Source organism: Siphateles boraxobius, unplaced genomic scaffold (assembly GCF_051911475.1).
Source record: "Siphateles boraxobius isolate OS27281-9 unplaced genomic scaffold, OSU_SipBor_1 66, whole genome shotgun sequence".
Classification (NCBI taxonomy): Eukaryota; Metazoa; Chordata; class Actinopteri; order Cypriniformes; family Leuciscidae; genus Siphateles; species Siphateles boraxobius.
In genome coordinates, this window is record NW_027509193.1 from 21,943,780 (window position 1) to 22,015,868 (window position 72,089).

Here is a 72,089-nt window from a genome sequence, read left to right on the forward strand (position 1 = left end):
AGAAGGGAAAAAACCAATTGATCATAAAAAGTACATGAAACGAACCTGTCCACTTCCAGCTAAAGTGATCTTTGCATGAGAGGGAGAAAGAGAGTCTATGAGAGTGAAGTTGAGACGAGGTCGAGTGCTGGCGCAGTAGTAGTACGTACTGATTGGCCAGGTCTGAAGGAGCCACAGCTCCGGCCCAGGCAGGTCTGTTCTGGCATCTGGTGCGCCGGCCTGGCACAGCGGGTCAAAAGTCAGAGCGTGGGCACCTGAGGCGCCACAGCAGATAGGCACTCAATGGCCACACTTATTATACAGGTGGGCAGGGCCACCAGGCCAGGGGGCCCCACAGAATCCATTAGAAACATTACAACACGTCTAGCATCTCCAGACAAAAAGGCTAATGATTTTGGGGTACTTTAACAGTGATATTTACTTTGATATATATCATCTGAAAAACAAAACAAAAAAAAACCACTAGAATACTTCAGTCTTGTTGTGGTGTTTTTTCCCCCTCATCAGACATCCCTTCGTTTTGCTACCATTTTCGAAATGTCTGATTTCAAAGTCGAAAGGCTGTGGAAAGACGAAGAAGAAATGAAACGGCAAAATCCGTTTAGAGTTCAAAAAGGAGTATGGAGGAGAAGTTCGGTAGATTGCTTTTCATCGTTGCTTTTTGTCAGTTTCACACGTACACGTGTAATTTGTTGGCATTAAAGTCGGAGCTTGACGCTCTTGCTAAGTGCTATGAAGAAACCACGCCGCCTTTGTTCCATACTTTTTGTACCAAATACAACAACGAAAAAAAAAGCACTTTGTCTACTGGGTTACAAGAAACACCTCTTATTTGGTTTGAAGCCCCTGTTGCCCCTGTAGTCACACTTGTCCTTGAGTGTGTAGAGGAAGTGCTAGTGAATGTTTCATCACCATGGGCTTACACAATGACAGAGTCCTCTTCTGTTCAGTCCCATGCTTGGTGGTGGAGCTAGAGACGAGTCTTTGATCCCTCCCGTCCCCAGATGAGCTCCGACCGTTTCGCTGGCAAAAAAGCACTGCGTAAAGGACGGAAGAGTCTGTGGCATATATTGCACGTCAGACGAACGAAAATGAGGACTTGTGTTTTTCGAAAGACCGAGGTCATTTAGGAAAATAAAAGAAAAAAAGAAAGTAGTCCATCTGAAAAAGTGTTTCCTGTACAGGTTTTTTTTTGTGATAAGTGGTTAAAATATTCCTCAGCTGTCCACATGTCCTCTCAGTTTAAGAATAAATTCCTCGAATGTGCAGAGGAGTCATATACATGTCCATCCTTTTGAGAGTAATGAGGACAGGATGGCAATCGAGGGAAACAAGGAGGACGAATGCGCGTATGCTGCGGCTGACATCCAACCCATGACAGTCCTGGCTCAGAAATGAGAAAATGTGCAATTCTCAAGATGTTTCTTCAGAGTACAAGTGGAGTGGGACTGATCAGCAGTTAAGGCTAAAGTTTAGTGCTGTTAATTAATCCAAACTATCCAAAAGAACAGCTGAAAAAAAAAAAAAAAAGCCAGTCCAAAACACAGGGAGTGGGGAGAGTTGGTTTGGAATGATGCATATTTCTTCGGGGAGAGGGCAATATGCTGTGATTGGGCTGACAGGATGTGCTCGAGCCAGAGGAATTTAAAACAAATGGCAGCTTGTCTCATCGGTTTGTAGTAAAATACACTTTCACACTGGTATCAGTTAATAGAGAAAAGTTTCTGTAAAGGTTCACTTCTCTTTTAGTCACGGTTCTTCATAAGAAGTCTATAGAATACTGTAACACAAGCCTAATGATCAAAATAACACGGATGAAAAGACGCAAAACCAAACAAAAAAGTAGATGAAGAAGGTCAGCAACCTCTATGCAAGTGTGGCCTCAGCCTCCTGTCTCTTGGTTTTTCACAGTTCCACTGACGCTGATTATCGTCAAATGATTTGCTTGGTTTTTGCTCTTGAAGTTTCATATTTCGCTGCGGTAGGGGGTCGAGCGCTTGGCGCTCTCACATGGACTCTCCGCTCAGCAGGTCTCCAGGAAGCAGCGTATTGATTGGGGTGGGGCTCCCGACCACTCGACCGTCCTCGCCGCTGGGCGGCCCCCACAGGCTGGAGTACTGCGGTACACCCCCCCACAGCAGCTCGTTGCTTGCCTTACCGCCGGACCCCGTCCCGCCTGCTCCTCCTCCCAGACTGCTGCTGTTCCAGTGGCCGATCGGGTGTGTGGCCGCCGTCCCTCCGCCTCCCAGCCGAGTTTGATTGGTGCCGGGGTTGGCCTGCCAGCTGGTGGTGTGCGTGAGGGACTGACCCTGTGCAAAGAAGCGGTTCACCTCCTCTTCTCCAGCAAACTCTGCCAGTATAGTGGTGTTTCCCAGAACACACCTGAAACGCAAGTATTTAGAGAAAGAGAACAGACGAATGTGATAATATAGTTGATGTTGATTCCTCAAAAAAAAAAGAGAGAGAAAAAAAGAAAGGTGAAAGATTTATGTACATGTGTAGGGACTTCTGGGCCTTGGCAGCCTCCTCTTTAGAACTGTAGCGCACCACGGCATTGCCCTGCGTCAGGTTGAGATGGAATGTGATAAGCGGGCCGTGCTGCATGCACAGTGTCCTCAGTGTTGAACCATCTATCTAAATATCACATAACAGAAAGAGCAGATTTATAACACTGCAGACAATTCACCAAGAAATTTTAAGTCAATGAACATAACAGTAGCCACAAGAATACCTGTGGTGTGAGGTTTCTCAAAACCAACCAGCTAGTGCTCCTGCTGGAGCTGTCTGTACTCCATGTGGTACCTACTAAGAGAGAAATTAATACTTTAATGTCAAACATTTAACAATAGTCCATTAATATAACCATTACAACATAGTCTAAGAATTAAAGTAACAAATTAAAGTTTGGGGCAAGCGAGATTAAAAAAAAAAAAAAGAGAAACAAATATTTTTATTTAGCAAGGATGCATTAAATTGATGAAAAAGTGACAGCAAAAGACATTTATAATGTTACGAAATATTTCTTTCAAATAAATCCAGCTATTTTGAACATTCTATTCATTAAAGAATCCTGGATAAAAATATATCACGGTTTCCACAAAAATAATATACAAGGTCACCTCTGTAAACATTTGCTTTTATTAAAAATGTATTCTGATCAAATATTATTTATATATTATAATAGACATATGATTTCTATTTTATTTTATATTTTTCCATTATTTTTATTTAGATTACCGTTGCCATCATCTAACGTACACTAATTTTTAATAACATTGTTAAATGTAATCCTTAGCAAATCTCAAAATTAATATACATTGTTAATGCTTTATATTAATGTAATGCTTTAATCCACTTGTAACATTTAAACTGTTTTTATGGTTTTAATTTTATTTAGACAAAATAGTATTGAGTTTATCATTTGCCATAACCTGAAAACAATTTAACATATTATCGGTATTGACCGAAACATTAATATCGGTTCATCCCTATGTCATGATGCACAACCCGTGGTCAACCCTTCACTTTCATTGTACGAAAAGAGAGAAATACGAAATACATAATACGAAAGCCATATATGGGTTTAGAATGACATGAGAGTAATTGATAAATATTTTATTTTTGGTTGAACTGCCCCTTTTTAATGTTTCAACATCCCATTTTTCCACAACAAAAACAGTGTAAACAACTGCTTCAGTTAAAAGTCAAGCAAGTGTGATCAAGCAACAGCGTGTGACTAACACACAACATATACAAGAAAGAACACACACAAAAAAGTTTGCTCCGCCACCAGAGCCCGTGCTTGCAAACGCTCCAACCGTTCCAATCCTCACCTCATTTAACCCTCAACGTTTGGACTAACGTTCACACCCACATAAAACAGTCAACTGACAAAATTCAACTGCTTTTTCAATATGCACACAGCTTCGCCCACGAATAGCTGTGCAAACATATCCGCCTGGGCTTAAACTGCGCCTTTCACATGCATAGAGACACACACACACACACACACACACACACGCACACACGCACACGCGCACACGCGCACACGCGCACACGCGCGCACACAGGCACACACGCACACACACACCTGAGGAGTAGGAGCCGCTCCAGCCAGCCACAAGGCCCAGGGTGTTTCCACCCCACATGGAGGAGGACTTGGTGTTGGTCAGGCCTGGAGGTGGCCGTGTGGGAGCCGTTGTGTTCCGGGGTCCTTGTGGGACTTTCCAAAGCTCGTGAGAGAGAGAAGGCTGGGTGTGTGAGATGGGCCCTGGAGACCAAGTGGACTTCATGTCAGACAGCTTGCCTGTAGATCAGAGGTGTGAATGTGTGTAAAGGTCAGAAGAGGAAACAGAGAGTATGCTGACACACATCTTATTTCCTGTTCGTAATTCTGTGCACCCCAGAATTAGAGATACTGTGGAGAAATGTGTTCTCACAGCAGTCATAGTCATTGAGGCACCACCGCAAACAGGAAAGAGAGGGTACAGGCCCATGTGTGACATTATTTGAGTAGATGCCTCACAAAAAAAAGAGGGACTCTTCTCGGGTCCCTCTCACCGAAAAAAAAAAGAAAAAAAAGAGTGCTCTCTCACCACTTCCACCTCACAAAAATCACAGACAGCAGGTAACCATGCTGCATAAAGGGACAGTATGTGACTAAAACCACAGAGGGGATGTACGGATGAATGTAGGCGGGACACAGCTCTCTAAGGGGTAAAGGGCCACTCTTGAGTTGGATGCACTAGATATACAGGAATGCGGCCACCGTTTTGGGGCCCCATACTAGGTGGAACGGTAAGAAAAGGCTGTGATAGGGAAGACTGAGGGCAGGAAGGGGATTCTGGTTGTTGTACCTGTGCTGTCTGCCTCGGGGGAGGACAGACTGAAAGAGCTAGTGACTGGCCAATCGCTGGAGGGAGGCAGAGCCTCACCCTGTGAGGAAGTTGGGGTGGAACCTACAATGTGTCCCAAACAAAGCAGGCAAGAATTCAAAGTGGAAATCAGAAAAATAATACATGAGAAGAAAAAAACCTAAAAAACGTAGTGGTTACTTTATGTGAAAAAAAGTAATTCGAAACAAAACAATACTGCAATACTCAATACCTTTTATTCAAAATATATATACGATTTTTACTAGAGATGGTAAGATAATGGGATTTGTTCAGGCTTTGTGGCTCCAGTGTCATCTGAAAGTAAGTTCACTGAAAGATCATTTCTTTGAAGAGAAAAAGGTAACTGGTCCTCTTACCTCCACTCCTGTCTCTCAGCAGGTAGCGGTTAACATCCTGAATGTTGGTGTTGATGGTGGGCCCACTGGGAACACTCCCTGGGGTCATATTGGGGTCAGTCTCTGGGTCAATATTCTGCAGTCCTTTCCAGGGCACTCCTGGACAAAACTCTAAAGGATTTCAAACAAATCAGATCATGACAGATATGTCTGACACATTGTTTTGAAAACCCCAGTTTGAGAAACTTAGAACGAATCAATAGCATTTATTAAAGGGGAACTTGGCAACTCTAGCTATTTCTTTGCTGATTTTCACTTTTGTTGTCGCATGTTTTCTCAACGAGCCCCCTCTACAGCTGTGGGGCGTAAATTTCACAACACTCTCGTAAAAAAAAAAAAACTCACTTGCGGCACCCTCCTCCCCCTTTCTACCGCTGCTCATGTGCATTTGTTATTATCGGAGACAGCCAACTTTATCGTGTGGAGCTATGTCTACCGAGGTGGGTAATACATCATACACATTGAGGGCTGCGTGTGTGTTTATGTCGAATTGCCGTAAAGCAGTTTGTGTTTCTCGCTCGCTCTCGCTTCTCACGAGACTTCCTATTTCCATCTTACCGGGACGGTCGTCCCCATGTTGCAAGGTTGGTTTTCCGCCTGGGGAAGCTGGGGGGAGCAGGGAAAGCCACAATTTTCACTGGAACAGGTTATTAAACCATCCAAATGATTTCTAAACGGTTTTATTAAGTTGAAATAGTTGCCAAGTTCCCCTTTAAAAGAAATGTAGCACAAACACAAAAAAACAAAGTTAAAGTTTGTTAATCTTCAAATGATAAAATAATAGATGTATTGTTCAACAAAGTATTTCAATATTTTACGGTTGTCAAACGTTAGTGGGTTATGTTAATGTGAAGACCTACACCTGTAGTTATTCTGCTGGACACCTAGGCAAAAGTCAGTTAAAAAATGGCTAATTATTCATGTATTTATTTTTTTGCAGAGGCTACATGGTTTGGTGTTTTTTAATCCAGTGTATTGACATTCAGTTATTTTAAGTGTGACCTAGATGTATGTATGAATACAAAATGTATTCAAATATTTTTGAGTCCTTTCAGTGCTTTCTTAATACTATAACTAGTCCTAAGAGATTTGAGAGATGCCAGTTAGTCACCTGGAGGCCAGTTGATATTGGTCCCGTTGGAGATCTTGTCATTGGTGTTCTTTCCCTGGCCCCAGCTATCATGAGGTGCCAGAGGGCTGGCAGGAGACTCAGAGCTGGGAATCAGATTGTAGGGACTGTAGGAGTCATCCAGCTGGGGCTTACTAGGGTGACCCAGACTGGGGCCTGCAGAGTGCCCTGTGTAAAATAGGTGGTATGGAATATCATCAGTATCAGGCCTGAAATGAACCATTATGCCACATATTTACAATATTGATAACTGTAACAGTGATGCGCACCATGCTTGCTGTAGTTTGGCTCCATTGGAGAGGAGTTCCCAGATAGGTTCTCCATGGAGTTAGGGTGTGTCCACTGTGACAGGCGTGACTGAGGCTGAGGAGAGTCCTTAATGGACAGGCCACACACCTCCATGCAGTTTACATTCATGTTGGGATTTAATCCAGCTACAGAGAAGCACATTTGCAAGGTTCAGCGGGAGTGAATTTAAAGAGAAAATAAGTTCCCAAAAATTCCCATGACTTTCTAATGACCTTTCTAGTCATTTGTTACTGAATAGGAGTTTTCAAAAATCATTGTGATTTGGACCTATTGGCCAATTAATCATTCAGGTCAATCATTGTGAGACTGACTCATTGAAAAGAATGGATGATAAAAAAAGAAGATTTGCTCACAGGCTGAACCATCAATATGGCTTGCAAACAAATTGATCTGTACCAAATGGCACTATCTCGCCAATGAACAGAGAAAAACTTGAAATATATATTCTCTACAGAAATTCCCATGACGTTTCCAGGACTTTAAAAATTCCATGGCAATTCCAGGTTTTCTAGGACTGCGGGAACCTTGTATAGAAGAACATTTGGATCTTTACTTGTCTAAACACAAAGAATACAATAGCACAGTGTTGGCAACTCACAAATTGGGTAGGGTGAGAAGGAATTTGGAGAAGACTGTGGCTCTTTGGTCTGAAGGTCGGAAACAGAGAGGCTGGAGACCTGGGGATGGGATGGAAATGTGTCCAGAGCTGATTTGCCTGCGCTGGGATGCAGGCCCGGATGTGAGGGCGGTGGCTGCTGCTGCTGTTGTTTCATCAGCAGAGCCTGAGCCAGCTGCCGCTGGTGCTGCTGGATCTGTTGCTGCATGTTATTGATTGTACGTGCAACCTGCAAGAGGGCATGCTTGTGAACACAGAGCAGGCTGAACTTTTAAAGGCGGCTGAGATTTAAAATGCAAACAAACATCAGTATTGGAGAACTGCTCACTTGCTGCTCTTGCTGTCGGATGGGGCCAGAAACACTGCGCTGTGCCTGCAACATCTGCTGCTGAATTTGTAAACGCTGGTACGCCTGCATAATCATCGAGACATTAGGAGTGAAAATTAAGATTGTATGCTGACAAATAAAAATACATTCTTTAAATTACAGATGAAAGTATCAACAAGATGTCAAAATACTGGCACTTACCAGTTGCAGCTGATAAAGTTGGTTCAACAGGGTCATATGCTGAGGGTTTATTGGTGAGGTTAAAAGTGCAGGGTTGAGACCAATGTTTTTTGCTGCAAACTGTAAAAGCTGTGCTTGAACCTTTCAGTGAAAAAACAGTCAGAGTTCAGCATGATTTCATCACTCCTACACAATGTGGTGAAAAACTATGCGTCACCAAATAAAGTCAGTGTCACAGTAAGGTGCTAAATAGGGGTGGGAAAAAATATTGATAGGGCAATATATCGTTGTCCTTCTCCGTGGGATACGAGAATAAATACGCTGGCACCAAACATTGATATTTTAATTAATAAAATGGCTCCTCGAGGTGGCGCTCAACACATTAATGAAGGAAACGTGAACATAAGTTAACTAGCCTAAGAAAAATAGTTTTTTAACGGGATGGCGGACAGCAGTGTGAGTAAAATAATAGATGCATATATGCAGAGACATATGTTGAGCGCGTGAACACAATGGCTAATCAGAGGTGTTTAAGAATCTGCTCAACAGCACTCAAAATGCAAGGGGGAAATGCTAGTGTCAATGCTATGTAAAAAGTTGTTTCCTTTGACAACACTATTCCTTCCCAGTATTATTTTAAGGAAGCTGGTAAACACTGAGATGTTCCCAGGTTTTATATAAAAGAAGTAGGTCAATTTTGAAATGTACCAGGTTATATAAAACAAGTTGATTAGCAGTTAAATGTCTCAGTTTACACACAAAGAAAAGTTTAAACTTTTAAAAAGTATAAGCATAAAATGTTTCATTCACTTAAAATGTTACATTTAATTTAAAGCCTGAAAAACTTTTTGTGCTGTTTTCTAACAGTTTGGAAATCTGCACTTAACCTTTTCACAGGCATTTTGTTTTCATAATTAGACAGATATCGTGATGTATCATTATAGGATTGTCTAGCAATATACTGATTATCGCAGAATTGCTGTATCGTGATGATATCGGTATCGTGAGCCATGTATTGTGTATTGTATCGTATCGTGAGGTACCATGTGATTCCCACCCCTAGTGCGAAACCAATTGTGTCCATGTCTGTGCACACCTGAGGGCTGAGAAACTGAGGCACTTGAGCGCGAAGACTAGGCTGGGACGAGTTGAGAGGTGGCACTGACGGCTGGGGAGGAGGCTGCTGCTGCAGGGCCCGGGCTTGTGCTGCTCCGCTACTACCAAACACTCCACTCTGCATCTAACAAAACGCACACACAAACTACTCATTCGGAATCTGACTTCATGAGGACATGCTCAAAGCTGTAATGCTGCTGGTTTAACGTGGGAAATATACCAATATCTACACAGAAATGTGGACTATGACTAATATAATGCTGAAAAACAGTGACCCCAAAAAGTATCTGGACACTTAAGCCACACTTATGAAATTAATATTTGTTTGTATGAATTTCACTGTATTATATAAAACTAATACAGACATAAAACATAAAAAAACAGACGGACATTTAAAAAAGTTAAACAGATATACAAAAACAACCGAAATGGTTTAATTCCGAAGACGAATATACATAGATCCTCATAGACCCACCTGTCTGTTGTTCAAGTTTTGCATTGCAACTCCAAGGCTCTGGCCAGGGAGAGAAGCACTACCCAATGGGAGCTTCAGGCTCGGAGAAGGCATAAACGGTGAGGTTTGGGCATCATCTGCTAGCCCAGCATCCTAAGGAGGAAAGAACGAAGAAACTAAAGTCAAACAATATCCACCACAATGTAAAGTCTTCTAGATGGAATAACCAGAATGTGCTGATTTTAATTGTGAGAAGCACAAACCTTGTCCAAGAAAGGGGGGCGATCTGAAGAGGATTCTTTGGAGATGACTGAAGGCCTGCAGCCCATTGGTTTATTGACTAGGCCGTTGTTATAGTCAGAGATTGCCATCCCCCGTTTATCTAGTTCGGTCTTCTTCTCCAAAAGGGCGCCTACAACACAACTAATATTTAAATACAATATTCTAGCAAAGAAACTAGCAAAGAAGGAATTGAAGATTTTACAGGTAAAACACCTACTCATGGCCTGATCCAAGTTCATGTTGTTGCTCTTGAGAGCCTCTTCTGCAGGGTCTCTCTGCAAAGGCAAACACAGTAAAAACCCATATATAAACCATTTGCATTAATAAATATTAATTTTAAAAAGCCAATACATTTGTAACTAGACATTTATAGCTATATGTTAGGGATAACGTAAACTAGCCAGTCAGTATCACAAAATAAACCCTAGGCACAACAGTCAAATATACAGAGTGATATTTGGGATATTTACAGAGATAAGCAGCACTTACAGGGAAGCCCATTTCAGTCAGCTGCTTGATGAGACTATTCATTATCCAGGTATCATCCTGTTTGTTTGGGACTTTTCCCTTTAAACAAAAACAGAGATCAATGAGCTCAATCTGCAGCCTGTAATGTGAATAACACCTACATGAAACTCATGTAGCCTCTTCTTTTTATTCTTTTTTTTTTTTACCTTTGGTAGACTCTTTTTGGGTGGGTTGCCCCAGGAGTTGCAGGAGGAGTTGCTCTCTTGAGATGCAGTGTTGTTCCACATGTCGCCGTCATCCTGCTCCCATTGCCCTGCAGACATGCCCAGGTCCTCACCACCTCCCCAGCCATCTTGCATAGATTTGGGGGCTGTAGGATGAAAAAGATAGATTTTTGGAAGCGTCCATAGAACAGATCAATATTTGCAAATGGTTATGTTTAAAATTAAAATAAACAAACAAATTTTTCCTTGCTGAAATAGCAAAAAATGTATAATCCTGCAATGCATTATTTACAACAACAGGGGGCCCTGTTGTTGCATATTTCAAAGCTCTGATAACTCGCATCTAACCAACATCGATTTCCAACACAGTTAATTTGCAACTGGATAATTGAACGTGATTTTTTTTTTAATTCACGCAAAATCATTTAAAGCCCAAAAGATTATTATATTCAAATAAATGTAAATGAATAAAACTCACCAGGTTTGCAGGGGGCAGATCCAGGGGGTCCGTTGCCTCGACCATAGACCTCAGGGCCATTATCACCCCAGCTACCTTGGGGTTTGCCCCATGCAGAAGTGCCATTGTCCACACTTGCTGCAGGGGCGGCTGGCTGCCCCCATGAGGGCTCAGGTTTTGAATGGACATTTGTCATCTCACTCCATCCTGCAGAGAAATATTGCAAACTTCAGAACAAGTACATCTTAAGTTAAGTTTTCACTGCATATTAAGTAATGTACTAAATGCTTTAAAGATTGGCACCATGTAGTACATACAATGGTGTCCAAAAGTTAGATATAATTTATAGAGGGGAAAAATGAAAAATAGAATTGTTATGCTGGTAATATAATTTATAGAGGGGGAAAATGCAAAATAGAAGATATTACCAGCATAACAATTCTATTTTGCATTTCCCCTTCTACAAATTATATTACCAGCATAACACATGGAGTACGAAGTAGAATTGTAAAAATTAACATAAATTTAAGAATTTACTCATTTTAAAACATATATTGTAATTAAAGCTTTGCTTTATTTAAAAAACAAATGTAACTTGGTAAGCTCCACTGTCTTAAAATGGAATAATAAGCTACAATATTAAATGTCTGTTTAGTTCTTGGCACATGGGAGAACTGAGGATGCCATGTTAAATACAGCTTTGGCACAGGGAGTGTAAAGCTACACACAAACAGCAGAGGACGTCGGGTCAGTTCCAAGTATCCTGCTGAGGAATAGTGATACTCCCCACAGATGGCGACCCAACTCTAATTACACACTTCCTCCTGGCTCAAACACTATGTTGAACTTCACTCATAGACTGAATGTAAACACTATTCTGTTAGCCTGTTACTCAGTTTTTTTGTTTCTTGATTTGTATGGCATTATAATCAAAAGTATAGTGATACATTTTAACTAATTAAAGGTCATTGACAATAAATGTCAAAGTTAAGAGTCTTGTTTCTTACCTGGATTCATGTGGGTTGTTCTACTGTGAGGCGGTCCCGTTTGATGTGGGCCAGCATTATCAGGGGAAATGTTATTATTGTTTGAGTTTGGCCCACCATGGCTGTGAGCCTGCATGGGAGGTTGGTTATGGTGGGGATGATGATGATGGTGGTGGTTGTTGTTGGGTACATTGTTGGCATTGCCAGGTCCTGGTTTGCCTTGGAACCCAGGGTTATTCCTGTCCCAGAGATTGACTGCCTTGTTGCAAGTGCTTGGGTCCCCCCAAGCTGAGGTACCGTCATCGATTTCCATCTTACGGCGGATGGAGGGTGGAGAGGGCTCTTCCCATCCAGTGGGGTCTCCAGTATGGTCAGGTTTAGAACCTCCACCATTTCCTCCACTCCATCCAGAGCCACTCTGCTTTACAGAGCTAGGACCTCCCCAAGAACCCATGCTTCCACTGCCACTATTGCCATTGGTGCCCTCTTGAGGCTTGTTATTCCATCCTTGTGGTGGCACACTGGGGCGTTGTGCATCTCCCCAGTTTCCCCCTACTACCGGGGCAGGCTTTCCCCATCCCCGGGAGCCCTCGTTCCAGCTAGTACCCTCTCCCTCCCAGGTAGAGCTGGAGGGACCATTTTTCTTTCCATCTCCAGGTTCACCCCATTCTCCTCCAGACCCACTTTCTCCACCAGGTCCATTGCCCCATCCGTGAGATTGTTTGTGCCCCTCAGCCCAGCCCTGTTGTTTGGCTTTAGAGTGACTGTCTTCCCAGGTAGGAGACTTATCTTCTGAACCCCAAGTCTGACCACTTTTTTGTAGGTTGCCACCTGGGCCTCTGGCTGAGGTACTGCTCCAACTTCCAGGACCACTGGAAGGTTTCTTGTTACTGGTTGGATCAGCCCAACCAGAGCTGGCCTGGGGTGAAGGCATGGCTGTGGCCCATCCAGGTGCAGCTCCAGTACTAGGACAGGGGCCCTCATTCTTGCCTCCAGAGTCAGGTCTGGATGTAGTGCCAGAGTTTGGGTTGGCACTTCCAGAAGTTGATGTTGGTCCTACTTTGACTGCATTTGATGACGAGCACCAGGCTTCAGTTCCAATGTCATTCTTGCGGTTGGAGCGTGCAGCTTCTTCAATCTCCCAAGCTGTGTGCTGCCGCACTGGTGTTTGTCCCCAGCCTGTGTTGCACAGAACCCGAGGGTCCATATCCTGGGCTGGCAGAATAGGGGGAGCCTCATCTCTTGATGAGTGGTCCCTCATGCGAGGATGGCATTCCATGCTATCACTGCTTCCCTCACTAGCTGGAGCATTGGCCCCACGGACCCAAGAATTGAGCTGCTGATCTTGGGTGGGAGAGCATGAAGAATCCCATCCTTTGGCCTCACTGTTGGAATGCTTACCCCAGTCCCCAGTTGAGGCAGCTTGTCCCCAGCCAGAAGTTCCTGAGGCCCCTCCTTGTCCCCAGCTGCTCCCTGAGTCCCAACCAGAGTCTTTTGAGCCACCACCAGACTTGGCATCTCCATTACCCCAAACAGATTCCCCGTCTCCATTGACTTGCGAGGCTCCTCCTGGAGTTTGAATAAACGAGCCCATGCCTGCAGGGCCAACGCCCCAGTTAGACAGGCTGTGGCCTGGGCTTCTGGGCTCCTGCTTAGTGTGATTTGGTCCATCAGTGTTAAGGTTCTGAGGTTCGGAGATGAAAGACACATTCGTGGAAGGGGTGGAGTGTGGCTCTGAGGAGTCACTGGGCACAATGCTACCCCATGTGGTGCTGCCATTGCCACTGCCACCATTACCTGCAGAATTTCCATTGGCACCACCCATACTGCCACTGCTGCTAGAGCCCTGGCTGGGCAAAGTGCCCGGTGGGCTACAGAGATTAGGAGGAGGAGGGTTGCTTCCTCCTGAGCTGCCGCCACCCATGCCAGTCCCTTCATGTCCCAGAACTGGCCAGGCAGAGGGGTTGGCGTTGGGGTTTAAGTTCAAGTTAAAGTTGGAGGAGCCCCAACCCCTGGCTCCTACTGATGTGCTGGAGACTTCATTCTTCCCTTCTCCTCCGCTGGCAGGAGAAGGGCCAGAGCCCCAGCCTCTGCTGGCCCCACCCTGACTAGAGAGCAGACCTCCTGAGTGGCTGGCATTGGCTTTGCTGGGGTGATTGGTGGAGAAATGGCCTTGCTGGCCAGCTCCTGTGGCCATGCTCATGCTGCTGATGTCACTGATACTTTCAGTATCCAAGGGGCATCCTGCAGGTCCGTGGCTTTCTTTGCATGAAATGGAAGGCCACGCCTCCGTATCGCGCTCGTCAATAATCAGTGGATCCCAGCCGCTGCAGCTGTTGGTAGAGGCTGTAGTGGCACTGCGACTGAGGGATATATTCTCATACTGGGCTGCCAGGCCACTCTGTGGGGGCAGCTCTACAAAAAGAATTGGAGAGAAAGAAAAACTGTTAAGATGCTGTGACTGCAATATATGTTAATTTAATTAATTCATGAGATTATCACAACAAGGCATTCTTTTCTTTACAGACTACACGTTAAATATGTACATTATGTATAAAAGCAGTTATCAATACTGCTGCATTAGATTATAATTAGATTTCTATACAAATAGTTCTCAGATGATGCCTTTTTTTATTTGCATTAAAAAAAAAAAGCTTCAAATCATTCATCTAAATTACCATTTACTGCAAGATCTGCTTAGACTGATCAAAATATTTTAATTTCTTGGCTTCCTTTAGACAAATTGGGTTTTACAACAGCACGGTAGCCATGGCCATAACCTATAAAAATATAATAAAAATGCACCTTCAAAAATCCAGGTTCACATGTATGTGCTAGCCTGGAGTGATTATTTTTCACTGCTGTCACCACAAAACCTTCTACCAACCACAACCATCTCCCTCTGCTGGACTGACATGTTACAACCGCAGACTTTGGTTTCAAAGGTGTTCATTCTAAATCTGATCTGACACATTGAGCTCAACATTGATAGCAGTAAAAATACCCACATATGGATAATAGGCTCCTGTTGTGTCCATTTGTTGGTAAATTCTGCCCAGCCTCCTGGCACTCACTCAACTCTGTTGTTTTTGTTTGGCTTTGCATGCACAGACAGCTCAGTCCGTGTCAGATCTGAGCAAAGCAGCAGCAGCGTTCGTGCACACAAAGCTTTGTCACTAATCACGCAAAAAACCCTTTCAACTAAAGATAAAGAAGAGGTAGTGTATAAAAGAGAGGAGAGTGCATTTCAAACACAAACCGTGTCCTTCTAAAGAGTCACTGCGTAGTAAAGGACGCCATTTTATCAAATCTGAACTGAAGCCAAAAAAGCTTAGAGCTGCCGTCAACATCTCACACTGTCTCGCTACAGAAAGCTGATCAGATGAGCACAGCAAACCTCTGCCCTGCACTAATCTCTATCAAGCAATGCAATAGCTTTAAGGATTTGCGTTTTATTTGCAGTTATTTGAATGGTACGCTTCCAAATCAAACAGCAGTTGTACAGCAGCAAGCAGAGCAAAGCAAAGGAAATGCCTGTTATCAGCGAGTGGAGGATCGTACTATGAGGTTGGAGGGGGTGGGGTCGCAGAGAAGTGGAAAAGTACCTGAAGAGAGATGTCGCCCGACCATCCTTAGAGAAGCGCTAGGCTGCGTGCAGAGCACTGGCCATCCCTGTTACAATATGTCTGCTGCTCGAGAGGCTTCTGAGGCTCATATTTGAAATGCTGCCAAGGAGCTGCAGCTCAGTACACGAGCGACCGCCCCATTCGTCCCTCACAGCTTCGGCAGGATCCGATCTCTGTTCCCTCACCCGGGCTTTATTTATATCTACCTCTATTCCTGATTCGGAGAGGAGACTCTCTCATGAGGGAGGGGAAAGGGGTTGCATGGGAGTTGAAGGTTAAAACCAAAAGCATTCCGTTGTGCCATTAGGAGGGAGGAAAAACAAAACAAAATAGAGATTCCTTTTCTTTTGCACCCTTCTCTTCTTTCATGCTTTCAAACTGTCACAAAACATTTAGCCGAGACCATTCAGACTGCAATTAGCACCGCTGCTCACAATAGAGCGAGCTGAATAGATGCACAAAAGCAAGCCAGCCTCAGAGCATGGGCTGCACTGCAACGACTGCAAACACAGAAACGCACACAACTCCCTGTCATAATGGCTAATTTTTAGTATAGTCTTCTTGTAATATTAAAAGTACAGTGGGTGTGTGAAGTTGTAGCCCTGCATATTAGAGGTGCGGTCCTAAGTTTAGAGGAAAACAACACTTCAATGGCTGAATGGGAAACAGGATAAACACACCAAATGAGGCTCACATGTAGGCGGGCAGGTAGCCAAGGGCTGAATGTCTGTGCAGAGTGTGCCCGCACTTTAATGATGCAGAGGAGACAAAAAGACGACCGGAAAGCATGTATGCTGGGAGAAAAGAAGGGATGGCTCCAGTACAAGAGAAATAGAAACACACAAAAATGAGATGAACACTTACAAAAGCACACTAGCTCTTGGCATCAAGGAGGGCATTGTTTACAAATGATCCCAGCGCCTCCTATATACACAAAACACCAAAGTCCGAAGAGAACAGACTCGTATTATACTCCAACTCAGAGCCAGCTTTTTCTAGCCAAATATGCAATGATGTAATCAAAGCACATTATTGATTATTCCCTTTTCTCCAAATGACCCTCTTATGAAAACCCTCAAACAAGTAGATCTAAATGCTAGATTATATTTAGGTTTTACTACCTAAATAGTTATTGGTTGGTTTTGTTGTGCCTTTCTGTGGTAACTATTACAGTAAGAGTGCCAGAATATTATCCAGGCAGCACGATGAAGCCGAGGAAGGGGAAAGGAGTGAGTTTACCATTCTGTGTTGGAGACAAACTAGTCCAGTCAAACCCTAGACAAACAGCGGCAGCACACGTGCACACTTTGTTGAACTATAAATAGAATTACCTAAAAATTTCTTGGCAATATTAATAAACACTTAAAACAAGGAGGATGTAATTTGTTGATATTAGAGGTCAACCATTGTTATTTTTAAATTTTTGTGAATAATATACAATAAAAAAAAGTCTAAACTTTGGAATCTTGCTTCCAATTTGAGGAAATGGCAGTGTATTAGCAATGTTAATCTTTAATTAAACTGAACACATCAGGAGTGTAAATATAGTTTTTATTAATTTGAGTTCGCTTTTATTTTTATACTTTACAGTTTTCATTTTAATTTCAGTTTAACCTTTAGTAACTATGTTATGAGCTTGCGATTTTTTTTTTACTTTTTAAAATATTTCTCAATAGTTAAAAAAAAATTATTTCAGTTTTAGTTAAGTATAAATACTTCAACTTATTTCAGCAAGTTGCCAAGGCATCAATTCTAATTTGTTTCTTTTTCATTTTATTCATTTATTTGTTTTGTTAGTTTTTAGTTACGATAACTACACTGGTTTAAACGTTGCAACACATCTCGCTGGTTTTTCAGGGATAAATCTCAAGTCTCAGGACCTCTGCATTCGATTCCTTTCCACTGCAATCCATCTCACTGTTTTAACTAAAACAAATGTATCCAGTGTGATGGAAGCATAAACTGTGTCATGCAGAACAGAACCATATGCATCCTTAACATTTTTTGCCCTGTGTTTATATATTCATGTACAAATCAATAGCAGCGATACTGTGGGGTGAAGAACAGAGGGCTTTAGTGATGTTGCCATTTGTCAGTTGTTGCAAAGATGCATAGTGGGAGAGAGGAGGGAGGGGCCAGCATGCATGAGGGTCTTATGCAACAACCATCCGTCCTGATCTACTATTCCACACTCCCGCTCATCCACGGCAGGATGTGACATCAGGAATAGGCAGAAACTAGGCGACCACCAGTATTGGGCAGCAGGGGGCGACTAGAACAGATGTTAGCAGAATAACACAGGCATGAAAATAAGAAGTCAACCAACTAATCTAGAACAGGAAATAAAATAGTACAGAGCAGCATATTGGTATAGATAGCTGACAAATCCTTTTTTCTGGATCTCAATGCCTGTATGTGCATGTGTTCTCTGTAAACCAAAGAAACAGAAAGCTAGCTGTACTGGCTTGAAGCAAACTACTTTTTCAGCTCTTGATTACATTACTTTTGGAAAGAGGAGAGGCTTCACTCCATTTTACATGGGAAAAGTTCTTTTTATCATTTCCTAAGCTGGGCCTTCTCAGCCCGGTCAACTTCACTTCCAGGTCACAACAGTGTTGGCGTTGGTAGGATGCATGCAAGTTGTATGGGTGTGACAGGAAAAAAGAGAAAACGTTTGTATGGCCAGGAGCAGTGCCAGCGCTCAGGTCTGTTTGGTGGATGGAGGAAGTGAACACAAGACTCACTGAGGCAAACAGGACCATAATGAACTGATAATTCCTCTGCAACAGCAGGCCTCTAAATTGTAATCCACTCCACAGAGCAGCCGGCCACACTGTGCAACATAAACCTCAAATCTACATTCAGAAACAAATACACTAGGTCTTAAAGGTGAGGTGTGCTATTTATGTGCCTCTAACAACAACAACTAGCAGTAGGGTTTACTGCTAAAAAAATGACTCAAGACGCTGGCATTCTGTTTTATTCAGTTGTGCTCTGACTAGCTGTTACCCATTCACACCATTACAAGCTGTATACCTAATCACACTATTACAGGCGTGAGTGTGTATACACACAGACGAAAACGGGGCATGAGGCCACACAAATGTAATTATACATCGACTACTACAATTTCTGAGGATACAAAGCATTTCTGACCCTTGGGCTGTTTTACATTAGATATCCATGTGACGACTGTAGGAAAGCAAAAGAGACAAGCTAAATGAATACAGCCTCTGTGCTGCTTCTGGCTTAAAGCAGAGCTGTGGGCCATTCGGCTGCATTCCAGCGGCTTCCTGTAAAAAAAAAAAAACACACACACACACACACACGCGTGCGCGCACACAGGCAAACAGAGAGAGAAAGCTGTGAGCTCTTATTACTTGCTAGGCTCCCAATGACCATTAAGGAACATTCAGCGGAACCACAGCTCAGTGCACGTGTCGACTCAAAACATACCCAAAAGCAAACTAGAGACAGAACTCCAAAATAGAGACAGAAGCAAGCACGAAAAGAAATGCAAGTGTAGGTAGGTTTTTAAAAACCATCACAATGCATTCTGGGACTGCCATACATGTCATGTTTGTTGATCTCTTGAACACAATGGCCAATCAGGTGTTTAATTTAGTCAGAATCCACTCACCGCTTAAAATGCATGCTTTCTGCATGCTTACGAATCCTCTCATTAACAAACAAAGAAAATAAGAGATTAATTATGTAGTGTAGATATCTATTGATTTTAATGGAACTTTGTAAGATCGCCAACAGAGATGAATGACAGCTTTTTAGTGGTTGTAAATGGAGCGGTCTTGACATGCTTTCGAGGCTATATATAATTAATTGAATAAAAGTTTTGTTTTTTATGCTGCTAAGAGGACCGACGGCTAAGTACATGCTGCAAAATTTCAGATGTGACATCTACATAACAAATGCAGGATTTACTCTCGAAATTGCAATTGACATCAATAACTAGCACAGGAAAAAAACATGCCATGTCAAAATAAATTATAATATAAATACAGGCTAATAGATTAATACAAAAATATTCATATCAATATATTTTTGACATTCCATTTCAATTTGTAAAAAATAATGACTTGTAAATAATCTTAAATGTCTCACTGTACATCACTGTTCTTGTTATGGTGGAGCCGTTGCTTACACATTACATCTGCACTTTACTGGAGAACCCTTAATAATTTCAGATGCACAGTGATTTGATTCTTAATTGTCCATCACACAGCAACATTTAGTTTTAGTGAACTTGAATCTAAAGTTTAGGTAAATGTTTAATTGTCCATCTGACTAGTGCGATTAAAATGCTCTGCAAATCCATTAAAATAATTTACAATAATTGTGACCAAATAATGAATTGTTATTTTTATCGCAACATGTATGCTAGCTTCTTATGATGCATAAATCTCAATTTCAACAAAAAAAGTAATATATAGACAATGATGCATGTGTAACAACAATAACACGCAGAGTTTTAATCTACTGTCTTAGCATAATATAACATGTATATCATAATATGGTTGGTCTCTATTAATATTGAAGACTATATGCTTAATATGTAACTCTGTTTGACATTTTGTATCAGGGTCCCTGCTCCATGTCTCTATCGACAAAGGGATCCTTGCCCTGAAAAGTGTTGAAGACCCCTGCTTCAGACCAGAGCCAATCAATACTCTGGCATGGCACACATATAGGCCGGCACATGGACAGTTCTTCTCTCCTCCCAATCAAAGGACCCTCCTTTAAAAATCACGCACGTTTCCTGTAAGCTGTGAATCACCCCTGCCCACAGAGCTGATCGTCTGCCATCTCTACTTTCTCCTCTCAAACTCATTCTTTCACTCCACCACAGCAATCGAGAAGCCACAGAAACAGCTGAAGACTGCCAAGTCCACGTACAAACTACAACACTCTTGGCACACCCACACGCCTCCAAACACAGGAAGTAGCAAAGAACAGCTCAGCATGACTGTTTCTCTCCACCTAACTTTCTTTGCCTGCAAAACAGAGACGGCGAGAAAAAAACAAACAGCATCCACTACTACCTACTGCACATGCACACATGAATGAGTTCAAACAACACTATATAACAAAGACCATGATTAAATGTATACAGGAGATTTTAACAAGACCCTGTCTGTGTGATGAATAAATTAGTCCATTTTACTGCCTATTGAGCCACATCTTTTGTACCTCAGTAGGGGCTGCTCACACATAATGTACTTTTTCATTCCACTGTGCTACTTTAACATTGTTTGTCTATGTAAACATGCGCTAGACCATCATTTCTGACAGTTGTGCTCCGCGTCTCGCTTCTCTTGCGGTGTCTCGCACAACACGGCATTGTAAAAATGTGGCACTCAAGTTAAATCAGTGTTATATCAGCACTCAATAAGTTAAACTTAAAAAAAAACACATCTCATTTCTCTTGCATTCTTTGAATGTGTTATGTGAATGGCCACTTAGATAAAAAAATATCTTGAAACAACTCAGTGGAATGGGAGACGAGGCATTTTTTAGCCCGTTATAACTTACAAGTTGTATTTTTAATTAAAATCTAATATTATGCCAGATTTCCCGATTTGTTTCAGTTCCGATTCACAATTTCAATTCAATTTCAATTTGATTCTTGGGTATATTGTTGGGTACATTAAGAGTGCAATCAATCGTTAAATCCTTTTTTACCCAGGCCTAATGATTATACCATCAAATTCCAAAAAATGTATTCCATAAAAAATAAGAATGGTCAATTTAATTTTCTTAATGACTTTTCTATTCAGCTTAGAGTATGCAGTGCAAAACTTGGCAGCTGCTTCTCAAAGTCTACTTCTTTTTAGGGCTGCAACAACTAATCGATAAAATCGATTATAATCGATTATGAAAATCGTTGTCAACGAATGTCATTATCGATTAGTTGGTCTGCTTACGTCACGGGGAGCGTTTACTGGTACGCACACACACGCAAGGTCTCTCTCCCTCAGGCGCTCTGCCGAGCGCGCGCGCTACACGGTTTGGAGCAGTCTCTTCTGTCTCGCATGCGCGCTCTTGCTTGCGCGCACTAGATTACGGGAGTTTGAACTAATTCGCGGGCATCAGGGAGCCGCAATCAATATGCGGGAGACTCCTGGGACTTCTGGGATGTCTGTATTTTGTCTCGAGCATCAGGTTGTGCAATCAGTTCGCTCGCAACGTAAGTGATGGATTAAAATAGCGCTACCGCAGAAATAGGTTAAATTAAAACGGTGTTTACAAAGTGAAGCATTAAATACAAAGGCAGTTAATAACAGCAGCAGTAAAATATTGTTTTTTAGTCACTGTACTCAGTGGTTTTCAGCGAATGCTTGTGCACTAATGCATAATTTCTCCTGTCCTTTACTCAAGCCTGTTAGCTTGCTGGGTAACGTTACCTCCATTCCGTTCTCTTTTTATAGCATTTGTCTACTAAGTTTTAATTGTTTTTCAAACGCGATCTACTGCGGCTCTACATTCACACAATTGTTTTCAGTCTTTCTATATTTATTTAATCAATTTATCCTTATATTATATTCTTTTATATATTATATATATAATATATATTATATTCTTTATCCTTATATTCCTTATATATAATTAATTTTAAATAAAAATTAAATGAATTATATATTTTAGATGTTTTTAGTTTGTTTTTAGTTCAGATATTCACATCTGAACAACATGTCTGTGTAAATTTGTTTTAACAAAAATTGTGTTAAAACATAATATGTTGGATATCATTTTTTTAACAATAATCATGTTTGTCAACTTGCCATCAGCAATTATCATTAAAAACAATGCAAATATTGATATTAGTAAAACTCAATGTGTGGCTTTTGCACTTTTTAAAGTACACTTTTACACATAAATACCCTGATTTACGGTTTTATTTAGTTATAATAAAAAAAAAATCTAATTTAATTTCTATCCGATTAATCGATTAATCGGAAAAATAATCGTCCGATTAATCGATTATCAAAATAATCGTTAGTCTCAGCCCTACTTCTTTTCTCTGCCTATTTGTAATTTGTTTTGTCTTCAAGTCTCCATTTATCACCTCGCTGGTAGACCGTTTATTAAGAACACAGTTTTATATTATAGTTTTACACTATGTACTGTATGACCACGGGTTCACCACAGCCTGTACAAACCAGCTTTCAAACGACCTTAGCCACAACCAGCTCTTCCAATTTCCTTCAACTTTTATAAAACGACAAAAAAGACCACATGGTCACCAACTTTGGCCGACACAAAGGCCGTGAGATTTTTCTGTGCTGCAACCTGTCCCTGACTCAGCATGCCGTGTGCATCATGGAGGAGAGGCTGACCTGGGTGGGTCTGGCAGGAGAAGGTCTGAGGCGTAAGGCTGGCGGACACCGGCTGCGCAAGAGCCGTGCTCCCGGCGGGCAGAGGTTGGCCCCGCTTCAGTAGCTGCTTGTGTTCGTGTTGACGGAAACGAGGAGGCACCTCTCTGGGCGGGTAGCGAGGGGCCGCCGGCTGCTGCTGTTGCTGTTGGTTGCTGGAGGGTGCGCGCTTGCCATTGCCACCAGTGCTGCTGCTGGCTGAGGGCACGGACGGGTTGATGGCGGTGCTGGGGTTGGTGGGGGGAGGAGGGGTGGGGCTGGGCTTGGCAGAGTCTGGCACTGTGGACACAGAGATGAAAGAGCGAGAGAAAGACAGACAGAGAGAGAAAGAGAGAGAGAGAAAAGGGGGAGAGGGAAGCATAAAGTTAATTTTAGCACATGCCATAACGAAAGCAAACAGGAAGTGTCTTTAGAGGGATGACTATGAGAGGATTTGGGAGGGATGAGCGGGTGCGAGACCATTGAGGATGTCGGTTCGCCTGTCTCTACCAATCACAGGCGCTGACGGGCGCTTGGGGAGGGAGACGAAAAGAAACGAAAGTGTCGTTTATCTTAATACCTCAGTGTTGTGGAGGAGGTAGAAACAGTTACACAATTAGCCATCAGAGAGACTGATCCAAGCAGATCTCCGCCTGAGGCAGAGGCAAAGATGAAGCAGTGGGAGCACAGATATCTGTGAATGTGTGCCGGACTTATGTAACACACTCCTATCTCACAGACGGGGGGAGATGCATATACTGCTGGGGGATAAACCACTGTCTGGTGGAGGAGCAGAAGCTTGGAGGAAAAAAAATACCAAAAACTATTTGATGACTCTACTTTGTGGGTTTTTGGGCTTCATTGATTTCAGGAGCTTCTGAGTTTTTAGGAAGGGTGACAGAGGGGGAAATATCAAAATGCATTCAAAGATAGGTCTACACTGATACACTGCAATTATTCACACAAAGACCTTGTCGAACAGACAACAAAACTTCAAAAAACAGCTCCGCATCTAAGTATTAAGTATGCATATAAGTGTACGTATATAAATATCAGGAAAAAGGCAAAGGTACAAGACTGCATACTTTATGAGGGAATTATCTAGTCATCTGATAAACAAGCACTGCAAATTACATAACTGAATGTTAAATGACTACTAAAGGTGTTTGAGAGTGTAGGGAGAATTATCAATGACATGATTAACTAGTACAGTCTGTTCAATGGTCAATCAACACATTGAAAATACACCACAAAAAAAAGGATTTTGCGGCTTGTTGAAAATCTTTTGAGATGTTGTCATTTTAATTTCATCATGATCAACCACTTAATCCATTAGAGTTGGGACTACATGAATGATTTTACTGTGTTAAAGTAGCATTGCATAAACTGTTAAAAGGATTTCCACAACCCATCATAATTTGCATGGGACTGGATAGGGAGAGTAAATGTTTACAAAGTGTTATGTAATGCATTTTTTTTACCAAGCTGAGAAAAGGGGAAGCCTCATTCATGTTTAGTGTTCTGTTATGTTGGTGTTTTTGGGGTGTTACCATTGCAGTGATGTGTAGTAGAACATGTGTTTGGGTTGAAGATCTGCTAACAAGAATTCAAAGTGCTTTAATAAAAAAGCAAATACTTGGACTATACTTGGGAATGCAATGGATGTAACCAGTTTCATATTTTGGCTGCCAACACCTAACCACAAATGTGTAAAGGTACATTTAGCTTGCTAATATGTGTAATTGTTAGCTAATGGTTTACTTTAAAATAACTTGATTCAATCATTATTTTAGCACATCTATGTTTAGTTGGGTTTACTTACTTCAGTTTAGTTTCTTTGAGAATTTGATCAGAGATAACAAAATAAAGATTTTTTTTTAAAGTATTCAATGAAGAGTGAAACTGGACCTGAAATAAGAACTCATCTCTGCCTCACAGCCTCTTTCACATTTGTGTAAGTATAAATACTGCGTTTTCTGTCAGGTCTTTAATGCACTCATTAAAGAGGGTTTGTGGTAATCAGGTTAACTACATTCTCCAGTATCCACTGCTTCTTTCCAATAGGCTGGAAAGAGGCTCACAATCACATACACTATAGATTATGCACTGGGGAGGCCCAGTGTGACACAGCCTGGATGCTACATGAAAACATATATCCTTAGCTAGTATGAACATGTCCTTTCAATTTCTCCCTTTCTCTCTCCCTCACATGCAAGTCCCTCCCCCAGTCGTGGCCCCTTGCTTTCTTTCATGGCATGTTAGCAGCACAGACGCTCTCCAGTGGCGCAGTCGCAGTGCTAAGCTGGAATCGGTGACGCCAATCCCTGATTAAGTCCAGCTCAGCCTGCCTGCCAAGAGCTGGCCGACCAATCGCTACAGATTCCTCCACTCCTCTCACATACGTGTCTGAGTCAGCCCATTGTTACAGCCGATTATGAACGTGTTACGGGAAGCATACGGACTGCCAAACGCATGGCTAATTTCTCTTGATTATTTTGGGAGTACCTGCAGATTGACACTTTTACCCCAGGGCACTGAAAAATTGCTGCAGTCAGGGCCCTTTTATGAAGGGTATTCTAGAAGCTTCTGTGGAAACTGTCAGCACTTGTCCAATCACAACGCAGCACTGGCGAGGGGTGGTATGAGAGTGGAAGGGGGAGGGAGATGCAATGAGTCCTAGAAAGGGGGGGGGGGGGGGTCTCTGTGTGTATGCATCTAAATCCAGCTCTCTGAACACTGGACACACAACACAAATTCTCAAACAATTACACCGTTGGGTGATTCATGTGAACTGAAATGCTGTAACTGCTAACCAGTTTACTGAGACTTATTTAAAAGCTCTGTCGCTCTAATACACACTCTCACGTGTAAGAGCTTGAAGGCAACTCACAAGACCATTGACACAGATCTGGCAAGGATCTGTTTTATGTTATATTATGGGATAATAATAACAGTAATTATAATAATAATATACTAACAACATAAATATTAATATAACAATAATAATAAAATAATATGATAATATAATATAACATTTAATATGCTTAAAAAAAATCTGTAAGTTTTTTGTTGTAGTTGTGAAGCAAGCATGTACACCAACAGAAAACAACTCACATGATATGCCAGTGGATACAAGACAACATTCTTATATGCATTACAGTGATGAATAACTAGTTCATCTGCCCTGAGCTTCACATTTCTGCTTTGAAACCCATGTTTTGCAAGTGCACGACCCTGTGTATTTCCATTGTAAGTGCCTTACTGTTACTTAAAAAAGAAAGAAAGAAATGATTGTTTGTGGTAATGGACATTATGCCATTAATGCTGTTGATATTAACTGATTGATCAAAGAAAATTATTTTAATTACCATTGTTCTATCTACTTATGGAACAGAAACACTGAACAAACACTGCTTGTGGAGAAATGCAAAAGCTTTTTGATATATTATTTATCAAAAAAACAAACAAAAAAGGCGCTCAGATAAATCATAAAACAATTGCTATAAAATGGAAAGAAAAGACTGACACAGGAAAAAGCAGACATCAGCTTTTGGGGAGGCCGCATTAGATATTAAAGATGTCTGTTTGCAAAACAGACATCTTTAATTCTCAGAGAATTAAGCCGCATTTCATTTCAAAGAGAAAAAAAAAGCATATTATATTGGCCCGAGGGAGTACTTTCTTACAGCGTGCTACAGATCTCTCTCGCTTTTACGTAGACAGCTTCATTTACTGTCTGATGAGAAATGAAATCCTGCATTAAATGTTCAATTCTTCAACTTCACAGGACAGATGAAAGCACTAAAGGTATGAGAATGGTATAACATGTCTTGGTAGGATGAAATTACAGGACCCGAGCCCAGTCTAAATACAGAGGAGACACCTTAAATGTAAATACAGCACACGGACTGTGCCTCCTACTACAGACACACACTCCGCACATGCTGCTAACGCGTAATGACAGGCTTTCCAATATGAGCAGTGACTTCAAACGGAGGCCAAAAAGCGCTGAGTGGGTTTATTTTGATCAAAAGCGCTTTCCAGCACCGATTTCAGACTGTAAGTGAGTTATGAGACAAAACAAAGGCAGTGGGATGTGGAAATGGGAATCAGACCTCACAGAGTGAACAGGTTTTTGAGGTCAATATAATTGAACGTTAGTGGCCGTCTGTGGAGGAGAGAGCAGGCAGATATTGTGCTAACAAATCATTATCTGTCACTTTGACAGACTCTGTTGTAAATGTTTTGCAATGCACTATTTTAAACCGTCCTTGTTTTTCCAAACATTATATAGTTTGTAAAACATAGGCTACAATGATAGTTAAGGAACTCAAATCATGTACAACTGCCAAGAAAGTTCGGAGAAAACAATAATAAAATTAATAAAAAAAACAAAAAACTTGATTTTATTTTTTGGAAACATTTAAATGATTTGCATCTATACAAAAACTCAAGTTTCCATGACATTGGTTGAGAAAAGGCTTGATATTGTTAATATCACAAGCCTGTCATAGGTCCCACACTTTCTGACCAGTGAACGTCCATGGTTTTTTCATGACTTTCAGTCAATTGTGAGCAGACAGGGTTTAAAAAAAATATTTAAGAGAGATAGCACTTCATAAATAGACATTTCTTCTCAAACGTTTTGCCTCAAAGGACCCGCATTGCAATAAGGATTAAGAACTTTAAAAATAGTTTTCACTCAATTTCTACCTGATAAATATTTTAGAGCTTATCATAACTAGAAAAATTTATATTCATAAAATGTATTAAAAGATTTGATTTTGAATTTACATGATTTTATTTCAGGTCTACAGTTAGGCTTCCTTATACATCCAGGTTTTCCTGTTCTTAAAAGAACAACAACAACAAAAACAAGAGAGGGTGAATTAAAAAAAGAAACACATTGATAGCTTTTTTAGCTTATTTGAATGCTCGTTTTGCCTTATTTTTAATCATTTTAAGTCTTGAGGCACATAGAAGTTTGCTGAGGCCCCTTGGTTGAGAACCACTCATTTCTAACACCTATAGAAATTTATAAGACTTTTCCAGGCCTGAAAAAACACACTCTAGGTTTTGCAGGACTGTGGAAACCCCATTCTGTGGCAAGAGCTCTAACCTTTTTATTTATTTATTTACTTGCTCTCAAACTGTAAAAGACAACAGAAACTTTTCATTGGTCAGTCAGTTTCTTTCACCAAATTCTCACTCATCGCATCCTTTCATGTTAACTTGCATTAGACTAATTTTTTTTCATAACTTCTAACCCCCATTTACATTCCTTACTGAGAGAATATTTCTGAAACAGTGAAACATCTGACATCTTATTTTGTTTTATCTGTAAAAATCTTTTTTTATTTTTATTGTATTTTCCATAATTCAGTAAGTGAGAGATCATTTTCAAGCCTCAGAGTGCAGAGGGTATCCTCTGTTTGTGCACGTCCTCAGGAGCATTTCTCCTTAGGGTGACACCTTGTGATGCCTTGTGCATCCCCGGGTCCCATACTAAGCTTGTTGCTATGGAGATACACACCTTGCAGTTGTTTTTTCTCTTCGCCTCTCCCAGATCTTATCACAGCAGAGCATCTGTCACTTCCTCACAACACAAACAAACCTCACACAGGCTGCGACAGGATGCACAAAATGTAATAAACTGACAGGTCAAAATGAGTGAGCAGATGTTAACAGATAATATAGTTTTAAGCAAGGCAGCTTTATGTGCAGTTAACCAAGCAGCTGGCTCAGGAAATGATGGGTAATACTTTTCATTATAACTGCTATGTAAGGAACCTTGCAATTTGAATGGCTATGGGGAGGACACTGCATTTTTGTGCTTTGTCAGCAAGCGCAGATGCAATAACCTCTTCATGTTTATATAGAGCAACAATTAAAAAAATAAAAATGGATTCAATAACTGTGAATTCAGTTGAAAACCTGGAAACAATAACTGTGATATACTACGTTGTGAATAATTCCGTTGAATTCTTTTCATAATTCAGCAAATGAAACACTTTACACAAATACCAAACAAAAGTATGGGGTCAGTATGATTTAAAAAAGAAAAAGATAATTAATACTTTTATTTATTTTGAAGAAATTTTTATGTCTAATAGCGTCTTATATTTCTTAAGCATCAAAACATATTTGAATAATTTTTGAAGGATTAGATGCATATCACAGGAATAAAATAAATGTAACAATGTATTAACATAAATAACAGTTATTTTAAACTAATAATATTTCCTCAGAATTACAATCTGCTCAATCTTTTTGATCAAACAAAATCCATTAACTTTATTTCTGTTGATTATTTTACTTTTTTATTGGAAATTGACTGACAAAAGAACAAAATATTATTTATAACAAATTAAAGATAAGTGTAATATTAATGTGTAATATTACACATTAACGGTGGCTCACTGTCGCTTCAGAGCAAGAAAGTTTTCATGCTCTGCCCATGATACAGTCCAAAGACTGTTCAGATTCACATTATGTTAAAATCAAAAGAATCATAAATAATAAAAAATAATAAACTCAAAACAATAATAAGCTAGAAGTATAACTAGCCACCGTAAAATAGCTTATCAGAGCAAACCGATTTTTCTGTTTGGGTGTCAGATATACCAGTATAAATGTAAGAGAATCTCAGCATCAAGCATCATAAAAAATGGCTTGAGGTCTGTATGTGTGCTTTGTCAACATTGACTAGCGCTGCATTAGCTGAAGCAAATAATCTTTTTTTTTACAGTATCAAACTCTAGATGTCAAACAAAATAGCCAGCTCGTGGCCAGAGAGTTCAATACCCTGCAACAGTGAGATTAGCTCTAATACGATCTACACAGCCGAGAGTGACGTGTGTCTCGACCCTGCCAATGGTTACGTTTCAAAAGCTTCAAACATAAGATCATTAATCAGTGGAAGACATTGCAGGGAAATAATCACAACGCTCGCCTATCATGCTAATCTCATCGCTTTCCATGTTTAACCTTGCACGAATGAGTCCGGAGATCTTAATTAGCAGCGTTTAAATATGTAGCTGTATTTAAAGCCTGCGGTTTCTCGCAGAAAGATGAAAAGACCCACACGAGGAGGAGACAGGGAGCTGGTCTACATGAAAACTGGAGCGACTGGGGACATGTCTCATGGGACGAGCACAGAGCAGAGAGGAATCCTTACCATAGTCACCCTCAATTAACAGCACTTCAAATGAACACCCTCCCCTCCTCTCTGGCACATGCTAACAAAGTGTGATAAAATGATCGGATCGTCATAACACTAAACAGAAATGATTAATGCATTTGTAAAATGTCAATTAATTGTACAATTAAGCTATTCACTTCAAAAAATGATTTGTTTCAATAACAATAAGGTTCAATTCCTTTTGTTATGCATTATGTAACTTTATTTTACTAGCGTGACAGCAGATCAACTGAATTCAAAATGTTGTAGTTGTTCCAGTATAACGTAACAATGTCAAATAACACTTTGTATTACACACCAGCAAACTGAATCAATACTCAAAGGGACTTTCCTACTGTGGCCTTCATCATCTCTCTAAAGAAATGTTGGGAAGTCCAAATCATTTTAGTGAAATGATTAATCCAGATGGCTATTTGTAATTAACTGGTTCATAAAAAGATTGACTAATTTAAATCATCACACTGGACAGGAACTTCTGAAAGGAGAATATTAATATTTAGTTAAATACTGCTGTTTATCAATATACACTACCACTCAAAGGTTTGGGAAATAACTTGTTTTTAAAGAAATAAATACTTTTATTCAGCAAGCAAGCATGCATTAAACGGATTAAACGGATGTAAAGTGACAGTTAACATTTATAATGTTACATACAATTTCTATTTCAAATAAATGCCATTCATCATTTCTATTCATCAAATCAGCATATTAGGATGATTTTTGAAGGAGCGTGTGGCTGGAATAATGGCTGCTCAGTTTTGCATTACAGGAATTAATTAAATTTTAAATATTTATTAAAATAGAAAACATTAATTTCTTGCATTTTACTAGCTATATTTAAAGGTGACATATCATGCTCCATTTCACAAGATGTAATATAAATCTATGGTGTCCCCAGAATATGTCTGTGAAATTTCAGCTCAAAAAACCCTCCAGATCATTTATTATAGCTGGTCAAATTTGCCCTTTTTTGGGTGTGAACAAAAATGTAACGTTTTAGCGTGTCCCTTTAATTCTCCTTTACACGAGCTTCGGATACTCCGGCAATAACAAAAAACGCAATTTCTCACTCATCCAAAATCTCAGAAATAGCCAGTAGCGGAGTGCAGCCTTACGGAGAGACTCAGGAAGAGGTGGCAACTTTTAGATGCAACTCTTGACCTGGACGTTTCTGAATGGTAAGTGGATACATTTATGTAGTTGTTGTGGAGTTATATTGCTTCATCTCATTGACTTGAATGTACCGTCATGTTTAACTTTAACACAAGTTGACACAGTTCCCTGATGTCTTTATAGGGCAGCTGTGATATTTTTGGGTCAAAAAAACACAAGTATATAGCCCGAGCGAGAGATTGCATGCTTTTCTTGAACTTTTGCCATTGTGTAAGAACTGGTGACACTGTTGTCGCTTGCGAAAACCAAATGGCTGCGCCGTGGGTGGAAACGTGTAAATTGAGGGGCGGTAGTATTATAATAAGATCCCTTTCCTACATCAGAAGGGCAGTGAAATCTGATCGACTTATTTTTTGACATGCTTGTAGAGAAAGGCTTACCAAAACAAAGCTACTGGGTTGTCACTTTTCACGTTTTCTGGGTTGGTGGATGCACCGGTGACCCGATTATAGCACTTAAACACGGAAAAAGTCAGATTTTCATGATATGTCCATATGTCATGATATTGCTCATTGCTTTTGTGCAAGATAAATTGATTGCTCTCTTAAATAGCTTAAATGTGGTTAGCAAAAAGTAAAAAAACTACTTCATAAAGAGACTATAGTTTAAATACTTTAAATTATGATTGCTTTGCCTCAAAGTAACTTTCCCAACATTGTGTCATAACAATGAAGCCAAAAATTTCACTGGAGAATCTGCTATCTTTGGACTCAGGCCACTTCTTAAACCAAAGCAATTTGCACAAGCCTCTAATCTGGGATGAAGCACCGCTAACTGCTAAACACTGAGGAACCACACCGTAACCTGCCGTGACACCCTCGGCTGGAATTAGTCCAGGCCGGGTCTTATGAGTGAGAGGTTTATGATCAAAGGAACGTGCGTAAAGACAAGCAGATTCCAGAGCTTGGGTCACCTGACCTGTGCTACCAGTACATGTCTGCCTACGTTCTTTCACTCCACATTCTACAAATTGTTTGACATTCAGACAAAAATGTTATGAAGACCGACATCTCTATTATAAGCCATTGTGTGCGTCTCCCACTATCCCTTTATTCTACTATAACTACTATGGTGGGCCTTTTGTGATGTAAGTGATGTACCACAAATCAAAACACACACTCCCTCAAGCACAGCACTTTTATAAAACGGAGTCATTTTTAAAGTTAGATTGAGCTAGTGTGAATTCACACACAGCTGGCAAAAAGACAAGATGGCGGAAGGCTGCACTGCCTAAGGGAGGCTATAAATACTGACCCAGTCAGAGAATGTTTCTGTCTCCCCACACACACGCACACCACCATCTTCAGCGGTTCAAGCACACACTCTCTCCAAATCAGCCAAACCACCAAAAGCTTCTTCGACCATTCGAGAATTCAACAGCAGCAGCATGTGTCACACAGTGTCCTCACAGGCACAAGGCGATAAAACGGCAACATGCGATAAAATATTCTCTTCTGTGTTGACCTGTGTGCAACAAGCCACACAGCATTTTGTCAAACGCTTGCTTTCCATTTCTGTGTTGTTGCACTGCCCCCCACCCATAGTGAAATCTCTTGGTCCAAAATCCAGCTCTACACAGCGGTTTATTAAACAACAAACGTTCAGTAATTGAACCAATTGAACCACAGTGTGTTTGGTTCTCAATGCAAATCAACAGGGCTTCTTATGAGAGCCTGCTACTAACAGCTGACTAACACGCACGTGAATGTGGAGCGTTGGCAGTTTCTTTATGAAATTCAAACTGTGCCTGCCATTACAAAGAAGAGACTTTGACGGTGATAAAAGTTGGCAGAGCACATATTTTACAGGACTTCAACATGCTCAGCACACTTTTCATGATCTGAATGCATAAGAAAGCAAACATCTTCACAATCTCACTGTAGGAAGCCACACGTGAAGGAGTCAAAGCAACCCACAGAAAACTACATGCCATGAAGGTGAAGTTCAAATAAACACTCAAATTTGACAGAATTTAAAGGAAAATATTAGATTTACTCCTGAAAATAGTAAACATAATTCATTTATACAGGATTCCTACACACTTCAAAATTCCATACTTTTCCAGACTCAAGTTTGGTGTCTGTGTTACTGCCAAGAGACGTTTTAGTAACAACAAAAGTGAATTTCTAAAAAGCAAGTTCAGAGCTTAAAAGAATGAAACATCCAAAAAAGTATGGTCAACTAAGCCATGAGTCATTCTTCTGCTCGATGCCCTGCATGCTCACAGTGGGTAGCGGCTGCCCTCTCAGATAGGCTGTCTGGGTAAGATAGGTTCTCTGCTCATACAGCAAATGCCAAGGTCTCGGGGGATCAAACTCCTTACGAACTGAGGAACTCAAGGACGAACAGCCAGACTAAGTCATTACCAGTAATTAACGAAGCCCTAACTCTGCAAATATGGCATTGAAAGGAGCTGTAATGAGCAGGTTCTTAAAGTAGAGCAGGTGTTAACCGACAAACAACCTGAGTGAGCTATTCAGCCTGACATAGACCCCTCTACAACTGCCCCTGACCCCCATATCAAACAGACTTAAGGATTGTTTACACCAAGAGTGATAACAATAACAATACATATCTTGGCATCCACACCAACAGACAATAAAATTCTGTTCATTGTAAGTGTGTGCTGCGGTTACATCATCTGCCGCTTTAATGCCCTCGCTCTTTAAAGTCAGGGGGATTCTGATTGACTGTTAATGTTCTTATCGTTCATAAGCTGGAAATAAATCATTCTGACAGCAATTATAACAATATTGTTCCTCTGTGTTATTATCAATATTTAAAACTTTATGGTTACAGTAATCGTAACAGTCCTTGGTACGAAAGGGCCTTAAGATAAGCAGGGCTGTCTGAACAACAGTTTCAGATCAAGCTTTCCTGATGTTTAGAAACAAGACAATCTAAAGTCACTACAATACAATACAGCAGCAGTCTTAGGGAAATATTATAAAGAATATTTGACAAAATGACATTTATTTGGCAACTCTCAACTACAGGATACATTTTATACCTATTTTATACCCATGATCTATGCGTTTCTCTACAAGATGAGGTACAATTTGAAGAAAATATGCTTATAATGGTTCAACCAAAAGTATAATTTTTTTTACGGATACTACTCCACAGAAAAAGTATAATATACACTTGTGATTGAAAATATGTTGTTTAGAATATTTTAAGATTTGATGACCTGAACCGTGCAAACCTTCGCAAAATACAGCTTCTAGTTCTTAAAAATACTTGCTAACACAAAACTTTATTTCCCAGATAACTGATTGAAACTCTTAGAAATTGAACAGGCTGCTGTCACTTTAGGACCAAATGCACGGATCCATTATACTGATACACATCCGGTTTACACCCAACTGTTTACTTTTACTTGACTTCACTCTCACGCAGCATGTTTTGTAACTTTGCACATGGCTCTGCTTCCGAAGATACACAACTTTGAAACGACTGCTCAGGGTTCCACTATGTGTGTCCGCTGCGCAAGAGTGAAAAGCAAAGTCCGCTCAAATAACATACCACCATGAAATTTCTCTGTAGTAGACTTGTTTCTGTTTGCTGGGCAACGCTAGTAAAATGACAAACTTCATTAAAAATTCTAATAATAGTACAATTATACAAAACTTATTTAAAATAAGAAATGAATAATTATATAAAACTCTAAAAAAGTCATTTTCAGTTTCCAGCCAAGCGCATCCAGAATTTTCGGTTTCGGACCAGAATTTTCATTTCAGTACATCCCTACTTATAACTCTTTTTAACATCAAGTTTATATTTTCGTTCATGCATTTCATCACTCTGAAGTGTCAATAGTGCTATATATTTACATACCACAATATACACAATACAGCAAAATCTCTTACGAGAGACGTTTTATACCGTGGTAACGATATATATATCATCATACCGCCCAAACCTAATTGCAATGCATCTCAATATTAATTTTGAATTTAAACTGAAACTGACCTATAAAGCGGGCCAGACCACACTCAAAATGGAAATCTAAGAGTTTATGCACAGATAAATATACAAAAATATTTACACCAAGATCAAAATAATCCATGCAAAATAATATGATTGTTTTGGCAGAATTTGGCACAGTTTTAACTGGAACTATTGATTGCGATAACTGGTCATTATTTTTACATGCAATATGCAATACAAAGTTAAATGGGTCACAGACGTTCTTTCTGGGGTTGAAAGTATCTTAAGGGCAACAGGACCAAAAGTATTTGATAGGTGAGCAAAACAGAAAGTTCCTGTGGCTGAAGGGGAAAAAAGGTGTCTGAACTAAAACATGAGGAAACAACAGGAATCTGGTTTAGCACCTTAATAATCAGGAGCAAATCTGATTAGTCCTTGAGGTATGTGTCTGTGTGTGCGCATATGGAAATTAAGTTTAAGAGAATGAGTTAGAAAGTGAAAGGGAAAGAAAGAGATTTGGAGGGGGAAAAGGGGGGATGGTTGTTTTTTCAGTTGTCTAAAAATCTTCAGAGGCCTTTGAGCTTCTTTGCGGCCAAAACCAAAAGACTTGAGCTGACAGGAAACTTAAGCAGGTTCTCACACTTTCTTTCACACAGTTCCACTGCTCCCTTCCTCCACTGACACAAACACCTACAGCGTTTTCCAACTTTTTTTCTGTACTTCTTTTTCTCTCTCTCCTTCCTCATTCCACAAAAATACTCTGTCGGTTTGGCAAAAGCACTTCCCTGTGAATCTCTCCAGGTTGTGTGCATGTGTATATAGCCCCCTCCTGGGCCCCTCTTGAAAAGAGAAAGATGGTCTTGAAGTCATCACTGCTCACTCAGTACCAGAGCACAGCGCTGCTTCCTCCACGAGTCTCTTCAGAGATTCCTGCCTCAGAGCTCACCTTCACCTTTCTCTAATCATACTGATTCTTTAGGTGGCACTATGCTGAATTTAAAATGTCCTTTCAGAATTCACAGAAGATATTGTTGGCATAGGAACATATTCAATATACTTGTTAGGGCAAGGCATGGCAAGCTCAAATCATTTTAAAGAGAACATATCATGCTAAATCCACTTTTTTAGCCCGTAAATGCATTTTGTTGTATATTTGGAGCGTTTATAAGTACAGAAAAGTTGAAATTAGTCTCTTCAGGTGCTTCGTTGATATCTTTATATTCTGTTTTGGTCATATTTTGCAACCTGTTCCGATTTTTCTATTCTCTATGACGTTTTTTCGAACAATTACGTCACAGTATTTGCAGCGGAACTGCCAAATAAGGACATCGACTCCCGGCCCAACACTTCGAGCAATCCGCCATTTTTATTTCTCGCTGCGAAACTGTAGTATCTTCAAGGATAACTACTTCAGCAACCTCCGCCAGAATAAAGAAGGATTTGCCGATAGACTTCGTCTGAATGAGGGGTCAATTCCTTCTATCTTTGAAGACGACGAACAGAGCACTTCAGTAAGCTGTAAATAACGTTAATAAAAATAAAGTACTTTACTTTCTTAAAACACAAGGTGGTAATGGTTTAGCAGTACCTTTGTCTTTCTTTTTTTTTGTAAGTAACGTTACACGTCTGTAGCAGTATTACTGTTGTTGAGTTTCATCATGACAATGGTCATTTAGCTACTGTGTTTTCTGAAGCTTTTCTAAATTTAGCATATTATCAATACAGATTTTTAGTGGTAAGGTTAGGCTGTAGTCATTTGTCTTGTTAGTGTGCTTGTTTTAACAAGAGAAATAATCGACTTTCACTTTATTTAGACATACAACGTACCATTGCGATACATCCATATGAAGACGTTGTTCTGCAGATTCGTCGTCTTCATTTTCATCTCGCTCCGGGTCCGGCTCTGGCTCGAACATGTAAGGCTTGATGGACAAGTCATCCGTTGTTGACATTTTGTTAATAACGTGTGAATAAAAAGTTTCTGTGCCGCTAGATAATCATATCTCTGCTATCAAACTACAAAAATGGCCGTACGGGGTGGAGTTGAAACGAGTGTCACCTCTGCAACCTGGAGAGTGGGCGGGGTATGAAGGGTCTCATTTGCATTTAAAGAGACCGCACCAAAACGAGTTGCTCTCAGACTCACATCAGAAAAGGGGTAGAAAAGCTATAATAATGAGGAATTCAGACCGAAGCATTGCAGTTCCGCTTTATATAGACCACAAAAAAAGGAACGATTTAAAAGCACGATATGTCCCCTTTATGTGAATTTTTGTGGTCAGAGTGGTCAAATAGAAGGCAATAAGTGCGGTCAACTCTTTTTTTTCTTTTTATTTAGCTTTAATATTTCTAGTGTCAGGGCTTTAAAGGGGACACAGAGAGTACTTCTCAAAGAGCATTTTAGCATGCTGAAAGAATAACAGTAGTTGTGTCGAGCCATCAAACTTCAGAACACAAGACAATAATTGTCAGTCTTTAATCGCTTGCTGTTATTTATGCGTAGATCTCTGTTTTTATAATGACTGGTAATTTTGTGCACTAAAGGTTACATAATTTAGTAATTTTGTTGGATGAATACCTGTCAGTTGCCCCACTGAACAACTGCGATTAGCATCTAAACATCGCTAAAAACACATCTGGCATTTGATGGACGTCGCCTAAACCAGCCTAGTTATAAATGGCTTCCTTAAAGTGACAGTACACTCCCCAAAAAATGTAATTCTGTCATCATTCACCCACTCTCATGTCGTTACAAACCTGTATGACTTTCTTTCTTCTGTGGAACATAGAAGAAAATATTGTGAAGAATGTTGTTAACCAACCAGTTTTGGTGACCATTGACTTCCAGGAGAGAAAAAACACAAAGACATTTTTTTTTAAATTTTTTAAGTTCCACAGAAAAAAGTTTTTCATTCAGTTTTTCGAACAACATAAGTGACTAAATGATGACAGACTAAATGATTTCATCTTTGGATGAAATATCCCTTTAAGACCAACTAGTTGTTCCAACAACCCACTAAATTGTGCACATCCTTACCATAAACATACAACTTCAACAAAAGCCAAATTACAAGGAAACATGTTGGGGTGGTTCAAACATCACTTTATCTACTTGTTTCTATCACATTTGTCAGACTATAAAAGATCAGTCACACAGACAGTATCTTGGGTAAAGCGTTTAGAAGGCTTACGCATAAAAAGGTCAACATCGATCCAGGATGGTTATACTACACTATCACCTCCGACAAACTCTTTTCCACAAACAAGCACTTTGGTCCATCTTACTTTAGTTTACACAGAAGAAATCTAACACACATGTCGAGCCACCCAGAAACAGGTCAGCCAAATTCAAGAAGATCTAACAGGCGGAAGGAACAGACATATCCTTATCAGCTGCAAATAATGTGTGTCCTTAGGTATTATGGCGCAAGACGGGATAAAGAAAGATGTGAAACAAAGCAAAATCAGATTAGATCTAATTAGCAAAGCTCCACGAATGCCCCTAGTGTACTCCGATTAGAGAAACAAGAGATTCTAAACACTGACTCACGCAGAGATATAGGAATTCGGGGGATGAAAGTGGAGAAGAAATAGCTTTGCGAATCGATTCTCCAGAATATTTTGCAACGGAAGATTCCTGCGTGCACTAAACCAGCATTCCCTCCTGCGTTAAGTCTGATGTTTGAGAGTAAAGCATTAGCAGATGCTCTGATGAGATTTATGACTGTCTATCCCTCACATGACATAAGCCCCCTCCCATCTGCCCCATGACAACCCTGAAAAAGCCCTTTCTGCCATCTAAAATTTACTGCCTCATACCTCACCCCTCTCAATGAAGGCTGCGTGACCTGGCCTATGGGGTGAGGAAACCAGGACCAAACATGTCAGCACATAACCTCCTCTCCTGCTCCCACTGTCTCTCTTGCAGTGCTGCCCCTTCTCATTTCTCCTGGTAATCTAAGATCTGCTGCTTAACACGGATTTAACCAGGACCTACTAACAACCAGACTAACATGGAACAGATACGTTTGAATGAATGGGTGTTTCTTCAACTACAAGCACTTTTTGTTAGCTTGTTTCTTTTTGTAAAATTGTTAGGTTTTTCTCCAAGTCTCCAATTATTTTGCTACTTTGCAAACACAATTTATGCACATACATATTCTGTTGTTTTATACCGGTCCCAGACACAGATATTAAACAAAATTTTATCTAAAAATATGAAAATTCATAATTTGATAATCTACTATGTAATACGCCACAAAAGGAGCAAAATAAACAGTAAAGATTTTAATATTTACTTTGCGAAAACTATTAAAATCTTTACACAAACTACAACAGTCCTTCAGTTGTCATGTACATAAATACTAGAATTATTAATATAAAGTTTTAAAACAAAACAATAAAAAATATAATTCAATTATGTGTATTTAGAACTAATCTACTGTTAGCTATGAAATTAGACTTATCAAGATAAAGTCAGCCATTTTAAATTGTGATTTTCATTTAAAAAACTTTAAATGTCATATCCATCACATAATTCAATTATGAATTATGAAACAGAATACATTATTTGAGGTATGATGGCAATAACAAAAATGACAAAGGAATTCTTCACTGTTGAATACTAAAAGTCCACAGGGTCGAAAGTGACCACAGTTGAAGAAACACGATGCCGCCTGTTAACAATCTTGCCATTTCCATGATAAATAACAAAAACTGTGAACAATGTAAAATGTTTTATGCTCAGCATCTTGTTTGTGAATAATTCCTTAGAGATTACATTAAGGAAAACAATCCTAATTTTACTAACATTCCAATTGCCAATGTTTAAAGTGCAAACGTCTTAATCTCTCAGCAGTCACCTGTCGTGGTTGATTTGTCTCTACCAACTGTTGTGCCTTGTGCCAGTCATTCAATTCACCCACATAAATACCTGTGCAAATTCTGATCAAATGTACTGCAGTCCCACACGAAACTACCATTATAGTGAATGGTATTATGTTTGTGTTAATTCTGACAATAGCATTTAAAAATTTCTGCAGCACATCCAACGTAGGTTTTGCCACTCTATGGAGGTGTTTGACAAGATGCATGTGGTATGAACATATCTGAATGGAGAAGATCCTTAAAAAAAAACACTTTTAACTTCATGCTTTAGTGCAGCACTGCAAAGAGAATCATAACTGACCTTTGGTTTTCTGTTCAGCAGCCTGTAAAGAAAGAACAAAGGTAGACTGAGAGATGAACTTTCACAGGTCTAGTGCACAAAAGCTTTATAACAAAAAACTTGTCGCTTCTGAACAAACAAAAACAAAACAAAAACAGTACAAATGACAAGTGGACCATAAATCTTGGAACATGTAAGATGGATTATAATGGATATATGCTCCAGTATTATGCTAAATAGAGATCACGCTGGATGTGCTAAATCAATCCGAAAAGCAGCAGGATGTGAATGATCCATTAGTAAATGTACATACTAGGTAACTCCATGATGTCTAAGAAGTGAGCACACTAATGTCTATCTGTGTTTGAATAGAGTTTCACAGGCAGACTTTAAACAGGTTGTTGTGAGCTCTAGGTCTTCAGTTTGGTACCTGTGCTTTACGTTGGTAAAGATGTCTCAGAAGCTTATGACAGACTCAGTAAGGTGTCCGCTAAGCAGCTTTCATAAGGAGGACGCAACCAAAAGATTCTAGGTGAAAGCTTGTAGGTCATAGGAAAGAAGCCCTCACCTTTTTCTGAGCAGCTTCCTTCTTTTTCTTTTCCTCTTGCTTTTTCTTTTTCTTTTCTTCCATCAAATGGTTCTCCTTTTGTGTGACGCGTTTTGTCCCAAGGCTGTGAAAAGGATCAGTTGTGAGTTATTTTGGTCCTAATCTTTAAAACAAATAGAGACAATTGACAAAGTAACTCCAAAACATATTATAAACAACATTTATAATGTCGTATTTCTAATAGATAATTTTAAGATAAATTTTTTCATCAAAAATAACCTAAGTAAGCATTTTTTTACTTTATACAGCAGCCGATTTAAAAAAGAAAAAGAAAAGAAAGAACAAACAAAATATTCCATGTCTGTTAATGAAGAAAGTGAACCTACAAATGTAATAAACTTAGTGTGGCTTTTCAGACTAAAACAAAATCTGGTTTACCACCAATAATAAGTCCAAACCACCAAAGATAAAACACTTAGGCCTAAACATAAGACATTCTCTCCTCTAGTATTGAGAAAAATACCTAACCGTACATTCATTAGATAATACAGACCAACCTGCCTGAAGACAAAATATAGCAGAAATCACTGATTTAAACTAGATTTGCAAAAATAAATGAAAGCAGCTGCATCAAGTAAAAATTTCTAGTTAAATAAAGAAAAAATCCATCTGTGAACAAAGCTCAAATGTATTAGAGCTGGTCTGATTGTTTGCTCTTATGTTAACAATAGTCAGAAAAGAATGTTAACAAGAAATTCACAGGAAAAAGGATGTGCTTGGAACATTTCTTTTAGGAATAAAAACATTGACTTTGAACTTTCTTCGTTGTATACCACCTGTTTTCAGTACACTCTGCCTGAGTGGATGAATCAGAGATAAACAAATGTGACATGAACCAGATGCACCAAAACAAGATTGATGGAAGCCTATGAATGGCTCTTCTTTTCTAATAATCACTAAATAAATATTTGAAAGGAGAGATGACCGGTGGTCATCATATATCAACTGATACACTACTGTTCAAACATCATGTGACGTCAAAAGTCTCGGTGAATTTTCAGCATCATTACTCCAGTCTTCAGTGCCACATGATCAGTCATTTTGCTGTGGTAGTCAGTGTTAGTGGTGTTAACAGTGTTCGGCCGTACATCGATACTATTTTGCTTTTTTTATAGATCAGTTGGACAATGGGCACTACATTTATAAACTGAAAGTGTCTTTCATCTGAGTCAGAGTGATGAGATTAGAGAAAGATGGCTGACAATACAGTTGCAAACGATTCAAGCATTCGTTTTGTATAAATAAAGGGAAAGTTGAAAATATCTAATGTTAAAGATCAAAATAAGTGCAACAGATCGTGAGCGTCACAGACAAATTTCTTATCGATTCACCATGCAAATTCAAATAACAAATGTGTATAAATTAGTGCTGTGCGTTAAACGCGTTATTAACGGCGTTAACGCAAACACATTTTAACGGCGTCAATTTTTTTATCGCGAGATTAACGCTCTTTTTGGCCTAGCAAACAACATCACACCGGATAGCTAGACCGGAAACAAAACAACAGGCACGCCGCACGTACTTGTTTGGGCTTGCGCGCCGGCCAAAGAGTAGTAGGCTAACGGTACGTTTTGAGTGGATGGCGCGAGCGCGAGACGCCGATCTAGAGACGTGCACTCTCAACGCAGTAGAGTGCGGCGCGGGACTAGATTTGATGGCCGAGTGCGAGGGTGGGCTCGAGCGGTAATGCACTCACTCTGTGTGCGGATACGGGAGAATAAAACGATTCGCGGGACTCCCGCAAACTAGAAATATCTATGAATAAAACAAAAACTAATACATTTTTATTCATGTTGCAGAAAAGCAACAAGAACAACTAAAACAAAATAGAAACGATTTACAGGCCAGAGTTTCTTTTTATAACATGTTTGCAGCGTTGAGGGATGTAGCCAATCACAGACATATGAAGAAGCATCAGAAGCATTTAAAATAGACTCCCCTCACCGCTCAAAAAAACTTTTTGTTCAGTGCTGAATTCTGTAAGCTGGCAAATCCTCAAATTATAACAAACAAAGTGTATATATTATGGAAGATGCATTGTGCAGTCAGCTTCACTGATAATAACAGATGTGTGAGATGGCGATGAACTGATGTCAGCTTTTTAGGAATTATTAAGGGATCGCACTTTGCGCGCATTCAGTCATGCCAAACCATGCACTCAGTAGCCTGCTTGCTTTTATGTTATAACAGTGGTTTGTGTGTTAATGCTTTAATAACAAATAATTTATCAGGAGCATTTATGCTGATGTGTATGGTGGCGACACGTAGGCGAAAGTATTAGGAGGTAGCCTACAAAAAAAGAGTCTATTTGCGGGCGGGAGCGGGACAAAAATGTTGCGGGCGGGAGAAAGTAACATAGAAAATAGTTGAGAACGTCAGTTATAACGACCCACGTATGAAAAAAATTGACGGGTTTAAATCGGGCTTGGGCTCATAATTACAGTTTATGTGTCGGGCCGGGCTCGGACACAATGCGCACGGGCTCGGGTCGGGCTTGATTTTTTGGGCCCGATCTAAGCTCTACAATGGATGACTTCAGACAGAAGCACATGGATACCACAGCTAAGAACAAACTTACTGCTGATCCACTTTTCCATGTTGATAAGAGCATTAAAATTAGAAAAAATAATGAGACAAATAGAAATCAAGGGACATTTAGAATAGATAAAAATGTGCGATTAATCGCGAGTTAACTATGGCATTAATGCGATTAATCGCGATTAAATATTTTAATCGTTTGACAGCACTAGTATAAATAGATTTTTTTAATTGCTTTATAAAAAGACTGATAATTTAATACCACTTAAATCTAAAAATTGAAAAGCAAAATTTTTCATACTGCTCATTATATCTGTGTGATGCATAAATTTACTTGTAGCATTTAAAAACATCTGTTTTACAGATGTATTTTTAATTATATATTTAAATGATACATCTATTTATTGGTTGGTCAGTCTATATAAATATGTATTTATATATATATATATATATATATATATATGTATATATATATATATATATATATATATATATATATATATATATATATATATACACACACACACATATATAAATATAGCCAAAACATTAAAACAATTATGTCTCAGTCCATAATGACCTTTGCTTTTAGCTTTACCTGTGTGTTAGATCATGGGGAGAATTAGCCTAATGAGATTTATACATATCCCACAACATAACTGCCAACATTGCTGGTCTCTTCTGTATTTATGATACGGTCCAAGTCAAAGTCAGTATGAAGTAGGCTACTGTAGGAAAAAGCGGTAGGTGGAGGAAGGAGGGAAATGAGCGTGTTGAAGAGACGGTGGAGACGAGGAGGTGGTGGTGGGGGGGGGGGGGTGAAATAGCTAGACGATCTCTGGGCACAGAGCCAAAAAATGTCAGCGCTGCAAGACAAACAAGAGAGCTGAGAGCCCTCGGGAACCTGCTGGCTAGCAACAGCAGCTACAGAGGAAGAAATCTGCAGCCTCTCTATCAGACACAATCAGGCATTAGAAACCCATAACTTCCGAGCCATTTGAGAAGACCAGACCTGACATGCCAGTAAACCCCTGGATAACACGAAAAACCCCTTTAGTCACCAGCCGCACTCAACAAATAACAGACAAAAGACGGGGTGAAAGGACCTTTAGAGTCTGATTTTATTTCCACAGCCAACTAATACAGTGGTGAAAGTGCGGCGTGAAATCCCGTTTTATGAATTCCAGACCATCTGTAGGCACCTTTTTAATTCAGCAGAAGAAAACTTCCTATCAGCCTAGGCTGAATGGCAATAAAAAACATTGAAAGGTGATTTTTTAATACGTTTAGTTCCTGGCTGGCAAACAGACGCTAAAAATAGCTTTTTGGTGGATTGACTCGCAGTCATAGCAGTCTGATGACTTTCATCTTCCTCCAAAGTCACTAATGAAAGCACTTTCACAAGCTCTGCTGACAATTTATTGCCCTAATAGATCACACAAATGCCTTCCATAAAGACCCCTGTCATTATACTCAAATCACGTAGGTCTTTCAGCAACTGCACATTTGTCTCAATAAAATGCAAAACATCCAATAGTTCAGCACACTAATGGACTTAGCATAAGAGGAAACTCATGTAACGGCGGACTAAATTGAGAGTGATCAGTTCTGAGGTTATTAGTGATGCATCAAGGGGGGAAAAAAGTTGTCAAACGAATTTTAGTGAGATTAGTACAAACACTGTACACAGTAGGGTTGGGTATCGTTTGAATTTGAACGATTCCGATTTCGATTCCTTGTTTCGATTCCGGTTCCTAACGATTGTCAATTCCGATTCTTTTAAGAGGCAGGGTCAAAAAAGTTCAGTATATTTTAAATGAGCTAGCTAACCAACGATCTTTCGCGAATAGAGCGTCTGGCGCGAGTGATTTCAATGCAAAGAGGCGTTACACGCGTAAAAAATTCCTGCGGCGCGAATGGGGACAGGCCCGCTTTTCAGTTTATAATGTCTAAGTTTATATAGACACGAAAACTCCTTTTTTACGTGCGTCAATTTCGCTTTTGACGTGCAAATGGATTCAAAGTGTTCAAGCGTATAACTAGACGCGGTAGGCGCGAATTTGACGCGCTATTTGCAGCATTAGGACGACTCTCGAGTTGCTTCGCTCGGTTATGCCAACACTTCCAATGGACGCTTCTTTGTTGGTGTTCAGCGGTTTCTTCTTCCGGTCGGCGGACTGTGAATCGAAACTAGGAATCGAAATTTAAACTTTTGAACGATACCGGGAAAATCGCAAAGCTCATCCCGGTTCCAATCGATACTCGATACCCAAGCCTAGTACACAGTCATGGCTTTTCATCCTTTCAGTCTTCCAGGAGCTTCAGTGTACGTTTACATGACAACAATGTACTAAAAATGGAAACGTTTTTCCTTTGCCATTTTCGCATAGAGCCGACACCATTGTCAAAACGATCCCCGTTTACATGGATCAGTGAAAATTATAAAAAAACGCTGTATTCTGCTGCCATGCCAGTAGTTGACGAGGTCACTTTGTAAAGAAACACTATGCGCCTATCTGAACACGTAATACGTAGCACATGACGTCACCGTTTTCAAAAATGTGTGTTTTTGTAGTTTACACGAAGAGAATTATGGTAAAGTTTTCAAGAGGTTGTACTTTGAAACCTGTTTTCAAAAGTTTGCATTTTCAGTCACCCAAAACACGTTGTTGTGTAAATGAATGGCCAAAACGCATAAAAAGTGTTCCGATTTCAGTTGAAAATGGTGACATGTAACAGCCTATTACACTGGACCTATGAAACCTTGAAAGGGCTGGTTCACCCAAAAATTAATTGTCATTATTTACTCACCCTCATGTCTGTAGGTTTTTTTTTGTCTATTCAATGAAAGTCAATGGGGTCCAATGTTGTTTAAACTTTCTTCAAAATATCTCAGAGACAACTATCCCTTTAAGGCTTAAAGGCGTTCTTCGTTTTGAGGTAAAATTAAGTTCGAAATACATGGCCAGCGATATACTGTTATCGAACATCTGACGCCACCCACACTGCTGAGAGCGGCATTTAGATTAATATGTAAATATGTGCTGTGCGCATTCCTCTCGGCAACAAAATGTCTCCGGTTACTATCGTTACCTCGGTTCCCTGAGAGGCGGGAACAAGACATTGCGTAGCTACACTGCGGGAATCCGCCCTTCTCCACTTTTGTTGAAATCTTATGGGCTAATGCCAGCTTGGTAAAGCTGGCCAATTGTCGCAAAGTACGCAAATACTGACAGGCTCGCAGGCAGTATAAAATGCATGGGCGCGACAATTGCGTCAGAATCACAACTGAACGCTGCAGAGCGAACAGCGAACACGGTAGCTAACGCTAGTAAAATCTGCCGAAGGTGTTCTGAGAAGACCAGTCAGCAGCAAAACATAAATCCTGGAAGACATACCTCTAGACCAGGCCCACGAGGAGGCAACAGCCCATGTCGAATGAGCTCATATGTTAGGGGGGACAACCTTCCCCTGACACGCGTAAGCCAGCGCGACAGCATCCACAATCCAGTAAGAAAGTCTTTGTTTTGAGACAGTTGACGTTTTTCCCTTAGTACAGCAACCAAAGCACATGAAAAGCTGGCCTGACTAAAGGAAGGCGCCCGCGCTATTCACATACATCCGCAAACAGCACTCTGTGCGTCAGCGTCACGCGAGGATGACAGCTCAGTAGATAAGCGGGCAGAGAAACATCCTGTGCTTTAGGCACGTAGCCCCGTTTCAGCCGCAGAGTAACAGTGCAGCCACCAGTCCGAAACAGATAATATCACTGTCCATGAGAACACATGCAAGTCTCCAATGCGCTTAGCTGAAGCAAGGGCATGGAGCAGAGCGTTATTTTGTTATTCTTTTTTTCTTCAGGAAGAGCTCCTTAATTGCACTCGAAACCAAGAGCTCGAAAGGCGGTAGAGAATGAGCCCTCAAAACTAGAGGTAGATCCCACGGCAGCACTGAAGGCGGCCGTGAAGGACAATCCCCTCGCTCCCATGATAATCTGACCACCAGAGCATGCCTTACGATCGACTGCTTGTAACCGGGGAACGAAACGAAGCAGTAGCGGCCACTTCAGCGTAGGTGCACTCACATTATTTTAGAGTCTGTGCTGCAGGAAGCAACAAATATCCAACACCGGGGGAACCACCAGGTCAAAGACAGTATCCTGGCACCATTTACAATAATCATGGAGTAGAACAACAACCAATAGTGTTGCTCTTCTGGGAGTGCTCACAGCTGATAGACAGGCTCAGACGAATTAGCTGCTCAGCTACACCAGAATTGCATATCAGCTAGAAACTTAGGCTGTACTGAACAATATAGAGCAGCATAACAGCACAACAGCATAATCACATATCAGTATACATAAGCACAGCGTCAGCAGCCGTAGTGACGACAACTGTGAATATACGTAGTTAGATCAGAATAGCCAGGTGCACTGAAGAATACAAGACTAAATAACAGCATAAATAAAATCAGTACATAAGCACAGCATCAGCGGCCACAGCGATGACAAATGTGAATATATGCAGTTAGATCAGAATAGCCAGTTGCACTGAAGAATACAGGGCAACATAACAGCAAACACATATCAGTATGTATATAAGCACAGCGTCAGCGGCCATAGCGACGACAACTGTGAATATACGCAGTTTGATCAGAATAGTCAGTTGCACTGAAGAATACAGGGCGACATAACAGCATAAACACAAAGCACAGCGTCAGCGGCCGTAGCGACGACAACTGTGAAAATACGCAGTTAGATCAGAATAGCCAGTTGCACTGAAGAATACAGGGCGACATAACAGCGTAAACACATATTAGTATGTACATAAGCAGAGCTTCAGCGGCTGTAGCGACGACGGTGAATAAGGAGTTAGATCAGTATAGTCAGTTGCACTGAAGAATACACGGCAACATAATGGCATAAACACATATCAGTATGTACATGAGCACAGTGTCAGCTAGGGATGGGAATCGAAAACCGGTTCCACTCGAGAACCGGTTCTAAATTTTACGATCCATCGATATTGTATGCCCTCGACGTTAACGAGTCCTCTTATCGATGCTCCTGCTCTGAGTCAGCCATAGTATGTACAGACCGTGAACTCACAACTGTCCCTTTTGTCCTTTATCAAGCACCATAGCACCGCGTCCAAAGATAATCTTTGTCCTGCAAAGTCTTATTTGATCAGTGAGTAAAATTGTCTCTCTCTGGTAATGTAGATGAACCGCTGCGCTTGTGACAGGGCGCATGTTAAACTGATCGAGCAGAGAGAGAGAGAGAGAGAGAGAGAGAGAGCCCCGGTCGCGCGCACGCACTCTCTCTCTTCGGAGCAAGGCGAAAGTAGGCTTCACCGTCTCAAAACTAAGCGCTGTCTTCCTCTCTCCCTCGCACATATTAATCAAAATAAACGACACGATGGTAAGGTAGGGAGACTAAAGTTTTATGTGGAGCATTCGGAGATTTGTTTTTCCTGAATTGCCGCTGGGTGTGAATTGTGCTAAAATACGTTGTCTTATCTTCTCTGAAAAGTCTTCCGCACATTCAGCTGACATAATCACACTTCAAATAAACGAAAAAAAACGATCCAGTGATGAAATGTTTTCTGTGATGACACACATCTTGTGGGATGTCCCAACTGACGGGATAATCACACAACGCGAACACGTCCGATAATGACACGTCCAATTCGCGAACTAATGACTCATTTGAACCGATTCGTTTTAATGAATGGTTAAAACAACTGATCTTTCCAACACTGAACTCACGGGACGTTTAATCGGTGTATAACTAATCGGTAACACTTTATAATAAGGTTCCATTTATTACAGAAATTACATAACAAGTACAGTTTGCTTAGTCAAGTGTAAGCATTAAAACGACTTGTTTTTCCCCCCGAAAAAGACTACTTTTTCCCACACACTGCTATCAGGAATCGATAAGAGAATCGTTAAAGAATCGGATCGATAAGCAGAATCGTTAGTGGCATTGATATTGATCAAATCTTATCAATTCCCATCCCTAGTGTCAGCGGCCGTAGCGGCAACGACTGCACAAACCTGTAGTCAAAACTCAAGACTAGGAGATAATTGAGGATAAACACTCACCGAAAGCACAGTTCTGTGAAGATCAGCCGGTTGCAAAACATACAACCCTAAAGACGCGCCTACATGGCCCATGAAGAGGCGATATACCTCGATAAGTGAGCTCACATGTTAAGGAGAGTTTTTCCTCCTGAACGTATGCTAGTGAAGTGCTCGGTTGATGGGTCATGGGTCCTCAAAGTCCTCCATCCCTCTTGGGCACCACGAAATAGCAGCTGTGCACTTCCATTCTCAGAACGTTCTTATTGTGGAGCTCACATAAACAGCACACAAACATTGCAAATGTCGCCTACAGGAACAGAGGGGACATGATGCAGAACACGGCGCTTGGGGACGGGGCCTCCAACGAACTCTCTCCTCCTTTTGGATGGTCCGTAGGACGATTAAGCTATCCGTGGTCGATTAAGCTACATTCCCGGTCCCGCCTACAGCGAAGATCCAGCTCAGGGCAGAGCCGCAGCGGGCTGCTCAGCCGATCTTAGGCGGGACAAGGTGCCGACAAAGAGAAATACCTCGACAAGGGCTGGATGAGCGACGGAGCAATATTCGTGACTCATAGCTTTCGCGCTTCTGCGTCCCAGAGAAATGCTCAGTAACGGACTTCACGGCGTCACCAAGGAAGCAGGTTTCTTTTTTCAGTCAGATGAGCCGTGAACTTGCACGCCTTGGACTGCAAGCTGAGATCCGCACCCAGAGACGAACGGAGGGGCACAATGCAGGGCGACAGTTTCCTCGACGGAGAGCATGCGCACAGAGCCGTGGGCTTCCATCTTGTCCCTTTAGAGGCGCCGATTGTGGTGCAGACCAGGATGTTACCATGTTTTTGCTCATGGACGTCGTGGAAGAGCGGAGTCTCCTCCTCGATGCAGCCTGGCGGCGGCTCGACTGGAAATTCCAGACTTAATTTCTTTTTACAGGAGCATTTCGTGTCGAGTCCAGCACGTCCGCGAAAAGGACTGGTGCATGGCAACGGCAGAGGACTATGGCCCCAGGCCTCATCGTCACCGACGTTTCTGGGTTGGCAATTGTCACGCCCATGCATTTTATACTGCCCGTGAGCCTGTCAGTATTTGCTTACTTCGTAACAATTGGCCAGCTGTTCCAAGCTGGCGTTAGCCCATAAGATTTAAACAAAAGTGGAGAAGGGAGGAGTTCCTGCAGCGTAGCTACGCAATGTTGAGTTACCGCTTTTGAAAGGGAAATAAGAAAACAGCAAGCATTTTTTTAATAAAGCATAAGAAAAACATCTGATATAGCAATCTGGCATCTGCTTTTCTTATGCTTTATTTAAAAAAATGCTTGCTGTTTTCTTAGTGTTGTGTGTTTATTTTGTTACCGAGAGGAATGCGCGCAGCACATATTCATCTAACCGTCACTCTCAGAAGTGTGGGCGGCGTCAGAAGTTCACTAACTACGCTGGTCGCATATTTCGAACTTCGTTTTACCCCTAAACGAAGAACGAAAAAGAACTTCGCCATGAGTATATTGGGAACCAGATGTGCCCACGAACTTCCCACAATACATTTACTGACCATCTACTGCATACTGCACACAAAACTTGTGAAAATCATAAGCTCCAATAAGACTGGAGACTGCTGTGCAGGTTACTTTTTTTGAAAGAAATTAATTCATCAAGAATGCATTATTATTGATCAAAGGTGACAGTAAAGACTTGAACTAGGGATGCTAACCGATGACCGTTTGACCGATGGTTGACCGTCTCAACCTTAACCGATCAAAGATGTCGGTAGTCGGTTAAAAAAAAAAGTGATCTCTAAATTAGGCTATTATAGACAGTGGACTAAACGCTACTACAGTTAGCCATCTTATTCGAAGATATTTTTGTGTGAAGTGAACAAATCCCTCACTCAATTTTTCATAACTCGCTTGTTTGTACTTAATAAACCAATAAAAACATTTGGCGCGAGGTCACAGCGTTTGGGTTCGCGCGCTAACAAGGTTTGCGAAAAGTAAAGCCTACAGGCTTAAACACTGGAGGTTAGAGCCAGGGCAGACGACAGGATGAAGCGTGCAAAGAAACGTAACGTTAGTGTGTGGGACCATTTCACCAAAAAGAATGACACAGTAAGTTGCAACTTGTGTGATACAGTGCTTAAATACAGTAGTAATACTGTAGAAATACATTACATCTACATTTCAGTAGTAACAGATAAGGTGATGATGATCATCATCTTTCTTTATTATTGTTAGCACTAACGTTACCTAAAACTAATCGGAGTCTCTTCGGAGCTGTCATTTTCTTAAATGAGACGCTGCAATGTTTCAAATGAGCTTCTAACGCTAGACCAACAACTTTATTTTCAACGCGATCACCTTGTACCCAAACCATTTCGAAACTTAGGAGCCATTTGTCCTCCGGTTACATACAAGCTCCTCGGCCCCGCGTTTGCGGGACTCATGTTTCGTGCTGTAGGGGATTTTAAAAAAGTGACGTGAGTGGAAGCGCGGCGCCGGGGCTGTGTGTGTGTGTGTGTGTGTGAGCGGGAGGCAGAGAGAGATGCGACAGAGTTGCGAAATTGCAGGCGCGGCTCGAAATTGCTGTTATTTCAAATAGCGTGGCATATTTTAAACTAATCGGTTAACCGGTTTCAACCGGCTAATGAGGCTCGGTGGTCGGTCAAGAAATTTTTTAGTTTTCGCCATCCCTAACTTGAACATTATAACAAAAACAATTAGGCCTATGTAATTTCAAATAAATGCTATTCTTTTGAGCTTTCATAGAACAAATCCTTAAAAAAAAACTTTCATGGTTTAAATAAAAATATCAAGCAGTGTTTTCAACATTGATAATAATAAGAAATATTTCTTGACCACCAAATCAGCATTTTGGAATGATTTCTGAATGATCATTTGAATGAAAACTGGAGCAATAATGCTGAAAATGCAGCTTTGGCACATCACAGGAATGAATTACATTTTTAAATATATTAACATATTACTTTTTGATCAAATAAATGCAGCCTTGGTGAGCATAAGATACTTTTTTCAAAAACAACTAAAAAAACTAAATTTATATTGAGAATTTTGTTTACGGCACTTTATAGCAAGCAAACTATATAGCCTAGCTTTGTTTCCTGCCTGTGAAATAATCAATAGCCTACTACTATTGGGGAAACAAAAACACTGATCGTGAAGACAAAACACATTTCAACAGTTCAGGCCAGGGAGACTGTAATCTCGGCTTATTCTAAATAAGATTGATCTGTGCCAGTCTATTATTGTGGTATCTATCCGTTTCAGATTTACTCATCCCTAAACACCACAAAGTGTGGCTCGCTTTACATGTCGGTCAGAGGGTCTCTTCCTGTCTAAGTGGGCGGCTCTTGGTCAGAAAAAGCCACAAATATTCTGAATACCATGAAACATGAATTTCAGATAAACTATCAAATAACTGTTACTTTCAGTACCTCACAGTTATAGACAACATGTCTCAGCCCTGTGTGTTTTTAAAATGTATGATATTAAAACATCCTAATAAGCAAGATGAACAGGAAGGACTAAACAAACACCTTTACTGTAACTGAAGGCTGACATTTTGCAGTCAACCAAGCAGGTGAAATGTGGTATTCTACAAATAAAAAATGCCTTTCAAAAGGTTAATGTATTCAGATATCTGCTACAGTGTGTCTCAGAGTGGCAAACTTGCCCTTGAAAGACTCATCTAAGCTGCCCTTTGGCCTGTGGTTTTCAACCAATCAAAAAAAGAATGTAAAGCTCATGGCATGCCAAAAACACATCCTGAAGATTAAAAAAATTAACCTCCTCACTTCAGACCTGTGTGAATGGAGAAAACAGCATAGAACAAAGCATGCAAGACACATTATGACACCTATTCATAACATAGATAAAGTCTCAGGCAGAGACTTAATCTCAATGCTCATAACACCTATCACACAAGAGCAAGTAATTTGATTAAATTCAGTATCCCCTCTACTTCTACTACCTTTGGACGTAATGCCTTCCGCTTTGCATCAGTACATGACTGGAACATACTACAAAATACCCTGAAACTTACATCTCTGATCCCAATCTCCACCTTTAAGCAAAACCTAGAAAATTACATAGTTGACTCTTGTTCCTGCTGACAATCATGAACCATATTTATACACACATATTTAAGCACTCTATTCCTTTTCTTTTTCCCCTTTGTTGTCTATCTTTTTTTAATTTAGTTGCTTGTTTATGTGTTATGTGTTTGACTATGTACAGCTGTACAGTATGTTCTTATTTATTCCTGTAGCCTCTTGGCCAGGTCATGTTTGTAAATGAGAAGTGGTTCTCAAACAGTTTACCTGGATAAATAAAGGTTAAATAAATAAAAAAATAAAAAATTCTAGAGGCTTACATAATTAAGATATGAAAGAAATATCTATACATCAATATCATCTATTATGATTAACAAGTCCTATGAGGGTCAGTGGGACACAGATCCGGTCACAATCTTCAGAGATCAGCATAAATCTAACTTTAGGAATGACAGCTGTTGGTTAGTCTTCTGACCAAAAAAAATAAAATGATGACCCATGTTGATTCAAGGCATTAATGTCAAAGTTAGACAGGACACCAAGATATGCACAGCACATAGCAAAAGTGGGACATAATGGGACATAATCACTCAGCCATAAAAACTTACCTTGCATTACTAGTCTGATACGAGTGACTGTGAGGAGCTCAGATGGGAGCCTCTATTTTAGATTAGAATACAGATGCTAAACTGATGTGACAAATCACCAAGTGTATAAAATAGCAACATAGTTGCATGCAGATGTAAAATGTGTACCAGAAAATAAAACACACACACAAAAGAGAAAATGACAGTTGTTTGCAGGATATAGGTAAAGAGATAAACACCTGCATGCAATGCAGCCATCACAGTCATTTGTTTGGAGGGGGAAAAAATGGCCATGATTTTACTTCAACACAACTCTCTACTTTTATAGTTAGATGAAAAAGTTGTTGAATCAAACAGTTTATTAGAATCATTTACAATTAGTATTAGTTATAATTTCATTCTATTTTTTTGTAACAAATCGTGATTTTTTTTTTTAAACAGTTAACCCTAACATTGACTTTACTATAGAAATATCAAGCAATCCATGGTTTTATCTGTGGTTACTATGGTCTTGCTCAAAATGCCACAGTAGAGGAACTAAGTTTCATAGGGGAATCATGCACCAGACTTTAATAACCAACAGCGACAAATGACCAAACATGAAGCCACATGGTGCAAATCCCAAGCCACAGTAATGCTGGTAAGGCTTTATTAGAACAAGCTGAGAGGTGCAATGTGACCTAAGCTTTATGGTAATCTGAGCATTAAGTGGCCTCTTTTTGTCTGACCCTTTTTCACTCCTGGAGAACACACAGCCCTTTTCAAAGGTCTGGCTCTGACAGGGGGACCCTGACCCTGTGAGGGGAGCTGAAACTTCTCTGCCAAATTAGCAACTTCACCACCACAGGAACAGTCATGTGTATGTTTGACATGAGTTCTGTCCTCAGTGGCGACCCTGCACAGCTAAAAACAGTATTCCGTGCGCTTGCGAAATTTTACCATGGTAACCATAGTGTCCGTCTAAATCAGTAATCGCTACCAAAACAAAACGATGGTAATTTTGTAGTAATCTCGTTAAAAACAAGTAAAATAAATACTGACAGGAAGATTCTGGCAGCTTACTATATTTCGTGGTAGGCCCTATAGCTAATATATTCCTATTACTTATATCATAGTAAAAAAACTGAGTTTTTAACGGAAAGTAGCCTATCACCAATTTTTGTAAACAAGTTTACTCTCAATTGGTAAACATGATTTCGAGATTAAAGCTCGAATTCTCCACAGGAAAAAAAAACAACAACAAAAAAACAGAAACCCCAAACACTTGGAAGCTTCAAGGAGCTGAGGAATCTGAATACGACCAGAAATAATAGTAGCTTCTTCGTGAGATATTTCTAATCCAAACCCCATGAAAATATAAACACCACACAGCTTTATCTATCGTTCATCGTCCAGGGTTAACGTCATTGCAGAAAGACTGTAACATTGATTCTCCATAATAATATAATGTAAAAAAATAAAATAAAAACTATTGAGTTGCCTTAGCTTAGATAACATGTTATCATCAAAACGACGTGACATGACTCCCCGCAAATCCTGGACACATATTTACACACACCATTCGAGCGTCTAATTCTAGGGTTAAGTAAACGCAACAACAGTCAAATCACAAAATTGATCACATTACCAGACATTACGCGCGCGTATCTAAAAAACGACTGGAATCCGATAGGAAATAAGGCTTAACTCGCATCTGTTTAGAAAATGGGCCAATGTTGATGTTCGGGGGAGTAAACATTTGCACACGAAAGATATTTCTAACCATCATACCAGAAAAGACCGTGCATGGTGTTAAATACCCTTATCGGCGAGCGTTTGAACACAGTATGCCTGGGTTTAGTAATTTGCCTGGGTTTAGTAATTGCGTCCCTCTCTGTCAGAAACAAAACAGCTCAAAAGAAATTCCTAAAATGACGCAATATCACTGTATACCAAAAAATATCACACCCCGCCCACCTAAATATTATAACCGTTTTAAAAATGTCTCGTCTTACCTTTATTTTGCAGACGGAGCAACTGCGGTCTGCTGTTCAGATGTGATGCATGGTGAAGGAGGCTGTTGTCGATACCCGTACTGACACAGATCAGATATTATTCAGTCGCATTCAGGACAGTCACAGGACACTCGCTCCTGCAGTGATCTGCAATGGCTAGCCTGGCTTTCCAGTTGAGGAATTCGCCTCTCAAATGCAGGGGAATTTATCCAGATGCGGAAAAAATGCCAGTGCAAACAGTGAAAAGACAATTTTGCACGTCAGCAAGACAGCTTAAGGTTGATCAGCTTTAACATTACGACGATTTTAGGAGCAGCTACACACGCGCATCCACACAGACCCGCGCACACTGGCAGTTTGAGCTTTTGTATTTTTTTGGGGGGGGTGTATATAAAGTGCGTAAAGGGAAATATTTCAGCATGCCTTCAGTTCGTTAATGCGTATGTAAACGAGTCCACACGAGTAAATGTCCCGATGCTCAGAAGGTAGGGAAATTCCAATGCATCCATTTAAAATGATACTGCACTGACGTGAAGCGTTCACTGGATTTTCGTTTGTGGCGCTCCAGCAGCCATTTTGTTGAAACTGACAACAGCGGCTCAATCTCAGTAGAGTAAAACAGGAAGTGCCCCCATTCCCCAGCGGCACGTCACGTGACTTCAACTAACAAACAATCCAACCCCTATGTTAAAATATCGCTCCACCTTTATTGTTGCTATGACAATGAGGGTCGAGAAACTACCTCTTCCCTCCCCCAACAACACAAACTCATATATACCCAGCCATCCGATCCCTTGTGTTTCTCTCATTTGATTAATCATTCATCGGGGTTTCTCAGCAATACCTAAAATAAAACCATAGTTGTTCTAGAGAGCTCTTGTATCCATTTTAGTTACAAGGTTTAACGTACCACATTAAATATGTATTTTTAGACATCGTTCCACCAGCAGGGAGCGCGATTTCAGACCACTCACTTGGCAAATCGTCTCTTAATAATGAGCTACCTTGTTAACTGAAAACTAAAAACAAATGAACAGACAATCATTCAATGTATATTATCCCTCACTGACAGAGAAGGTGGCTTTCAGACATTCCTGTTTTTAGGGGCTGCTAAAATCCCTCTGGACTGACACATCTTGACTGGCTCATCACCAGCTGTAGCGTAGCCTACTTTTTTCTCTAACATCAAAACCAAAACAATTAACCTTACTGTTTTAAAATGAGGTGTGCTCCATAGTGATTTACAGAGTTTGATCGTTGTTACAAATAAAATATGGTAGCCTATCTTGTGTATTGTAGGCCTATAATTTTGTGTATTAGATTTTCTGTATTTATTTACACCACTTTAATAATTATATTTAAATAGAGAACACATTTTGTCTGCAACCGTTGTTTTTACATCTCTGAAATGTTATTTGTTGCTGAACTTATTTTAATCTTATTGAGATGCATTAAAGAAAGTTTCCTCACAGAACTACTCTGAGTAGTTGCCTTATGAAAAGCCATGCAAGGCATGTGTCCCAAATTGTGGAATCACAGCTTCTGTGAGGAAACTTTCTTTAATGCATCTTAATAAGATTAAAATAAGTTCAGCAGACAAATAACATTTCAGAGATGTAAAAACAACCGTTGCAGACAAAATGTGTTCTCTTAAAAGTGTAGGCATCTAAGTAAATGGTCTCCACCCTGGGGGACATTTTCACATTGCAACACTGATCCGCCTCTGTCCCATTCCAGCTTTATCGCATAGACAGGGAAAGGCAAATATGAGAGCTGGCCAAACATTTCGCTGAGCAATGAGCCAAAACCCGATCTCACTAAGGACTCATCTTTCTCGCTCTCATTAGCATTCATCCACCCAATGACAGCCAGCGCACTTCTGTTGGCCAGATGAATCTGAGAGGATGGCTGGGTCGCTTGAGGTAGTTAAAAGACAAGGGCTCGCCGATAAAGACGTGCTGACAGACCTTCAAGGGGCCAATTAAATAACAATCCGCCCTAATGTCATCTGCATATGGATTACGGCTGAGATATGTAATGCGGTGGCAGAGGAGAAACGTGATTATACTGAGTGTGTTTAATGATGAAGTATGTATAGAGGCATAAAAGATCAGCTTGGCAGGGAGGGCTAATCAGTTTATGGCAATTAATCTTGCTTGTCGTGATAATTCAGATTCATTATTCACCGCGTCACCTCTTCAGCACAGGAGCAACATCTCAGAGTTGCAAAGGAGGCAACCAGACTTCACCCAGACGCTGAAAAGTCATATCTTGTGGGAGCAACTTAAGACAATAATATAATTACTTTTAGTGTGCACATACTGTACATCGGGAATGTGTGTTGATTTGCAACAGTAAATGGGCAGGGCATTTCTGAGTTTTATTAATTTCCCTTGAGATAATTTAATGCATAATGGCAGGAGATAGAGCAGGATCAGGATTCGCATACTGCATCTCAAATTACAGCGTCCAAGTGAAATGTTGAAGTTATGCATGCTAGCTGTCACATTCAAAAGAAGAATATTGTTAAATTGTGTTCAAAGAAGCCATACAAATTATACAAAACAGTGGTAACAAGCCAAACTGAATATATTGTGTTTGGAGAATCTGTGTCTATGGGTTTGGTCCCTGGTTCCCAACGGCCACAGACGGTAAGGAACTTAGGAGTGATTTTTTGATAGTTCCTTTAAATTCAACAAACAGATTGATAATGTTGTTAGAATGAGCTTTTTCAACTGCGCCTTCTGGCAAAGGTAAAATCGTTTTTAAGCCGTCATGACCTTGAGAAGGCTATTCACGCTTTAATAAGCTCTAGACTGGACTAGGCCTACTGCAATGTCCTGTATATTGGTGTTTCCCAGTCCTCTGTTGACCGTCTCCAACTTGTCCAAAATGCAGCTGCCCGCCTGTTAACGAGCACTAAAAAACAAGACCACATAACTCCGATTCTTTATTCTCTCCATTGGCTCCCGGTACATTTTAGAATTCAGTATAAAATTTTATTGTTTGTATTTAAAGCTCTTAATGGCCTTGCCCCATCTTACATTTTAGACATGCTGACCATTTGTAATTATGGTAGGACGTTGAGGTCGTCCAATCAACTTATGTTGGAAGTGCCCAGGTCAAAACTGAAACACTGGGGTGACCGCGCTTTTTCGGTTTCTGGACCTAACCTCTGGAATAAGCTACCCAGTGAGATGTGTATCGTTACTGACCTGGGCCTTTTTAAATCAAGACTTAAAACACATCTTTTTAAAGTGGCGTTTTGTACCTAGTAATGTGATGGCACATTTATATTGATTTTATTCTTTATTTATCTTTTTCTTATTTTTTTCTCATTCATTATTGTATCTTTGTTATTGGTTTGTTGTTGTTTTAAATTTGTTGTTTAATCTGTTGTGAAGCACTTTGGTTCACCTATCGGTCGATGTAAGGTGCTATATAAATAAAATAAAAAAATACATTTATTAATTTATTAACCATTATCAGGTCAATATGGAATAACAGGGTTAGCATTATACAGCTATTATAGTATTTATTAATATTTTGAATTAGACTTTATTTTAATGTTTTCATTTTTATTTTAGTAATGTTGTTGTGCTTTTGTCATTTTTTTATTTAATTGTATTTTATTTAAATGTTACTTTTTTGTAAATTTAGCACTTCATTCTAAAAATTTGAAATGTTGTCAACTAAATGAAATAAGTTTAGGTTTTCCATCTAACATTTACATTTTATTTAATTTCAGCTTTGTTTGAGTTAACAATTATTTTAAAGTTTTCGTTTTATTTAAAAATAACAACACTAATTTGTATTGTAATTTGAATGTGCATAATTAAAAAAGTTCACATCTGCATTGCACCTGTTTTTTCCTTCTTAATTTAAATATGTCCAATAAAAGTTCAGAATTTGCAGCTCTGTTTAGCATTTACCCTGTTTACATCTATTACATCTGTTTACATCTATTATGTATAATTACATAGATGAAATACATATTATTATACATAAATAATAATACAATATATAGTTAGTACAATTATAATTATATTATTAAAGATTTTAAAGATTTAAGTCCATTTAGGCCTGTCCATAACTGTCCAGCTACCAAAAAATCCTTCTCAGTTCTTCAGCTCATATGCTGATGTTTATTTTAGATACATCAGCACTGGTTAGCTTTACTTGTGTTATAATCACGCGCGCTTGTTGAACAAGCATTAGACCTTTGTGGTCTCCATGGTATTAGGGGAGCAGTGTAGAAAGGTTATTCAGATTTACAACACACATAACCATAATTGCCTTCTTTTATAGATTCAAATGAGCAATTAACTAAGCCGCATGTGTTGCACTTTCATTGGAAATCTGAGAATGTGCTGCCATAATAGTTTTGTGAAGAAGCCAACAGAGGCAATCAGAGCTTCCTCTTAAGCCTGCAAAGACTTACCCATGGCTTTTGGAATATTTAATTCTGATTGTTCCATAGCATTCAGCTAAAACCACAATGTCATGCTCTGCAGATCAATACATGTTCTAAAATTAAATTCTAAAATGCATTAAGTTTCTCTAAAAATAAAAAAAAGGAATCAGTACTCAAAACAAATCTGTTCATCTCAACTAATATTTGGTCCTATACCATACATGACAGAAACAAACCCTCTGGTCACATTCGTCAATAAAGCGATGAAGAGCTCTGGCCAATAGCACATGGTAGAGAAAATACCTTAGCCGTGCACTGACATGATCTGTAGTGACAGCTGTCATGCTTTTTATTTATGATACATACATGTGTCAAGGAAAACTTCATTCAGATATATGTTGCTCGATCGGATACTGTGTTTCCATGGGACTGGAGTCTGCCATAAGAGCATGTTGACTGAAATCAGCACAAGCTTTCAGGAAGGAAACAGTCTACAAAGAGAGCAAAGATTAACCACAATAGCTCTTCATCCATAAAGTGAACCACAGTGAAAATAAATCTTTGAATGCATTTTGTTGATGGAGCCTTTGCTCAGTAATGGGAACAATTGGTTATTTTGATCTCAATATCCTCATCCTATCTTCACCATTATCTCTTATTCAGTTGTTTGTATGTACAACAGAGTATGAGATCTTTGAGCTCAAAAGATAAACAGAAAGAGCATGACCTTAGCTCTTCCTGATCAATACTCTGTAGTAAAAGGGGAGGGAGCACCATCTTTGCCATTTCTTATTCATTACACTTTATTGATGGAGATAGATGGAGGATAGTGTGTATAATATGTGTAATGTGATGCAGAGCGAGGTATGCTGATGGGATAAACAGTGGGGTCCAAAAGAGTGCTAGTTTTCTAATTAAATGCAACCTATCATTACAAATGATACAATATTGGAATTATATAATATTTAGCATAACAATGAGAGCGAAAATTTTATTTGGTTTGTTCCTCTTTTGCTTTAAAGATTTAAAGTTAAATTTCAAGTTAAAAGCTGATGATCATGTTCTCGTTCAAAATTTGAAAATTATATTAAAAAGCATCTTGAGCTTCAATGAAAGCAAAAGCATCTTGAGCTTCAATGGAAGCAAAAACATCTGATCGTCTCTACAAAGAGTCACATAAACGACATCACAAATTTTGATTTGTGGCCTATACTATTGGAGTAACTTAAAATAGTGAGGCGTGTCCAGTTGTATTCAATAACGACATTTCAGTTGAGTATATAATCAAGTATACCACGGCAGCCCTCGTGTGAAGCCCTCGTCATGTATATTATTGTCCTATCGTTAGTTTAATTTACCAATAAATTCTATTGGTCTCCTCAATTGTAAGTCGCTTTGGATAAAAGCGTCTGCTAAATGATTAAATGTAAATGTAAAATGATAGTGTTTATCTGTTCATTTGCAGGTTAAAATTATTTATTGAATTATTTCCAGGTTTACATTATTTACATCATAGTATATATTCATAATATTTAATGTTACATTTCATTTTAGAAAATACAGAACAGACCATTTTCTGTTAATTGATAAATAAATACAATTTCTAGTGAAGTCCCACAGGGTTTAGTTTTAGGACCTTTGCTCTTTTCAAGTTACCTTTATTACACTTATGATACATTTTCATAAGTTTCTAATGACTTATTTTACATAATTTCTTTTTTCTTTTTTTTGCAATTTTTAAAATTTTTAAAAACATTAAAAAACATTGTATTTATTTCCAGACTTTGAATCCCATGTGGAATTTTGAACACCACTTTATCTGATCTGAAATTATATTTAAAGTGATATCTAAAAATATTGTAAATGGATTATTACTGGTTGTGGAGCCATAGGAAACTTGTGTAATTATTGTGGTAGATAAATAAATGAATCAATAAAAACACTACACCAGTAACAAAAGCTAATATAAAACAACTTGCCGATATATAAACACACTTACATAGATATTCATTGAGAGAAGCAAAGCGCTAGATGTAGGTTAGTAATGAGCATGCCACAGTTGAAAGCCTACTGCTCCCCTTTCCCCTTCCCCCATCCCACAGCATCACAGTGATGAATGCATCCCTCCGGTCAATTCCCCCCAAGGTCACAGGAACAGAGTAGTGGAGTAGAGCCTCTGCACGGTGCGACATCCTCCCAACCCACTCAGGGATCAACAGCATAACTCACTCTTACAGACAAACATCAGGCTCACACCTCCCACCTCAATTTAATCTGAAATGTAATCAAACTGGTAATGTGCTCAAGCTGGAGTGGAGTATAGTAAACATATACAGAAGACACAAAAGTCTGAGATTACAGATGTCTGGGATGTTTTCATATAAACCGTGAAATGAACAGAAAGTTGTAGGCAATTAGACATTTTAATACCAATAAATGTTATAATGTAAAATGAACAAAATGACAGTCCTTTTATATTTGCCCGATGTAAATAGATGTGTCACAAATATTAAAGGGGCATTCGGCAACCCTACCTATTTCTTCGCTGATTTTCACTTTTGTTTACGCATGTTTTGTCAACGAGCTCCCCCTACAGCTGTAAGGCGTATATTTCACAACAACGTCATAAGAAAACTCACTTGCGGCACCCTCCTCTCGCTTTCTACCGCTGCTCATGTGCATTTGTTATTATCCGAGCCGGCCAACTTTATCGTGTTGAGCTATGTCTACCGAGGTGGGTAATACATCATACACATTGAGGGCGGCGTGTGTGTTTATGTCGAATTGCCGTAAAGCAGTTTGTGTTTCTCGCTCGCTCTCGCTTCTCACGAGACTTCCTATTTCCACCTTACCGGGACGGTAGTCCTCATGTTGCAAGGTTGGTTTTTCCGCCTAGGAACGTTGGGGGGAGCGGGGAAATTCACCATTCTCACCAGAACAGGTTATTAAACCATCCAAATGATTTCTAAATGGTTTTATTAAGTTGAAATAGTTGCCGAATGCCCCTTTAATTAATACTGAATAAACCTAAATATTTTACGTTACACCATAAAAAACAAAAAATGTAAGGCTAAGATAAGTTCATTAACGTAACAACTGCGAATAAACATATCACCAATGTGGCCATTAAAGAAAACTAAAATTAATCAGCCACTGCTATGTAGGCAACCTGCAATCAAAAGAACACACTCAAAGGCACATTGGTCTGCAAGCGTGCAAAAAAGACTACCAGTTTGATCATTAATGAGAGCAGTGGAAACAATATCTTACAAATGCAATTTGACAGCAATCTGAATGAAAACAAGCTTGTCAGCCCACGTTATTAGAAGTTTCCATATGCCATGCTGTATTGTTCTCAGACCTTCTGCAGCATTATTTCAAAGGTCTGGCATTCAAAAGCATTCCACTCATGTCACAGACTGCAGGCCAAGCAATCTCACATGCCACACTGCAGAGTGACACTACATTTATTAAACTTCTCCACTGGGCACACAAGAGGACACAAACACTCTCAATCTCTTTTCAAAGCCAGTGGCCAGGGAAATGGAACCGGGGGGAGGGGTGATATGAATCTGATTTCCCATTTGAAAAACCAAAGGTAAAATTGTCTGACCTTGACTTATGGAAGTGGAGGAGGGTGGGATGGATCATGGATGGGAGGAGAAAGGGAAAGGCTGGCAAGAGAACAGAAGTGTATATTAATGAGCTGAAAACAGGAGCACAATAGCATGACTGACTGTGATGGGAAGAAAATGGGCCAGGCAGGAAACAACGGTTGATGCTACCCTGGTCTTGTGCTCCAAAAACCAGCAAGGATTCGCAGTCATTCTCATCAGTGGTATTGCCATTTAAATGAATCTTATACTTCTGCACTGTTGGGGGATTGAATTTAACTCTTTATAGATGCTTGTCATAAATCTGACGGTTCGTGATTGTCACAAACAACATTCCTGTCAGTAGCAGCTTAATCAAAGTCAGTTTTCTTTGTGCTGCTGTATTCTTTTCCAAAGTGCTGTTGACTGATGTTGCATTCTGTTTGTTATCGGTTGCATAATTAGTTGACTGATATGGAAACTATCCAAACTAACAAAGGCAGGGTTGTGGGAACCTATTATTATTGAATTCATAGACTTGAGAACTTGAGAGGATCCAAACAGTACAGTGTACAGTATTTCACCATTTAAACCTGCTTTATTAATGAGCTGAAATTCAGTTTAACATGCAGGGACTAAATGTGCTGAAATAGTCCTGCACTGCATTTTCACTATCGTTTGAAAAATTGGTGTCTTTCTTTTTTTAAAGAAATAAATACTTTTATTCAGCGAGGCCACATTAGCAAGTTATTTTTCATCATAATAATATTTCAGAATATTAGTGTTTTACTCTATTAAAAAAAACAAATAAATAAATGCAACCTTGGTAAGCATTAAAGACTTCTTTCAAAAATATAACAGATAGTGTAAATAAAACCTCCTTTCTTTGCAAATTGGGGTTGCTTGCAAAAACTCATCACTACTTGACTGATGCAATTACTATTAAAAACACAAAAAGCAAATGCTAAACAGTTTGAAGTATTTTATATTGAACATAGTAGCAATAATTCATTAAATCAAGGAGAAGACCATTATAATCGGGCATACTGTACAGTCATGCGCACTTTCTCTAATAAAGAGCTAAATCAAGTCAAGTCACCTTCATTTACCTAACCCTAACAATATAGATTGTTTCAAAGCAGCTTTACAGTGATAATAGGAAATTAAAGTAACAGAGATTGATTTGGCTTTACTGCAGCTCTAGAATAAAGTTATTGTCCAGCTAAAGTTGGTTTTGATTGATTCCGTCGCAAAGATCATTAGTTATTAACTTAGGGGCTGCTAACACGGCACTGTTCTAACAGAAAACCTTTTTATAAAATTTATAATACAGATTTTTTTATCGGTTCCACGTAGCCACGTGAACCGAAATTATCCTGACAATGTTTTATCTGTACAGAGGTAAAGGGAAGGGAAGGAGGCCTTCACAAGGGAGAGACTAGTTGACACTTCAGGACTGCGTTGTCGTCGTGTCCAGGTGCAGGTCCTTCATCAGATCCGGATACGGCCTGGATCCGGCGGACTGGTAAACCTCGGGATAAACGGAGAGACTAATATTAGCGTAGACGCCATCCTTCTTATGATGTAACAAGTACATCAGGATTTATGGGAAGTGTTCCCGGTTCTGGCTGACCTAATCTATGAAGCCTATGAACATTGAATTAAAGTCTAAAATGTGTTATGTGTATGCTAGATCAAAGAAATGTGTTTTTAGTCTAGATTTGAACTGACAGAGTGTGTCTGCTTCCCGGATAATGTTAGGAAGTAGGGCTGGGCGATATGACCAAAATCAAATCATATTAATTTCATTAATAGTTTATGACCACATGGATAGGCCTGTTTCTTTTCTACATTTTAAAGCATATGTATTCAAAAATGTACAAATTATTATGTGATTATTTTTCATCCTTTATTTAGAACTTCTGGGGAAATGTTTGATTAAGAATGTAGAAATGTAAAATATTAATGATATATAAAACTCTTTCAAAAACAAAGATTACAGCCCCAACATAAAATATATTGCTATATAAAATGCCAAATGTAAACGTTGTACTTTCTAGTTTAAAATGTAGCAGCAATCAGGGCTCCGAATGACCGAAAACAAAAATCGGAAACGAAACGAAATTTTGACAGGAACATTACCAGAAATGGAAACAAAATAAAATGTAATCATTCTGAACAGAAACGCTTATTTGAAATGGCCATTAACTGGTTAATAACGTTAACATATTATCGTTATTTTTAATATTTTAATTTGCCAGTCAACCAATCACGAATTTGGATATATTACAGACATGTGCAAATGTGATATTGACGCATAGCCAATATTAACGTTTGTGATATGATCGCGCTCAGCTGTCAAGTCATCATGTAAGTTGCAAGGGCAATGCGCTGGAGTTAGTTTTTCCGAGGATATACATGTAACTGTCAAACAATTAGGCCTACAATTCAGTGAAAATTGCATGTTATGTCGGACGCCGGTTCCCACAACAGTCTCAAACACCACTAACTTCACTCGCATTATCGACGTAAAACATCATCCTTCACATATAACAGTGAGGCTGTGGTCACGCTGCACGGCACAGATTGTACTACAGACTATTTAAATTGAGCAGTGTAACTTTCTATGTTTGGTTGACTGTATTTTATTTTGATAATTTTTCCCATGCATGAACGATTAGTACTGGTTTACAAAAGAGTAACAAAGTTGGAGTGATTTGAAAGTTAATTTTGTAGAATAGCACATTTACTTGATCCACAGGAATCAGGTTTACTTAATAAATGGGGCCCACTGTGGTCCCACAACCCATATAAGGGGTCATTTCATTTTCCTTCAGTACTACGTCTGGGATTGTGCTGTAGTCTTTGGTTTTCTCCGATCAATTTTTTACCGGGCCAATCAGTGAACAGAGGGAGTGGCTGAGAACGATGACGTTGATGTTGTGCTTTTGAGTTGTAGTTAAGTAATGGCAGCGGAGAAAGATGCGAGCGAAGGCATTCGGCCCGTTGTGGCAACGCTGCCGAATATCAAGAAATTAAAGCCGGAGCAAGAACAATCTTTGATTGTTGGTGACCATGACGTTGTGGCCCTCCTCCCCAAGGGTTTCGGGAAAAGTTTGATTTTCCAGCTCGCTCTGTTAGTGGTGAATGAGGCCACGTCCACACGAAGCCGGTGCGTTCCCTACCCGATTATTTTTTCTCCTTGTTCTAAAAAAAAAACTCCGTAAACACGGCGTCCTCTCAAGAAATATCTGCGTCCACACGAAACCACTGAAACCGACTGTAAACGGTGTAGTATATATGCCAGACCAGTATGGGGCGCTGTAATTGTGCCACAGAGATACACTATACACGGAGAAGAAGACTTTGAGCATGCGCCGACACGTGATATGATGACATCATCGTTTCACAAAATATACGGATTGGCTGTACACACGAAACCGCAAGGGTGTCGTTTTCAGATTTATCCACTTTGGGACCCAGTTTAAAAAAATAGCGGTTTCACTCTCCCAAAACGCCGGATCCGTGTGGAAGAAACGCCAATACGATAAAAAAATTATGCGTATACAGCGAAACGCGTCTTCGTGTGGACGGGCCCTAAGTTGACTAAGACGAAAGCTAGGCATACGTCACAACCAAACGTTAGCGATTGGTTATGGCAGATCCAGAGTGACTCTGGGCAGATCCAATAGTTTTAGACTTCAATAGATTACCCGCCTACAAGGAAGTTAACGCTTGTCAATGGAGCGGTGCCAGACTCTATGTACAAATGAAATGAAATGTACGAGAGTCTGGTGGGCCCAGGCTAGGGCCCAAGTTACAGCCAATCAAAAGCCCACATGGCGCCCACATGGACATGTTGGCTGGGTATTTATGTCCTTCTATTATTGACATTATGGATAGAAACAAGACACGATTCAAAACTGTAAAGCTTTAGTAAAATACAGAAAACAAGCACAATGCGTTTTCTGCTGTCTCGGTTTCCTTTCCATGAACTTTGGACCCTGTCACAATGAACCGAAGCTCAGCTAAATTTTCCTTTCGTTTTGATAATCTGTAATTGTTTAAGTGAAATTTATTTCGCATATAGGCCTATATATTAGTTTTATTTATTTAGTTTTATTCTGTTTTCTCCGTTCACAGAAGCGCTTTAGGTGCGTGATGTGATGTTGCGTGAATCCATGTTCAACACTATCCTGCAATTTTTGCTGGTTTCAAAACACACTAGCTGCATATTACCTGGTTCTGTTACTGAAGAATCCAACACGAGACAACGATATGGCGCAACCAAACATGATACTATTACATGATTGGCTGTTAGACTTCAAACAGGTACAAAAAGGTGAGTGTGAGTGAACAGGAAAAGGAGATACAGACACTAGCAGCAGATGAGTGGTGCGATAAGTGGTCATTTACATGACACAGTTTTCAACTATAAACTGAAAACTTTTTATGGTTTTGCCCAGTCATTTACAGGACATGAAAACTCAAACTTTTGAAAATGGGTTTAAAAGAGCAAGTGTGTGAAAACGGTGATGTCATGCGCATAAGTACGTGTTCAGTCTATAGCCGCGTAGTGGTTCTTTGCAAAGTGACATCGCCAACTACTGGCCTGGCATGTATAATACAGCATTTTTAGTAGTTTTGTGAACGGGTGTGAACGGGGATCGTTTTGACAATGTTTCCGTCTGTATACGAAAAATATAATGGAAAAACATTTCCGTTTATTAAGAGATGAAGGAGAGTAATTTTTTTGAGGAGAGTGTTGTGAGAGCCGCATTTATAATGAGCCTAATTAGCACATAAAGTAGCCTGCATGTGTTTGCAATGACGAGAGAAAATGACAGTGCTTAAATATGCCTGGTGCAGTGCTATACCAGCACAGACAGCACCTGCATGGTTCAACAGGAATGCGTGTACTTAGTAAATCAGGTTTTTGCCCTAAACTACCTCTCCAAAGTGGCAAAACTGTTGTGAACTCAGACTCCCCACAAGTACACATATCAGTGTAAAGGTCTTCTTCACTCGTTCTCACCCACTGTCCTTTTCTTCTTTCCTTTTCTAGCCAAGACATATATTTTACAGAGAGTAATGAATAATTTAAAGGGGTCCAGTGGGTCCACAACCCTAGACGCTAGACGTGCTTTCTTACAATCCGCCAAAGTAAAACATTTTTTTCTAAAAGTGTTATTGTCTATAAAGGACTCTCCAGTCTATTTGATTTTTGAAAACTTGTTTTATTATATGCCGGGGGGGGGGGGGGGGGGGGAATCTAATCATCAGCCTAATCATTTACATAAGTAATAGCAAACCTCCCCTTAACAAACCACATGATTTGAGGTATCTATGTCTATAGCACAAAAAGGCGGAATAAACCGTTTAGCTCTGTCAAGTGCAGTTTAGCACATTAGCACCTTCGCAAACAGCACTACTGACAAAAACTTAGCTATCTAACTATCAAATCGTGAAAATAGATTTTCTTTGAATTAAATGAGAGAGAGACCCAGAACAAATCAATTTCCAGCGTTATTGTTGTATGTCTGTTTGTACTGTATGTGTGCGTTCGGCCTGCTGCGTTGACCTGCTGAGTTCTGCCAAATCAGCGCAGCATGTCTCTGACAATCACTCTGTTTTTCAGCCTCCTCCCAATGAGCCGTTACAGTGAGTTAGTCAAACATAAGGCAGAACAGCTCACGGCTGCAGTCTTCCTCTGAAAACAGACTGCCGACCTCCAGACACGCACACACAAACACACAGAAACACCATTGCAGCATCTGTTCTACTAACCATTACTGCTACAAATCTCATTCTCACACCAGCCCGCATTTCCTTCCTACTAATTAACGATTCTCATGGAGTCCTTGAATCACAGAGTTTGAGGACTGTCACTTCAGATTAAAATCATAGCACAGCAATTGAGAGGATGTTCTTGGCAGAACTAAAACAAATGACTTCCAGCTGGGGTGACCTAACATGCAGTGTACTTCATGATAATGTGTGTCTTTAGAGCATTGGACTTCCAGTGAATCTACATCAGATGGTTCACCCAAAAATGAAAGTCCTGTCATCACTTACCCTCATGTCGTTTCCAAACCTAAATGACTCTTTCTTCTGTTGAACACAAAAAATGTTGGAAGATATTTCAAATAACTGTTTTTGTGCATGCAACGAAAGTCAATTGGGTCCAAAAACAAAATTGTATCAAATTGACTTTCATTGACAAAAACAGTTCTTTGAAATATCTTCCAAATAAGAAAGACATTGGAACAACAAGGTTGAGAAATTATGAAAAATGTTTTGTTTTTTTTAACAATTTTTTTGCTAAACTATGACTTTAAGCCCTGATTTAGCAATCTAACAAGTATCTGACTAAGCAGTCTGATGTACAATGGGAATTCTCTGTAAATTCTGCTGCATTGTCCTGTCCTTTGTCTTTGCGGAATAAAATATTCCCTTTGTGAGTCTGGTGCTTTCCACTTCATTCCCTGCAGCTAAGTGTTATATGTCATTGGTGTCTTGATGTAATAAAAAACACATTTGTTACGTTTCACTGAGTCCAAACATCTCCAATAGACCTAAACTGTGTTCTTTGTTCTTTGTTCTTTGTTCAGGTCACGACTCTTGTGTGTACGTGCTATTTAGCCAGGGGACACTTTAAGTCTAACAATTAGCAAACACCATTACATCTTCTCTAGATTAATTTTTCTATGTTAAATGCAGTTGAGCTCGAAATGTCAAGCGCGGGGCTGTGCATTTCCTCTAGTGAGTATTAAATGACTGCATAATTCAAATTGCATTGCAGGAACAGGACAGAATTTTAATATGTGAGGGCTTCTGGACTGTGGCATTTGCAGGCTTGATGTTGATTTTTTTTCCCCAGCATCCAGCAATGAAGAATAAATGGATTGATTTCATACAGCACAGAAATGAACGTAGCCCCTTCAAATCATGCTGGAGAACATGATCATCAGATTTAACACCCATATTGAGCAGCTCGAGTGCTGCTGTCATTCATCCAAAATGGGAATACTGAATATATATGGTATGTTTGTTAAGAAAGCCAGTTTCAGTAGCAGAAATTGAGTCGGGAAACTGACGAGTGTCTGGTTGTCTAGCAACGAGGTGATGGAGATGAAGGTGGGAAGCAGAAGACTGAAACAGTGAAGTGGCAGTTCAGAGATCAGCAGCTGATGAATCTTAATCTTTGAGCTCTCCATTGGCCGTTATTTGAGCTAATAATACATTGCAAGTGGAAGGATTAGTCTTTTTATCAGACTTTACATCCCTTCCTTTCTATATTCTCTTTCTTTCTTTCACTTTAATGCTTATAGCCTGATAGTTACTAATTTAAATGTTTACTGTCTTCCCTTGCATTATTTGTTTCATTCATTTGCATTCATTTGTTTCCCTTTCCCTTTCTTACAGTAAATTTCAAATTAAATTGAGGGTGTCAGCCAATTCCTACACTCTGCCCTATATAAACATCAGCTATGCTTATCGCAAATTAGTATGCATCTGTATGTTTTCCATTCCTTGTGAGAGAAAATGTGCATAAAGCGAGACATTTAAGTGTATGGGTAAGAAGTGTATTTATGTGCATTGAGGGAGGGCTAAGAGAGTGGCAAAAAAAGTGTATGTCAAAGAGAGAGAGAGAGAAAATAAAAAATAAATACTGAGCTGGAGTGTTGGCCATTGCTCTGGCCCTCAGTACTTGTAGATATGAATCACTATCACCAGAGAAACTGCACTCACATCCCCTCTCCTCCTGCAAATCCACCTCTCCACATCCATCAAGAACACATGGGACTTCAATGTCATTTATTCACCTGCAATTATAACAGACTCACATCTTTTATACTCAGAGGTGAAGTGTGTATTTCCCTGCCACTAACAGTACCAACCAGA

The 72,089-nt window shown here is 39.8% G+C and overlaps 1 protein-coding gene across 7 annotated transcripts; it reads right to left on the reverse strand.

Annotated features, from left to right (window-relative positions):
- Positions 1 to 1,185: 1,185 nt before the first annotated feature.
- Positions 1,186 to 56,770, reverse strand: tnrc6c1 (trinucleotide repeat containing adaptor 6C1). 7 transcript variants are annotated; one of them, XM_077212948.1, is made up of 23 exons: positions 56,178 to 56,770; positions 40,872 to 40,974; positions 40,325 to 40,346; positions 22,818 to 23,132; positions 11,861 to 14,254; positions 10,875 to 11,060; positions 10,379 to 10,542; positions 10,194 to 10,271; positions 9,922 to 9,979; positions 9,686 to 9,834; positions 9,444 to 9,575; positions 8,949 to 9,092; positions 7,874 to 7,993; positions 7,673 to 7,756; positions 7,327 to 7,573; positions 6,689 to 6,853; positions 6,402 to 6,587; positions 5,252 to 5,401; positions 4,857 to 4,958; positions 4,091 to 4,306; positions 2,732 to 2,802; positions 2,495 to 2,634; positions 1,876 to 2,382 (listed from the first exon to the last, which is right to left on the reverse strand). In XM_077212948.1, the coding sequence occupies exons 2-23, from the start codon at positions 40,932 to 40,934 to the stop codon at positions 2,007 to 2,009; spliced, it is 5,562 nt and encodes a 1,853-aa protein (XP_077069063.1). In that variant the 5' UTR covers positions 40,935 to 40,974; positions 56,178 to 56,770; the 3' UTR covers positions 1,876 to 2,006. The 7 variants fall into 7 exon arrangements, with proteins under 7 accessions (XP_077069065.1, XP_077069064.1, XP_077069069.1 ...); XM_077212947.1 differs by having other exon boundaries at positions 2,732 to 2,805; XM_077212950.1 differs by lacking the exon at positions 4,857 to 4,958 and having other exon boundaries at positions 1,186 to 2,382.
- Between the last annotated feature and the right edge of the window lie 15,319 nt (positions 56,771 to 72,089).

Coding starts and splice junctions, on each gene's coding strand:
- tnrc6c1 (XM_077212947.1), bottom strand. CDS start 40,934: ATGGAAGAAAAGAAAAAGAAAAAGCAAGAGGAAAAGAAAAAGAAGGAA. Junction 7,757..7,873: donor AACTTTATCAGCTGCAACTG/GTAAGTGCCAGT, acceptor ATGATTATGCAG/GCGTACCAGCGTTTACAAAT. Junction 2,635..2,731: donor TGAGAAACCTCACACCACAG/GTATTCTTGTGG, acceptor TGTGATATTTAG/ATAGATGGTTCAACACTGAG.